At 40.8% G+C, this 72,089-nt stretch overlaps 1 protein-coding gene across 4 annotated transcripts; it reads left to right on the forward strand.

Annotated features, from left to right (window-relative positions):
• The first annotated feature begins 22,783 nt into the window (after positions 1-22,783).
• LOC148016466 (glutamate--tRNA ligase, cytoplasmic-like) lies at positions 22,784-57,848 on the forward strand. 4 transcript variants are annotated; one of them, XM_087664372.1, is made up of 8 exons: positions 22,784-22,881; positions 22,960-23,142; positions 23,192-23,408; positions 23,540-23,636; positions 54,348-54,492; positions 55,001-56,091; positions 56,178-56,645; positions 57,117-57,848. In XM_087664372.1, the coding sequence occupies exons 3-8, from the start codon at positions 23,260-23,262 to the stop codon at positions 57,348-57,350; spliced, it is 2,184 nt and encodes a 727-aa protein (XP_087520498.1). In that variant the 5' UTR covers positions 22,784-22,881; positions 22,960-23,142; positions 23,192-23,259; the 3' UTR covers positions 57,351-57,848. The 4 variants fall into 4 exon arrangements, with proteins under 4 accessions (XP_087520498.1, XP_087520496.1, XP_087520497.1 ...); XM_087664370.1 differs by having other exon boundaries at positions 23,225-23,408; positions 57,117-57,847; XM_087664371.1 differs by lacking the exon at positions 22,784-22,881 and having other exon boundaries at positions 22,913-23,142; positions 23,225-23,408; positions 57,117-57,847.
• The last annotated feature ends 14,241 nt before the right edge of the window (positions 57,849-72,089 follow it).

The following is a 72,089-nucleotide window of genomic DNA, read 5'->3' on the forward strand; positions in this document are numbered from 1 at the left end:
TGATCAGAATGTCAAGCTAGATATTAGCACTGGAGCTGAAATTCAGGATGTGACTATGTACAGGCAAATGGTTGGAAGTCTGATCTACTTGACCATCACTAGGCCAGATTTGAGTTATGCAGTTGGGCTCATAAGTCTGTTTATACAGAAGCCCAGGAAGCCACATTTGGATGCTGTTAGGCAGATTGTGAGATATGTTAAGTCCACTATAGATTATGGGTTGTTCTATATGAGAGATAAGTCCTTGAAACTGGTTGGATACACAGATGCAGATTGGGCAGGATGCTCATATGATCACAGATCTAAGAGTGGTTATGCTTTTGGCTTTGGAAGTGGCGTTGTTAACCCCAACACGAAGAAAGCAAAAGGAAATAAAAAAGATGCAGGGCAAAGGCAAAAAAAAGGTAGCTTGGCTGAAGAAGGAAGAGGAGAAAAGACCAAAAGCGCAAGGGCAACCTTAAAAATCCAAGGCAACTGCAAAAGGAAAAATGTGCATTTTAAAATACAAAGGTGCACCCTGAAACGTTGTAAAAGAGTACCAGGCTGTGGAAAATCCGGAAAGCTAAAATAAAAGACAAAGACAAAGGCTAAGGCAAGAGAAAGGGAGGGCAAAGGCACACCAGGAAAAGCGCAAGACAAAACTTGTGTAAAAGAGTGCAAGCGCCCCACAGTTTAACTTAAGGAGCGCCAAGCTCTCACTCACATGCTCTCACCCGTGCAATTTGTAAATATAGATGGGCGGTGGAAAGGAAGCTAGGAAGATAGAAGGACAATGGGAAAAAGGGCCTAGGCTACGACCGGCTATGTAAAAAAGGGAAAAGGGGATGACCGCCCAAAAGGGATTTAGGGTTTTGTATATAAAGTTGAAAAGTGAATGAGAAGCTCATTCTTGTGTGTAGCAAAAAGTGGCTCTCCTCCTCTTCTTCTTCTTCTTGTTTGCTTGAGCTTGTGCTTGAGAGAGGGAGTGTCAGAGTGTGAGGGAGTGAGTGTATGAGGGTGAGGGACCCTGGGGTGGAGAAGCTCTACATCTTCTCCTCTCTTCTTCTCTTCTCTTCTCTTCTCTTATCTTCTCTTGCTCGCAGTGATGGAGCTGGGAGCATGGAGCTTGCACTTGGATCGTGGAGCTACCGGAGTGCGCGGGAGAGGAGGTAACTCGAACGGCATGGAGGTAAGCTCACTACACCCGTAGATATGGATGGCACATCGGCTATGTGAGAGGTAGCCATTAGTGCTCGGCTTGGAACGCTTGAAACAATAAGCAATCAGTGGGTCTTGGCGGTTGAGCGAAAGCTCCCACATTTTGGTTCCATTGCCGAGACCGACGGATTCAAGCCTTGAGCGCTTGTGCGCTCCAAATTGAGCATCAAAGTAAGGGTTTTCCCTCAAACCGGTGCTTGAGATAGGTAGGAAGTGAGGGGGTTGAAGATGGCATTCGATCTCCTTAGGAAGTAGGTTTTTTTCTTTTTGAGATTTATGTTGTGAGATGGAGTAGTGCAGGTATTTACTTTGTGGTTTGGATGCATTAGAGTAGGAGAAAACAAATAAAAACAAAGAAAATAAGCATTAGGGTTACTGTTGCAAAACAGGGCAAGAATCGTGCAAAAGTGGTAAAAAACTCGCTTGTGATGCCTAAGGTCGGCAAGTGAGTTATTAGGGGTGTCAATACCATACCCGGAAAGGGGTATAAGGGCCAAAAGTGGCAAGAAAGGCCACATTGTGCATTGCAAGGTTTCAGGAGAGCAAGAGAGAAGAGGAAAGCTTGGTGAGGGAATCCGCTTCAATCTTGGCATCAGAGAGATATTTGGCTAGCCCAGGTAATTCTACACCTTCCCCTACAGTAGTAGGACCAATCTGGAGCTGCTCGACAAGGGGGAAGGCCTCCAGCACCTGGCACGACGAATTTCGTGAGAGTCGGCGAAAAGACGCGCGGCACTCTACGCGTCTGAGTAACGACGACTCTGGTCCGAGGCCCAGACTCGGCCCTCGGACCGCTCGGCTCGACCCACTCAACCACTACCACTCGGACGCCCACACTCGGGCCGTCTAAATCGAGCACTCAGACTACCTTAGAGTTCAGCCTCAACCCACTCGGCCACCTAACCCTACCTCGGCCCACTCGACCACCTGACCTAGCCTCAGCCTACTCGGCCACCTGACCTAGCCTCGGTCTACTCGGCCCTCAGACACCCGGATTCGGATCGGCCGAAGTTTTCATTCGGGTAGTCACACATGACCCTTACCACTCGGCCCTCGGACATGTCGAATCGGGCACTCGGACCCTGCAACTCGGACTAGTTGGGCCAAGTATGCAGTTTGACCAAATTTTCAGAAAACTTTACCTGACCCAGCCAACACTCAGCAGGCGAACTGTTGGAAGCCCTTAGGACACTAAGAACTTGATTCTGGCACATGGAATAGGCAAAATTGTAGGGTGCAGACACTTAGTAGCTAGAGGTAGGCAGTTGCAAGACCAGGGACTTAGATGCAAACTGCTGAGTGGAAAAGCCTGATTAGACCCAAAAATGAACGAGGAAATGAATTAGAAAAACTGCGAACCCCGAAATTGACCCCACAGGCTACATAGAGCGAAAGGCGCATCGTAGATCCACCACTAGGCCAAAACTTCGAGCAAGTGGTTCAAGATTTGGCGGAACGATCCTTCAAGGTGTGCATAGTGCTTACCGTAATGACCCTACAGGACCGCCTCTTGAACCCTCGCAAAGGGGGCTTTGCCCCCTCTGCATCCTCCCTAAGTAGGTTGGAGAGAAAACGCGTGCCGTGACAGGCCCTCCAACTTAGACCCTCGGGCAATAATGGCCCTATGCAAGCATGGAGTCTCACTTGAAAAGGAGCAACCAGAAGCCCGCACCCGAATAGAGGCAAACAGAGACCCTAGAACCTTAACAGGCCAATCTCGCCATCAAGGGCAAAAAGGCCACACTACAAGGACACATGTGCATTGTGTTCAAACTACGTCTAGTCAAAGCAGAATGCAACATCATCAAGCTACCAATGCGGAGATGATTAGACATGACAGTCCTGACGATAGATGTACCCTGAGCAGCGCTGCACAGACAACCCAAGATCTTCATGGAGAATCCACGTCTGACTGTGCAGCTAGGGACTCAAGGGCATGTATCAGAAGGCTTGAAGCTGTAAACCAAGACCCGGACAATGAAGACATAGTACCACCTGCTTATCTTAGGGTCAAACTCACCGCAAAAAGAGAGTATAGTGTTGATGCTCTCATTGATGAAGGAGGAGATTTCAATATCTTGACTTACGAAGCATGGACCCTACTAGGTCAACCAGAACTCAAACCGACTGATGCAACTCTTAAGCCTCACGGGAAAAATCCACAAGCACTTCTAGGGAAGTGCAGAATCCTTGTAACTATTGAAACAGAAAGCTTGCCAGTCTTGTTCTATGTTCCTCCAAATAGCAAGAATTATGGAAAGGAAATCCTCCTGGAAAGGCCCTTCAAAAAGACAACGAAGTGTGAAGCCGACTATATAGCACAGAGGATACACCTAGTACTACCAGGTGTGAGGATAATCACGACTTTTAGCAAGGGTGACCTCAGCAAACCTCAAGAGAAGGGCAAGGAGCATTCTGACATACCAAGCAAGCCTAGTAATGAGAGCACGGAGTTGTTGAAAGAGTTGATACAAGCGCAAGTTGAACAGAGAGAACCAGTTAGTGAGGCCATACTTGAAACAAAGAGGGTAGGTGATAAGCCCAAGGATAGGGCTTGGACTCACAAATATCGTAGAAGATCACGAAAGAAGCCCAAGCCTTATAGACGAAGGCATCCATGGAGAGCACACACGACACCATGATGGATATCCAAGGCGTTGCTTCATGCTCAAGAGTACTATGCAGGCACCCGATGGATTTGGGTACCGAAACCTCCTGCTAAACCATCTCGGTCAAGAGCCCAAACTAGGTCAAAAAAACGAGACATGGGAGGATCCCTAAACGAGAATCCGAGTCTCAGACCAAAAATATTGGAGTGATTGCACCCCTCATGATTGAGATCAAGAAATCGAACATGACCCATCAAATACTAGATCCTCAGCCTAGCGTGCCTAGCAAGCAGATATCAGAGGGATCCGTCCAGTGTGTGTGAGGTCCACTTGTTGGGGGTAAAGGCACCTCCGCCGTGCCGCCCCGTGTATTACTACACTGACAGTACCTGCCACTACACACTGCAGGTGGCGGGTGCCCGTCACGTCACTTTATTCTTTATTCTTTTAGTGATAGTTTGAATAAAGGAAGGCCTGGTCACAGATTGTGACTGTTGGAGTTCCCATTTCTTGTCTCTCTCTTTTCTTGCTCTTGCTCTCCCGCCATAGCTTGCGTGCAAGCTTCGATCCTTCTCACCTTTCAACTGGTATCAGAGCTTGGCATTCTCTTGCTCGAGCTCGACTCGATGCTTCCCGACCTTCGCATCGACTCGCTTCACGCATTGGGTCTCCATCCCGGCAGCCATATCCGATCTCCCCAAGCTCCCGTCACTCCCCGGCTTCCCGAGCACCTTCCCAGCCTATTGAGGCACCTTCAAGGCATTGATACTGAGGTATTTGATCATTCTTTCAGGGTTTTATTTCAGTCTACAGGTTGCAAACAGCAAGGGCAGCCATGGCTTCAAACCCTTGAAGCTTATTCCCCTCATATTGTGCCTTACACCTATCAAGGCTCAAAGAGGCTTGTCATAGGCCTTTGATAGGCCCTTCTTGAGCCCCCCATTACCCCCTTTTCAGCCCATGTGGAGCAGCAGCAAGTTCAGCACCAACAGGGCAGATTGCATCATTTTTTTCTAGGCTGTGAGCACTCATCTACTTCAGCTCCACACTTGGCCATTGCTTATTGCTCTCTACCTTGATCAAGAGGGCTATAGACTTCATGTTTGATGTCATTCAAGCTTTGGGCATTGGTCTTGATCATTCAGGGCTGATTTCTTCAGATTTGGGACTGTCATAAACTGTCATAACAGGCTGAAAATAGGGCAACACCATTGGCATTAGCATTTGTTGCTTATACTCCATTCCGGTTGTGCTATTTGATGCCCATATGCGGTCTACATGATGCCTAGTGCCTTGGGAATGTATGCACATGATTATGCCATGATTTTGGCTTGAAAAATTGGCTGATTTGGGACTGTTATTTATTGTTATACAGTGTTGAAACAGGCCAGCCACACTTGGCATTGGCATTTGATGCTTATACTCTACTCCAGTTACCTTATTTGATGCCCGTATGCGATCTACTACCTACCCGGATGTATTGGGGATGTATGCATTTGGTTTGACCATGATTTTGGCTTGAATTCGGGGCTAAAATCTACTGTTTAGAACATTAAATACATGCTGAAATAACAGTGGGCTGAAGGTACTTTACATGCTTTGGCACTTACCTACCGATACCGGATGTATGCTTTGAGCTTTGGCATGATGTCTCTAACATTTGGGGACGACTTGGAGCATATGTATGAGATTATGGGATGCTTTTGAGCTTCACATTAGCTCCGTCTTCACTGGCATTTGGACCGACTTGGCATGCTCGTGGACCGCCTATGCCTCATGTCTCTGCTTGACAGTTAGGCTTTTGCATTACATGCTTTGGTTCGTGACATATGCTATTTGGTTCGTGTATGCCATACCGACATTTGGAGCTTGGATTTGGATGTATTTGAGCATTCCGGGCTTACTTGATCACTGATCTTTGTTGCTATTTGGATGTCATTGAGTTGACCGAGAGCTTATTTGGGCTTATGTATTGCTTCATGGTTAATACGACCGGTGCTTCATGTATGTCATGCTCTCTTGGATGCGCTTGATGCATTGACAGGGTCACTTCTTGGGTTGTTTGGGCTTCTGAGCTCGCTTTGTATGCCTTTTGTGCCAATGGGAGCATTTTACATGCTTGCTTGACCTTTGACAGTTGCATGCTATTGGAGCACTTACATGTATTTGGAGTAGTTTATGTCTTGAGCAGCTACATACGCATAGAGACTTTGGGATCATACTCTGATCTTTATGGATATGCATTGATGTACTCTTGGTTCACAGGATGCTTATGAGCTGAGTCTCATATTTGGATCTTTCTCTTTGAGCAGACACCTATTTGTGCCAGGTTTTGGCAGTTACAGAAACACTTTGCCTAGAGTGTCTGGGGGTGTGCCTTTCACTGGCAGATGTTATTTTGACATGCTTCGGTGTTGAGCTCATGTTCTTTTCATTGTCATTGGCCTTGCTTATGTCCGTTTCATGTCGGCTTTGGACCTAGCATTGTTTGCTTGACATTGGATCCTATTTTGGGACAGTTTGCTCTCTAGACTGCATACCTGCAATTTATTACAGCAAGCAGTTATTGGTGGACTGAGGTGTACTTTTCATGCTGAAATATCCTGATTTGGTGTAACGCACCTAGTACTAAGTGGGCAGCAACTTTTGGCACACTTTGCTTGCCCTTTGGATCCCGTTTTGGTCAATTTTTGGGCAGTTTCTGCAGTAAAACAGCAAGCAGTTTTGGACTGTTTGGGCATTTCTAGCCTGCATAATGGCGTCATCTTCGCATGATAGTGCCATCTTTAACATTATAAAGTTGGATGGTACCAACTACTCTTATTGGAAGAGTCAAATTTGGTAGGTCTTGGTGCAGAAATCTCAGATTAAACCACTTCGGTTGAGTGGGGAGCAACCTGAAACTATGGACAATGACGATTGGCTTGAACTTGATGAGCTATGCAAGTCCACAATTGTATTGTCTCTCACTGAACAGGTACATTATAATGTATTTGAGGAAGCACAGAGTGTATGGGATCTATGGAATAAGATCAAGAATCTTTATGATAAGAAAAGTCCGGCGAGTCAGATGTACTGGTTGAAGCAGCTTATGGATCTGCGCATGAAGGATAATGCGAGTATGTCTGCTCACTTGAGCCAGTTCCATGCTATACTGAAGAACCTGACTTCGCAGGATATCACCTTTGGAGAGGAAGTAACTTCTCTTTTCTTGCTTGTGACTCTGAATGAGTCATGGGATGTTTTTCGTACTGCTCTTTGTGCCTCTAGTGCTACTCTAAAATTGGCAGATGTTGAGAGTGCTCTTCTTCAGGAAGAGGTGAATCGCAAAAACTTGAATGCCTCTCGTGGTAGTCATGCTTTGACAGTTAGAGGTAGGAATTACAGGAATGATCGTGGTAATAACCGTGGTCGTGACTCGCAGAAGGGTCGGTCTAAATCTCGTGGCAAGTCGCGTAGTAAGTCGCATGGGCGCAATGCAAATGTCACTTGTCATCATTGTGGGAAAAAGGGCCATATTAGACCACAATGTCATGAGTTGTGCAATGAGAAGCACAAGGATAAGGGGAAAGATAAAGTGCAGGAGAAGTCCTCTGATCGCAGCATAGTACCTGCGAAGTCCAGCGTCAAGATTGAGGAAATTAATGTCACGCGGACTGAGGAGTCCGATGGTAGTGATGAGTTTATACTTTCAGCTAGTTCTTCTGATGCTTCACACTTGACTGAGACATCTAGTATGTATGCACAGTGCTGGTTATTGGATTCCGGAGCATCCTTCCATGTGACGCCTTACCGTGAGTGGTTCCACTCTTACCGCACTATATCTGGTTCAGTCAGACTTGGAGATGACAGGTCTCTTGACATTGTGGGCATGGGTGATATTCAGTTGCAGTTTTCCACTGGCAGTTCATTTTTGCTTAGGGATGCACGTCATGTACCTGCGCTTACGCGCAATCTTATGTCTGCAAGACAGCTGGATGATGCAGGATTTCATGTATGTTTTGGGGATTCTGCCTGGAAGATTACTCGTGGCAGACTTGTGCTTGCTAGAGGCGCCAAGTCTGGCAGCCTCTATCCTCTTGTTGTATCTGGGTCCTTAGTTGACCATGTTTTAGCAGTGGGTTCTATCCCACATGTATCACTTTGGCATGCTCATTTAGGGCACATGTCTTTGAAGGGAATGAAAATGTTATCTAGTTTGTAGTATCTTCCACCTTTGGATTATGCATGTTTTGACTCGTGTGATCATTGTCTTTATGGTAAGCAGAATAGGTCTACGCATAAGAAATCGGGTAGGCCACGCATGAGTGAGCCCTTGGCATTGGTGCATTCCGATGTTTGTGGGCCTATGCCTTGCATGTCTATGGGTGGCGCGAAGTACTTCATTACCTTCATTGATGATTTTTCTAGGAAAGTGTGGGCTTATCCCATAAAGCAGAAGTCCGATGTCTTGGCAGTTTTTCAGAGATGGCTTGCTCTTGTTGAGAACCAGACTGGGTATAGGCTGAAATGCCTTAGGACAGATAATGGGGGAGAATATGTCTTGCATGCTTTTGAGCAGTTTTGTGATGACAGGGGTATTAAGCGTCAGTTGACCGCCCCTTACACCCCACCCCATAATGGTTTGGCTGAGCGCATGAACAGGACTATTCAGGAGCGTGTGCGCTCTATGCTTAGCCATGCAGGTCTACCCTAGAGTTTTTGGGCTGAGGCAGTTAGTACGGCAGTGCATGTCATAAACTGATCGCCTTCCAGTGGATTGGATTTCCAGGTTGCAGAGGAAATTTGGGCTGGTAAGCCACTCTCTTATGCGCATCTCCATGTCTTTGGATGTGAGGCATTCTGCCATGTGCCCAAGGACAAGAGGAGTAAATTGGATCCAAAGAGCATTAAATGCATATTCCTTGGCTATGGTGAGTCAGGAGAGATGGGCTATCGCCTATGGGATCCGCAGGCGCGGAAAATAGTACGCAGCCATGATGTCGTCTTCCATGAAGACAAGATGCACAGGCAGCCTGAGAAGGTGGTTGAGATCCACAGAGTGATCTTTTAGGAGGAGCCTAGAGCTCCAGCACAGCCAGTAGTACAGCCTGTAGCAGTTCCTCCACAGGGCCAGGGTGTTGGACAAGCAGTTAGACAGGCAGCAGAGCCTGTGGTGAGACGGTCTGCTAGAGACAGACGTCCACCTGACAGATTTCAACCCTCTATGCATTATGTTTTGGTTACAGATACAGGAGAGCCTTTCACTTATGATGAGGCTATGCGCAGGGGTGACAGTCACTCCTGGGAGAGGGCTATGCAGTCTAAGATAGACTCCCTGCATAAGAATGAGACTTGGGATTTGGTTGCCTTGCCTAAGGGCAAGAAGGCTTTGCCATGCAAGTGGGTATACAAGCTAAAAAGTACCCCTGGACACCCCAAGCCGGCATACAAGGCTAGATTGGTAGCAAAGGGTTTTAAGCAGGAACATGGTGTGGACTTTGATGAGGTCTTCTCTCCTGTGGTTAAGATGACCACCCTGCGCTTAGTCTTGGCTTTGGTTGCACAGCTTGACTTAGATCTATATCAGATAGATGTCAAGACGGCTTTTCTACATGGGGACTTGCATGATGAGATCTATATGGATCAGCCTAAGGGCTTTGCAGAACCTGGCAAGGAGCACCTAGTGTGCAAGTTGAAGAAGAGCTTGTATGACTTGAAGCAGGCACCTAGGGAATGGTATCATAAGTTTGATGCCTTTATGCAGTCACAGGGCTACAGCAAGAGTGCCATGGATCTGTGTCTTTACAAGAAGAAAGCCCGTGATGGCAGTTTGCTTATCTTGGTACTCTATGTTGATGATATGCTGATAGCAAGGAAAGCTCATGATGAGCTAGATGCTCTTAAATCTCAGCTGAAGAAGAGCTTTGAGATGAAGGATTTGGGACAGGCCTCACATATACTTGGGATGCGCATTAAGCGTGTTTGGCATCAGGGGCTTTTGTATCTCTCATAGCGAGAGTACATTCATAAAGTCCTTGAGCACTTCCGCATGCAGGACGTAAAGCCTATTGGCTGTCCATAACCTTCTTATGTGAAGGTATCACAGGCCGATTGTCCGCAGACAGATGAGCAGAGGGCCGAGATGGCCGAGATCCCTTATGCTTCAGCCGTGGGCAGTTTGATGTATGCCATGATAGCCACTCATCCAGATATTGCGCATGCAGTTGGTGTTGTGGCACGCTATATGGCTACACCTGGCAGCAGACATTGGGATGCCGTGAAGGATATCATGAGGTACCTGAAGGGCACAGCAGATATGTGTATTTGCTATGGCAGCCAGGATACAGGGGTCGTGGGGTACACTGACTCCGATTATGCAGGACATGCAGATAGTAGGAAGTCCACTTCCGGCTATGTATTCACCTATGCTGGAGGGGCTGTCTCTTGGATGTCCAGGGTTTAGAAGTGTACGGCTTTGTCTACCACTGAGGCCGAGTATGTTGTAGCCACTGAGGCTTGCAAGGAGGCCATATGGTTAGGCCGTCTAGTTGCTGACCTTGGGATTGATGCTACACCTACATTGCATTCGGATTCTATGAGTGCCATTCAGTTGGCTAAGAATTCGGTCTTCCATGCGAAGACAAAACACATTGAGGTGAGGTATCACTTCATACGTGGTGTCGTGGAGGACAGGTCTGTTGACCTTGTCAAAATCTCCACTAACGAGAATCCTGCTGATCTGCTCACAAAGAGCCTCACTACTGAGCGCTTTGCCTTCCTCAGGAGGTTGATGGGCGTTGGATGAGATGTCACCTTTCCTCATCCCTTGTACCTATGTACATTTGTACTGTCTTTTCTTTTTCTTTTCTCTCTCACTAGGGCAGATTCGCCTTTAACTGGGAGGTTGTTGGGGGTAAAGGCGCCTCCGCCGTGCCGCCCCGTGTATTACTACACTGACAGTACCCGCCACTGCACACTGCAAGTGGTGGGCGCCCGTCACGTCACTTTATTCTTTATTCTTTTAGTGACAGTTTGAATAAAGGAAGGTCCGGTCACACATTGTGACTGTTGGAGTTCCCATTTCTTGTCTCTCTCTTTTCTTGCTCTTGCTCTCCCGCCATAGCTCGCGTGCAAGCTTCGATCCTTCTCACCTTTCACCACTAGTGGCCAAGGAGCCTTTGACTTCCCAAGGGGACAAGGAGCACCACAGGCACAACGTCACTCATGATAGGGCTGATTGCTCAACAAAGCTAACGACAGAATCCTCCAACAATCTCAAGCAAATCATTCAGCCGGTGCTAGGTCTGCCAAGTGTCCTAGGTCCCCTACGTCCTTTCTTTCCAAACGGGCCCAGGAGGCACAATGACAGCTGTCAATGGCAGGGGCTCACTCCCAATCTCTGTCTCCAATCAAGCTTCCAACCACCCTAGAGGGGAAACATGACTCTGGCCGTAGCTCTCGGCCCAAGGATACTACCGTGCGACCCAATGTGACTGGATCAACTCAAGATCGATCTACACAGGTGAGTGTTCAGAGGACAACAAAAGACACGACCTTGTCCGATCGCCCCAGGGACTCCACACTGCGATCCACCAAGAGTGACCAACCCATTGGACTAAACACCGTTGCTCCCAACCAGGGATCGCAACAATCACAGCCCTCGGCTGTGACCACACCCATTGCAGAACGTGTCCCTAACACTTCACCTGAGGAGGAGGTGCCGCAACTAGTAGCCTTGACAGCTCCAATCCATCCCAAGCACCTGAAGCCTAGGCTCGAGGAGAAACCCCTCAAAGGTGTGGCTAAGGAGATGACGCACCAAACCACTCAACCTAGCAAGGCTATTCAACAGGCCGCGGCTATGTTCCATGAGGACACACTAGAGAAAGGAAATGCTAAGGCCCAACCAGGCACAACAATGGTTGACCTAGTCTAAGGTCCTGAACCATTGAGAGATATGCTTTCACTGACCAAGAGAAAGAGGAGAAAACAGTGCAAACAACCGCAACTACAGGTGGTCGTGGAACCCAAAAGCGTTAAAACCAAGAGCGCTAGAGAGTTGGAAAATAAAGAATCATGTCCATCCACCAATGAATCCATCGATGTCTCTCCTAACAGCGATGAAACCTCAGACACATCCATGTGCTCTGAAAAGTTAAAGCAGCCGTTGCCATCAACAATTGCTTCCAACACTCAATCCACCGACAATAGAACTCTCATTGACCAATCAAGAGTGGAGATAGCGTTGCCACAACAGGGCGACAAATTCACACTAGTCATGTCCAAAGAGAACCATGACACAATGACAAAGCCTCAAGAGAAACATGGAAACCCCAAGCACATGAGCACTCTTAGCATTGATCAATCTTGCTCTTCTAGGCCTGAGCCCCCAGCTACGCTAAAGCCCAAGCAAACTCCTAGAGCCTTGCGTGAGATGGCAACCGAGCAAGCCCTCATCGAACATAGAGGTGTCGCAGAATGCCTAGCTGAGTTGGATGCCAAGCTCAAGGTGTTCGCACGTGTCTACGTCCTGACAAACATGCCGCATTCCCTAAGGAGCAGCTTGGAGACTACTTGCCCTTTCCTTTATCTTGGGAAGTTATGCACACTAGATATATGGAGAGGATACAAAGTATTGCTCTTTGAGCCTTTGGCAATAACCCTAGATCCTCTACAAATCTTCAATTTCCCATCGCCAAATGTGGTATGAAAACCATTGTCATCTAGCTTTCTAGTACTAATCAAGCTCTTCTTGAGATACAGTACATGCCTTACATTATTCTGAAGAGTGAAGACATATCCATGCTGAAACTGTAGTTGCACACTGCCAATGCCTGCAATGTCACATGCATAATTGTCCCCAAGATGAACAACAGCATGTTGACCTCATGTATAGTCTATAAACCACTCATAGTGAGGGGTGACATGAAAAGAGGCACCTAAATCCAAAATCCAAGTGTACATGTCATCATCCGTATTTCACCTCTTCAATCTTTACACTATTCTTAACAAGCTAGCTCTCTTTCTTGCTGTCATTCGTCTTCTTGCCCTTCCCTTTCTCTTTCTTCCATTTATAGTAGTCACAATTGAAGTGACCCTTCTTGCCATAGTGATGGCATTCAACATCCTTATTACATGATTTATTGTGTCCCTTGCTATCAAATTTGCCTTTTTGCTATGATCTGCCTCTAGTATGCAAAGCATTGGAAGACTTATTGGATGCATTGTTTTGTCGATTCATTTCTTCTATGAGTAAGCACTGTCTACATTAGCATGCAAAAGCATAGCATTAGAATTGCTCATAGTAGTCCTGAAGGTATCCCAGCTCTCTGGCAAATTGCAAAGTAAGAATGTAGCTTTGAACTCATCATCAATATTGAACTTCAAAGCAACAAGCTGGTTGAAAATGGAGTTAAACTCACTAAGGTGAGTGGACATTGCAATACCCTATTTCATACACAAATCCATGAGTTTCTTGAGCCAATAGAGTTTGCTTATATCATTCTTGAGCCAATAGAGTTTGCTTATATCACTCTTTTGGGCATACAATTCTTCCAGTTGCTTCCAAATGTCATAAGCAGAATCCAACCCTTCAATATTAAATAACAATGCATCAGAAATTGATAGTTCAATGGTCGAGCATGCAAACTCATTTAGCTCATCCCGGTCATCCTGCTCTACATCATCTAGTTTTCTTCCCTTTAATAGGCTTTGCTTGCTTCTTCTGCATCAAGATATTATAGCATTGCTTTTTCCAAACTACAAAGTTGTGTGCTCCTTCAAGCTTCTTGATATGCATAAGATGATTGCCACTACTGCTAGCCATGATTCACAATCAAATAACTGTATGACAGTAAATGACAGCTAATGCCAAGCAATGGAAGCTCCAAAATCCACTCAGTAGTATGTCGTATGTAGTAGCAAGAACATATATAAGCTCATTGCTTAAAATGCCTCAAAAGCATTCAATGACAGTAAGCATACCAATTTCTTGACAAAAACAGAATGCAGTCCTGAAATTCTTGACAATACAGTTGTCTATCCTGCAATTCAAGAGCATGGTTTTGTGGTACAAAAATTCTATCCATTTTTACTTTTCCCTTTGATTCTTTTTGGAAAGCTTTAAGGGATCTTGGAATTTCTTTTTATACCATTGAAGTAACATTTAAAATCTATAATGCAAAGTTAAAATACAAATAGTTCTATGAAGGCCTATCATGGCTTGGACATCCCAACAATCAAACATGTAGTGTGGTGGCATGCGTGCAAGCTTCTTTTTTTTTTAACTTTTTAAATGCAATATGGGGGGTCTTTCATGTGAGGTTTTTAGTTGACATTGCTTCGCATGATTCTCTCCCTGCTTCCTCTTCTTCTTGCTCAAGATTCTATAATGTTTGGCATTCATGATGTTATGACATAGCATGTCCATTGAGTGAAACCTTATAGGTTACATACAAAGACTAGATTTCATTTGTGTGTCATGACCAATGTTTGGTAGGAAAAAAAAAGAGTTGATTATGATTTGAAGAATGTACAATAGAAAGTTTGTGATGTATAAAAGACTTGCCAAGGAGTTTTCATAGAAAGTAATACAGGATTTGCTATACCCTATCAAGTCAATGGCCATGTACTTTGTAAGGGTTGTGAATGGCTATGACTGAGGGAGCAAGAATAAGTGAGTGCAAAGACAAGTGTTGTACGTAATTGGGAGAGGAAGATATCACACATCAAGTGGTAACTTAAGTTTGTGGGAAGATATGCATGGGACCTTGTGTAAGGGACTAAAGTGGACTTTAAACAAGAGCTTTGGGGCTATTTTGAGGAGGGAAAGTAACATGCTACCTTGGAGAAAAGAAGAGGTACCAAACATGCATAGTATTTAGTGCCATCAATGTGTATAGACATGGGATGAAGGAAGGAAGAGAGAAGCATCAAGCTACCTTTTTGGAAGCTCTCAAGTCAAGGAATAAGGAGAAGCCATTGAAGCTTGTGGAAGGGTCTTTCGGGATTGATATGGTAGAGACTTTGGCATCCAAAATAGGGCACTACAGCAATAATGACCTTTCTTCATCTATCTTGTTAGAGATCATGAAATTTTGGGCTTAAAGGCACTCTCTAATACACCCCTAATCATAGCCTAGGACTTGAGATATCAAGTGAAGGTGTTTTTTGGTTATTTTAGGGTTGGAAAGAATAGCGAAAATAGGTATACAATAGCTTGTGGAAGGATCTTTTGGGATTGATATGGTAGAGCCTTTGGCATCCAGAATAGGGCACTACAAGAATAATGACCTTTCTTCATCTATCTTGTTAGAGATCATGAAGCTTTGGGCTTAAAGGCACTCTATAATACACCCCTAATCATAGCCTAGGACTTGAGATATCAAGTGAAGGTCTTTGTGGCTCTTTTAGGGTTGGAAAGAATAGTGAAAATAGGTATACAATAGCTTAAGTATTGTTGTAACAAAAAATTCAACGTACAACTTGCATGTGGTTACAATAGGTGAAGACTATTGCTTGTATACATGAGCCAAAGGCATGATGCACATGAAGAGCTTTCTTTAAATGTAGTTGGACAGCAAGAGATGAGTTTCTTTTGATGCTTATGGGCTAAAATTGATAAAGTACAATATGCTAAAATAGGGAAGCATGGTGTCCATGATATTAGAGAGCTTCAAACTTGCTTCTGAAGTTGGTGGAATTCTTCTCTCTATCACTAGAGTAGGCTTGTATACCATCAAAAGTATAGAGTAGAATGGAATTGTAGCAAAGAGGACTTTTTATGCTATTGTAATAAACTATCATTAGGATGACTGGAGTGGTAGTTAGTGGCCCATACAAGGTTTTTGTTAAGGTCTTATGCTTTCTATCATGATGTTTGGATGATAGATGCTACTTTTTGCCATATAGTTGCATGATCTATGTCAACATATCAACTAAGCTATTGACTGAGAGTATTTGGGCAATCGTCCCATCAAGGGTTTACGTTGTTACTTGCAATGCATGCATCAACCTTGAAGTGTTGTACATGTCATTAATCAAAGAGCTTTGATTTGGCTTCATGTAGTGTGTTCAGATTTTGGAATTCCATAATCATCTATTCTTCTTAATATTGTCTATCTTTACTCTTTGTAACCTTCTTACTTAAACCTTGTGGTTAAGGCCTTCAACCTTATATGCCTCAAGAATGCATATAGAACCTCTTCTGCACTCTACCCTACCTAGTCTTTTGTGAGCGAATTTCTTAAAGGCATGAAGCTTCCATGGTTCCACTCACTTAGGAATCTAGCAAGCCCTTACCTTACCCACTTGAGGTGAGTACATAATTATATAAATGTACGCCTAAGGCAACCCCCCAAAGCTACTACAAAGAAATAATCCAAGTTAAAGGAGAGTAAAACACCTAGCAACAGCCATAAGGAGCCTCACAGCAATAAGAAGAAGTGTCACAACAACACAAGTTCTAGAGCACCCAAAGAGGGGCAAGACATGGGTCAATCCTTGGAGAGGACAAAATACGTTTATGGTGAGACAACAAGAAATACTTCTTTTGTATAAGCAAATAGAATAACGATAACAAAAATGGGTAAGCATTATCATTGCATTTTCTATTTTTTGCATTGGGGCTTTTATTATCTATGATATTTGTTGTATTTTGTAAGTGCTATGCATGTTTGATACATTATGTGCAATGGATTTCGTTTGGTGTGATATTTGCTATGGAGACATTATGTGCATGCTACTTCCATCATTAATTGCATGATCAAATGTAGTTAGAGCATGATATTTGGTACTATACAAAACCTAATTGGATACTTTGTAAGCATGTTTGATAAGCAAGTGTTTCAACTTGATGTATTTCAAATAAAAATAGAATGGATGAGTACCCAAACTCAACAAATTTAGCTTTATAGTAGAAGAATTGCATGAGGAGTATGGTTTGAGCCTAGAAGGGAAAGTTGCTAGGGAATTATCCAATTTTCATATTCAGGATGATCAATGGCTTATAGTTTTTAAATATTGGTATAAGATGAATGCAAATATCTATCTTATCCACTTGCAACCTAGTTTTTTTAACAATCGCAAACTCCTTTTTGATAAGGTGTATCAAGATCCCACTTCATGTGGGGATATCATAGCCAAGTTTGCTATGTGTTATGCTTTTAAGATAATAGCCAAGTTTGCTATGCTTTTGAGAGGGGTAATGTTGCTAAAGATAGATCTAACATGACATAAATTTGCATGGGAAAAGTTTGGGGAGAGTATGTTGACTATGTGCAAAAGCAAGCCCAAAGGGATAAAGAGGAAGTTGGAGAATCAAAGGAGGGCCGACAATGCACTTTAGGGTGGGCTACCTAGGCCCAATAAGAAGACAAACTACACGTAGGTTGTCAACAACATATGTATTGAAGAGGAAAATGTATTATACTGTGGAACTTTTGCATACAATAGATTACATTTCCAAGTTGGAGACCATTGTTTGCAAGGTTCCAACAAAGTGTATGCAAAAGTTGAGTAGGTTACCGAAGTTGAAGACTGCACTCCAACAAAAGAATCATACTCTATAAAGGGCTAAGGGTTCAAATGTTCTTGCAAATGGAATTAAGGAGGATATTATTATGTTTGAGTGATTCCTTAATGAAGTGTGCGAGCAAGGTCATTGTGATGCTAGAGGTAAAAGAAGTGGAGGTTAATCTAAAAGCGTCAAAATGCATATTACGTTGAGTTGGAATCTCTAAGGATATGCAAATTCTTGCCCAAAAAGTGAAAGTTGATCAGGTACTTCCTTTTAGCATCTTGTTTTCTTTTGGTTCATATTGTAAATAATATGACACGTACATATTCGTGTGCCAACTAAATGGTTCTTTAAGTCTCGATTTTAACCTAAGGTAGTTTTGTTTTGGTGTATTTTGGTACAATTTTGTACATTTTGGTAGGAACCTCATCCTTATAACAACTATTTGTACTTTTGATGGATTTTGGCAGGAACATCATGTGTATATTTGTGTGCTTTGTGTACCAAAGTGGGATCTTTGAAAACCCTTTTTGGTACTTACTAAGAAGTTCAATAATCTTTGGTGCTCTAGAGATGACACTTGGTACTTTTTGGTAATAAAATCTCTAGGAATTAATAACCTTAAAAATATATTTTTAGTACTTTGGTACTTTCACTATATCTAAGTTAATACTTAGAACCTTTTGTTAATTTTGGGTACCAAGTTGGATTTTTTGTATACAAGGTTTTGAAGTTTGGTACTTGTATCTTGGTACTTGAAGATTTGGAGTGTTGTTTTGATAGGGAACTGTATCCTTAGGAGATACCTCTTAAAATATATTGGTACTTTTGGTAGCAAGTTGGATTCTTTATGTACTAATTCTTGAATATTGGTACTTGTATTTTTAAAGTTGAAAACTAGGAGTGTTGTCCTTTCGTAGGGAATTAGTATCCTTGAGAATTATAATTTGATACTATTTGGTACTTTTATGGTATTTCAAAGATCTCTTGTAACATTTTGGAATTTTTTGTTACCAAGTTGGGTTCTTTGTATGCCAAGTTTTGAAATTTGGTACTTGGAAATTTGGAGTGATGCTGAGTTTTGATAGGGAGTTAGTAAATCTTGAGAGATATTTTTGGACTATTTGGTACTTTTTTGTATCTCAAACACTTCTAAAAACCCTTCGACAGTATTTTGGTACTTAATTGGGTTCTCTATATACTAAGTTTTAAAAACTCATGCTTGAAAATTTGGAGTATTGTGTTTTGATAAAAACCTAATATACTTAATACGTGTTTACGATAATTCTTGGTAGTTTTATTACAACTAAAATACTTATTATATGATAACCTTTTTGGTACTTTTTGTTAGGATCATCACATGCATATATATTGGGTACAAAGTGTGAGTTCTTTGAGTACCAACACTTTGAGTATCAGTTTTGATACTTTTTTGTTAGTATTCCTTGATTGCTTCAGTGTCAATTGCTACTACTTATTGTTTATTTCATGTAGGATATTACCTATGTAGTGCATTGACGTGACATTTTGGGGTCTTAAGTATGCAAATCTATCAAGTGGGTTCAACAAAAGGGATTTTAAAATTACATTTTTAAACCCTTTTTACATACAGAAGGATATCATTTAATGGGGATATTTAGAGATAGAATAGAAAAAGGGTGTGTTTTATTCATGCTAAACTTACAAAGAAGGGGGCTTAAAATTATGCCTTGAATGCATGTAATAGTAAGGGTTTACATATATGAACCCCTTGAGAGGCAAATAGAGAGTATGTGGACAACCATGCTATAGATGGGGACCTAAAGGGTAGACGTGACTTTGATGAGGACATGGAAGAGATGCTAGGCATCAACAATCCCAACAAAAACTTGGACGACTAAGACATAGCTAAAGAACAAATTTAGGATGTACTAGATGATTTGCAAAAGAACATTTCATAGGGAGATAAGGGCCCCATTGTGGGACTTGATGAAAATGCATAGTGACCCCTAGGTGGTTTTTGACATGCATGAGGAGACGTTGGGTGTCGATGACCCCATGGTTTCTAAGCAATTGCAACAACAAGGAAAGAGTATATGCATGATGTAGAGTCAAAGTCCAGGGTGGAGGGAGTCAAGGACCACAAGGAAGAACCTACTAATTGTGAAGTGGTCATGGGGGAGCTAGCATGAAAGAAGGAGTTGATTGAGCCTACTGATTGTGAAGTACTAAAGGGGGAGTTGAAGGGAGAGCAGGAACCCACTAAACTTGTTGTTTAAGTTGAAGGGGGGCTAGAGGGAGAGGAGCACACTATAAGACTTGCAAAAAATGAGCAGCAATTAAGTGAAGATGATGCACCTCTAGCAAAGCTTTTTTGCATAAAAAGGACAAAGCACTCTCATGTGCATATGCTAAAGATGCATGCATACAAGATATAGTGCATTTGCAAGCATTGTATGGCTACTCACTATTCACTCCTATCTCCCACATTATGCACTATTTTTTTGTATCAAATTGTCAAAGTGGAAGCATTTTTTTGTGCTTTTTGGTACTTAAAACCATTTCAAATTTGTAGATTTGCACTTTTTTTTTATTTTTTGTTTGCTTTGGTGCTTTTTGGCACTATTGGAGTCACTAGGGGCTGGCTAATTATAATGATCTAGATGGTACTATGTGGTACTCTTAGGGATTTTAAAAATATCAGTGGTAATTATGGTACTTTTAGTGTTGATACTAGTTGTATAGATACCAAGCTTGATACTCTAAAGTATCAAATTTTGGTACTATAGAGTTCCAAATCTGATATTATGGATAATACAAATATGGATACTATGTAGTACCAAATTTGATAATATGAGATAATAGGCATGTGTTTAATTGCAAATTTGGTATTCTAAGGCATTAGGTAGCTATTTGAATGAAAGGAACTCAAGAGAAGGACAAAAACAATCCTCTTTAATTGAAATAACTAAATGGTTAGATCTTTGGTGGAAGGCTAGTGGGTTAATCCTCAAATTGATTGGTTTGCTTCCAAAAGTGTCCCTACTGGATCGTTTCTCTTTTCAAGTATGCTCTTTTTGACAAATTGTTGCTATTTTTAACAATGATCCTCGATCCTTTATATTAAATGTTTCCTCTCTTAAATACAAGAAGTGAGCTAGGAATCTTTGATGTCTAGTGAAACTTAGTATATTTGGACATGGAAAAGGATGAAATGGGGGGGGGGGGTAGTCTCATGGATGGAACAATTGCTACTCACTTAGACATTATGTTTGTAATGGGAGTTGTGAGTAGATACAACATAACATGTATCAAGTTGGGCCACACACCATGAACAATGCTCATTCATTTGTTTGAAATTAGCAAAGTTGGGTTGCACACCATGAGCAATGCTTATTCACCCTTATGAATTTAGCTAAAGAATCAGTTACATCCAACACAACCATGTCAACTAAATCATGTGAAATAACACATTATTCCATACTAAAGATTCTTTATACAAAAGACCCTATGAAGGGGACCAAATCCAAAATAATCTTAGTTGAGCTATTACGAGCTAACCATAGGTAAGCTAATAGCTGGGTTGTATAATGCCTACATGTAGAAAAGCTATTGTTTGCATGTGTACTACTTGGGTATTATAATCTATAGTGCTTAGTACTGGTATAGGAATAATTGAAATTGTTATAATCAAAAGGATGGACAAATCATGAATACTAAGTATTGGTATAGTAATAATTGTAATTGCCATAATCGAAAGGATGGACAAATCATGAATTGACATATTGCATAGGTGTGTTGACATGGGTGTAGGCACCACCATAATTGTCAATGTGAAGTTGATAATGAAAGCAACTAAAATCACGATATGTGATCAACTAACTTGATTAATGATTAGTGCTTTATTACATAATGCAGTAGGTGGATTAAGAGCTGCCAATGAAGAAGAGAAGGAATATGTGGAACATCTCTTGGCCTAAAAAGAACCACTCTTGATTTTTCGATTGCTACATTTTTATCACATCCCCCTTGTCACACACACACACACACACACACACACACGCACGCACGCACGCACGCACGCACACGCACACGCACACGCACACACACGGATATGTATATCCTCTACTTCATCTTCTTGTATCCTTCCTCATGTTTTAGCTTCACATTCATTATATTGTCTTTGTTGCGCCTTGAATTCATTAATAATCTTTTTAATCATAGTCAATGTTTATGATGTGGGGTGCATAGTTCACTTAATTGTTTGTGAGAAAATTTAGCACTCGTAAGTTTGACGAATGAGGCAAGTATCCTACTAGAATAGTTCATATGTATTCTACCCATCTTGGTTTGCCACATGAACTTATTGATGAGATATCGAAGAGGCTACCCCATGTTAGTAGCTTGCTGAGGCTACATTGTGACTCCCAACAATGTTCTATTTAATTCTGTAGGCCATGTGAAATCTACATTGATATGCAACCTCAATGATATGCCTTAGTTGCATGGAGAAGGAAATATTCCATGGGAGTTGTGGTTCTCTATGAGGCAAGTTGGAATTCTTGGCTATGTTCAACTTCTAGTTGAGGGGTTGGGAAAAGGTAGCTCTCAACATTTTTTATATGCATAGTTCAAGCTATTCACTACATGCGTCACAACCACAAAAGAAGGAGCTGACTAGATGGAAACTAGATAAAAAGTATCACACAACATGTAAACTCATTGTGTAGCACCTAGTAGACAAAACAAAATTACCAAACAATACTTTCTAGTATGATGGCCATACAAGTGCATTTGCAACAATATTTGACATTTTGATTTATAAGTTAGTTGAGTGAGCGGGTTAAATATTAATACATTAGTTTAACATGATGTAATCGTTATAATTAGTTTAGATTAATATTACTGTAGTCCGTAAGATGAGTTTAGATATTGGTAGTTAGTTTAGTTTAGTTAGTTGGTTATGATTAGTTTAGGTAACTATTAGTTCAATTAGTAATATGAGTTTTAGTTAGTTACAATTAGTGCTTAAGATTAGTTTAGTTATTAGTACAATTAAGTTAGTAGCAATGGTTTATCTTAGCATGATGAGTTGTTTTGTTACCATGATTGCAAGCTCGCATCCAGCAAACACAAGCATTTTCAAAATTTCAATCAACACCTATTTGTTGTTGTCTTTTCCTAATTTTAGGCATAAATGATGTGCAGGATCAATATGATTTTGGTGAGCTAGGTATTAGCTTCGGTACATTCCTTTTAAAAGAAAAGTTACAACAAGAGAGGATCCAATCCCTTCAAGTGGAGATGCCAATAAGACTTTAAAAAAACCCTTATTGATGAATCTAAAATGCTCCACAGACACAACTTAAAATGTTGACTAAAATTAGTTAGGAAATTCTTCCTCAGAAGGAACCTAACCCAAGAATTATATAGAAGTAGGCAAAATCAAAGCACCTCTAAGTACAAAGATGCTAGAGGGAGATTACTAGCAAATTTGTGTATATTGGAAGCATCCATGGATTGAGACTTGTTGCTATTGATGCGATGCATGTCACTAGCCAAAGCTTCAACGAGTGCAAGAGTTCATATCCATTCCAGGCTTTGTTTCAAATCGTCAATGAATTGCCTAGATAGTCTCTTAGCTTCAACGAGTGCAAGAGTTCATATCCATTCCAGGCTTTGTTTCAAATCGTCAATGAATTGCCTAGATAGTCTCTTATCATGCATGGAAGAGGCCCGAAGCGGGAGGTCAAAATCAAAATACACATGCTCTCTGATCTTCGAGGGACATCACACTCCTTGTATTGTTCACTCGTGCAGTTTGGACTCCATCGTCCGCCTGCTTTCTCCATTTCTGAGGTAAAATCTGCCATTGCTCGTCTTGCGACATGGTCGTGCTTGCTAACAGGTCTTCATGTCTGCATTTGTGTGATCTTTGCAGCGTTACTTATAACGGACGCCTCTTTTGCACTAGCAATGGGAAAGGCAAAGCGCTTGACTTTGTATCATGCCACGGACACCGTTCCCGTTGCAGTGATTGCAGCTGCCGCAGTAGGAAGAATCTCACTTGAAGTGAATGCCACGCTCCCGAGCGGCCATGCTCCATACATCCTGTTTCCGTCAGGGTAATCAGAAGCACCTTGAGTCTTTTTCAAAGAAATTTCAGCGGAATGACAAGTGAGCACACAATGATACAGAGGATTCAAGAGAGCTACAAATCACTTAACGACTTTGCGGCTATATTTTTATTTTGCAGAGAGAAACTCCATGGTGCAAGCACTCTAGTCAGATATTTCGGTCGAGCTAGCAATCATACAGGATATTATGGCAAAGATCCATTCACTGCTTCACAGGTTTGTTTTGTTTCAGCGCGTAGATAATCAATAAGCTATTATTTCATAATTGCAGCATGCAGAGCTTTAATATTTTCTCTTAGTATAATTAATTTGATGAACCTATCATGATTTGATTTTAGTATAGCATCATTGCCGTTCTCTTATTTTGGCAATTTCATAATGGAATCTAAGCATACTCATATTAAACTGTTCATCCATCAGCCAAGACCAGGGTCGGCCTATGACATGGGGAACTGGTGCGATGGCAGTTGGGCATGCAAGCAACCATTTGCCACGTGGCACTTGTGCATGCAAGCTATGGTCTGCTGTATGGCAAGCAAGTAGTGGCATTGGTTGGACTGTTTTGGGCATATTTAAGGCAACCTCCTTGCAATGTTTAGGATCATTGGTTTGCATCGGCTTCCTTGACATCCTTTGGATGGGTCATCTTCCCAAAGTGCAAACACTTTGAATAACCCTTGGACTTATTGTCCTTCTCCTTTTCCTGCTCTTTCTTGTGCATGCAAGCTCTTGTCTGCTGTATGGCAAGCAGGTAGCGGCATTGGTTGGACTGTTTTGGGCATATTTAAGGCAACCTCCTTGCAATGTTTAGGATCATTAGTTTGCATCAGCTTCCTTGACACCCTTTGGACGGGTCATCTTCCCACAGTGCAGACACTTAGGATAACCTCGGGACTTATTGTCCTTCTCCTTTTCTTGCTCTTTCTTCGGTTTCTTGCCTTCCTCCTGCTTTTGGTTGCCACTACCTGACGATGTACTAGTTGCAGGCTGTCCTTGTGTTGGCTGAACTAGTCTCCTTATGCTTCCCATCCTCCTCCAAGATCACAGGTGTGAGCTCTTTCCATGTGATGGTGTCTTGGACTCTAGAGGTGAGGAGACTAGTGTAAAAGACATTTTATTTGGGGGACAGAAGATGCAACACGAAGGTCACTGCCATGTCCTCCAAAGAGACCTTCTTGAGGGATTGCTAGCTCATCACATATCTTCTCCATCTTGTTGATGTGATCCTTTATAGTCGAGGAGCTAGCAATAGACAACTATGCATTCCAACAATTGGTCGATGAGTGAAGGTATGAACTTGTTTGAAGGAAGCAAGTTGGGTCTGCACATCCGTTGTAGAGGGGATTCTCTGTACATGCACAATGACAAAATTGCGAGTGCTCAGAAGATGAAAGACCAAGCTGGAGAGTCATGTTAGCAGATTAGTTAGTTCATGTGAGAGTTTGAGCTTGAGTAGGAGGCTGGGCACATTTTCTTTAGTCATGTTTTTGGGCTGCTTTATTTTTGCTAGTTTTATTGGCATTTTTTAATGCTGGCCGACTATTATCATTATTATATTATTATTTAGGATGGCTGACTTTTTCATGATTATTGGCTATTTATAGCTTGGGCTTCCTCCGAGACATGTGATCATTGTTTGCATACTCTAACATCTTCAGGTTCTATTGAAGAGAGGGAGCTAGTGCCAGTGCCCACTCAACAAGTGATTGATTGTTCTATTTGACCATCTCGGGACTTGGTACATGGATTCCATTTCCCTAGCATTCTTCTAAGTTCTCTTTGCAGTGTTCTTCTTTTCTTTGTAGTCTCTTTTCTCTCTTTTGCATTGTGTAGTCTATTACAACAAACTGTAATGTCTCCTCCCTCGTGAACCCCGTGCCTCCCCCCCATAGGAACTTCCCCCCCCTTCTAGATTTTTCAAAATTTTTTTGAATAAAAAAAAACTCTCCCTCTCTCTCCCCCTGCCATGTGCATGGAGAGAGAGAGAGAGAGAGAGAGAGAGAGAGAGAGAGAGAGAGAGAGAGAGAGAGAGAGAGAGAGAGAGAGAGAGAGAGAGAGAGAGAGAGAGTAGGAGTGATGAAGGAAGGCGGGGCATGCAGCCCCCCAGGTGGCGGGAGGTGCCGTCCTCCCCCCCACCTTATAAAGACCACCCCCCTCTCTGGACTTCACATCGTCCCCCTCCTCTCTTGGGCCATAGGGTAGCGGCCCCCCCCTCCAGCGTCCACAGGTTGAGTATCCCCCCCCGGTGAACAGTGAGAAGGAGAGGAAGAAGAGGAGAGGAGAGAAGAAGTGAGAGAAAAAGAGGGAGAGAAGAAGAAGAGGAGGAAGAAGAAGTAGAGGAAGAGAGAGGAGAAGAAGAAGGAGAAAAGAAGAAGAGGAAGGGAGAGAAAGGAGGAGGAGAAGAGAAGAAGAAGAGGAAGAGAGAGAGGGAGAAGCAGCAGTTATCACCTCAATCAACAAGGTATGAATATTCAAGTTACATTGCATACATTGGGAATGGAAAGATAAGGGTGCACTAGGGGTTGCAATGACAGAAAAGGAAGGTATCACAATTGCATAAGGAAGATATAAGGCAATCATAATTTGTATTTCATTGAGAGTTAAATGAATCATAGGCCTTGGATTAACATACATTGCGTACGAATGTTTATTGCATTCATGGCTTAGACGGAAGGAAAGAAAAAGATAAAGAGTAAAAATCCTGCAAAGTATCACACTCAAAGATAGAAGGTTAGAAGATGTTGCATTTACTTAAAGTTGATGTCCAACTGATGATCAACAAGGAGGGTTTATTGTCATACCTTGAAAACCTAAGAACCCAACTCCAAGGACTTAGTCGTTTCTTTTCCAACAAAGGGTTGTCCATCAAAGGCTCTATGGTTGTGAAACTCAATAAACTAGACAGATTGTCAAGTAAGTCACTACCGTCGAGGGCCGCGGGACCTTAGGTTGAGTTCAAGATACAGTCCATTAGACCTATGTATTTAGGGCGGTTGTGATTTGGCAAGGAAGTAAATTGACCTACCAAGTTTAGGACGACGGGATTGTCCAGGAACTATTTGACTATAGTATAGGGAAACCTAAGGTAGTGATAATTTGGGGTCAACGGGGTATAAGCCCTAACCCAAGGGGGAGAGCGAACTTTAGGGTAGTTGATTCATGCTAAGCATGTTGCTTGGAACTGTTGAAATGGTTTTAACGAAGGTTGATCTTGTTAAAGATGGATTGTTGACCCAAGTAATGCTTGGTTGTTTGAAAAGGTTGTAAAAGTGTTTTGATATATCCAAGTTAAATTCTGGTTGTGCATGCAATGGGATTGCGATGCCTTGAAGCAAGTGGTTGTGCGTTCCACTGTTTGTTAATGTGGTTTTGGATATTAACCCAAGTGGGGTGTGCTTGATGATTGCATGGCCGGGTCTGAGATGACTGATTGCTATGGAAACCAAAGGGATGTTTTCCCTAGTAATTGTTTTTAAGTTGGTTGCTTCAGCTGTGGTTGATTTCCTAAAGGGATAATTAAGGAAGGATGGCGCTAGCTACCCCTCGGGAACCGCCAAACCCTAATCAAGGGGGTTGTGAATCCGCGCTGGGAATGTGGACCGAATCCGCCGCGAGAGGTCTCTCCGTGGAAATTACTTGGCGTAGGAGGACGCTTGGATACCAGTGGGGGCTCTGGCTGTAAATCCCAATGCCTTCGGGCCCTACACAAGCGTTCTACGTGACTTGAGATGGGATCTCGAGGCCTTGATACTAGTTACAAGGCGGAATCTTGGGAGGATAAACCTTCGGGTTTTTATTGTCGGAAGACGGAAGGATTTTTTTGCGGAGGTAGAAAGGAACACTTAATTCTCTTGTATGGGCGGGAGACAAACATTAATTTGAAGATAAGGAAGTGTTTGATCTTATTTTATCTTGTCTTCGTGTCTGTGTCCTAAATTATATAAAGGAATCTGTGACTAACGGGTTAATTAAGGAAGCTGCTTTTATGTGTCAAACATAATGTGGTAGGTAATTAGATAACTAAAACAACCTCCGAGGGAAGCGTGGTGGATGTGACCAATGGGTCTATCCTACGGAAGGGTGGTCTCGGTTAGCCGAGAGCTTTCCTTAAAGGAAATGTTAACGAGAAATGTTAGGAAAAAGTTGGTCTATGATCTTAGACAATGTTGGTTAGGAACCCGGACTTCAGGTCGATCCTAGTGGGAACGGGCGGATAAGTTCTGTTGTTGGGCAAACTCGAGAGACCCTAGTTGGTAAACCCCGTGTCATTCCTGGAGAGTGCCGGACGGCGTCTTCTAGATATATCTCTCGATGGACTGCTTAGACGTGTCCCGCGATTTGAGGAGCGGGCAGTTACACAAACTCACATGCTTCCATCATTACATCCACTTTTGACTTCCGCACCGGGGTTCAATAGAGCAACCCTGGCTGCTTACCTATTTAAAGTTTGAGAATAGGTCGAGGGTGTTGTGTGGTGTTGTTTTCCATTGTCGCAGGTCTACCATCACCTTCAACTGTTTTTGCTGATCATCCGTGACTGTTGCCCTCTGAATTGAGTGACAATTTTACAAGAAAGATGTGGCTTTTTTAGCCACTTAACAATATAATATGATTTTAAAATTACAAATGAGCTTAACTTAAGTTAAACAATTGAGCCATGTAAAATTTTTTATATTTTAAATTTTGTAAAACCCTAAAGCAATGCATCCTTGAGTGTCACTCTATTGGTCCCTCATTGTCCCTCTTTTATGAACCTTTCATTTGTAACTAAGGCTACTTGATAAAAATATCAAAATATCCTAATATTTTTTCTTTGAGCTCCATATAATATAAATAGTTTGACCATTAAAAAACATTTATGCAACTCACTTGGAAAAAAAATTCACAATGGAGGATTGTTAGATGACAATCTATTGGCCCCTTTACCCTAGCTTCTGTATGGCTTGTTTTTTGCCTCAAAAACTTGCAATATGGTGAGGGTGTGGAGGAAATTGCTAGGGTTTGCACTGAGGACACATAGAGTGTACGACAATGACAGAAACATAGAGAGACACAGACATAGAGGGCAAAACTCAAAACTCAAACACAAACAGAAGAAGGGAGAGAGATAACACAACTTTGAAGTGAATGAATGCTATAAATGAATGTAAGAGTGTATAGTGTGCTCAAGGGCAGAGCAATGTCAGAGTGTGACGTCCATCGAAGACAGATCCCAAGTTTGTGACCACCAGTCGGAGTGTAGGAGTACTGAATAGTGAATGGCAGTAGGCTGGTCACCAAAACACAGCAGTTTGGAGGCTGGAAACTGGTAAATGCAACAGTGTACCACCGATCGAAGGTTGGAAACTGTGCACAGTCTCTTGTAAACAGCAGGCTGAAACAGTCTCTGAGAGTGTTAGGGCCTACAATGCTGAAAACGCAGGCTGGCTGACCCTGGAGATGATGGATAGCAGGTTGAACAACAATCTGGAGTAGTTCGCCAGTAGCTGAGAGCTGTTGCCTATAGCAATGGATAGGCTGAAGATAATGTGGCTGCAGTCGATGATGGCTAGACATCAGATGGAGGTAGGTTGCAGGCTGGAAACTGGGCGCCAACAACAACAGAGGGTGTGTGGGCTGGTGTAACTTGCAAACAAGGATGATTGCTGAAGGGGGGCAGCCTGTCTATTTATAGATGTGGAAGGGTGTCCCAAAAAGTAGGGTTTCCACTAAACTCTCTCGAACTGCTCCCCGTTTTACGGTTTCCACTGAACTCTCTCGAACCGCTCCCCGTTTTAGGGTTTTACTCTAAAAGAGCATTTTTAGTGTGTTTTGGGGTTGTTTAAGGGGCTAATCAGCAAGTAATGCATATTTTAGCTCAAGAGAGGGGACCATCTTTCAGGCTGATTCATTGCATTTAATGCTGCTCTTGCTTGCATTTCCAACATCGCTTGTGTTTGCACATTCTCGATCCTTAGAAGGTTGGATGACAATGTTTTTAGGTTGACATTGTTGCGTTTAATCTTTATCTAGTTGTGTTTGTGGCATGTCTTCATCTTTCTGATTTATTTTGTGTAGTTGTTTTGTGATCAGCTTTCTTTCAACTTGTGTATGAACACTTGACAAGTATGGTTTGTGCTATATCTATACTTTCTCTTTTGTCTCTTTTCTTTGCTTTATCTTCTCATCCTTTCCTCTCTAATCGGCATCTCCTTGTTGCTCAACTGATGATAAACTTCATCGTCTTGATTACCTCACTTGGGAGTGTTGTTATGAAAGCATGGTTTGTGTAGAAGCACTTGTTGTACGTGGTTCTAGGAGTTATGGTGCATCCTAGCATTTTTGATTCTATTCTAGATGATTGGGACTGTGACAACTACAATGGAGTTGTGCTTCCATGGGATATAGGTGATGCATGTGCATATTTTGCGCTTCTTCGATGCATTTCTAAAGAGGTCATTCGGACAGTTACTTCTTGTAGGATAGCTTCAAGCATGTGGGAGAATTTACAGATGCTATTGACCATGTGAGCTCTGACTCTCTATGGTCAGCTCCAACAAATGAAGTTCGAGCCAAAAGATACTATTAAGTCATTTCTACTTCGTGCTACATAGGTGTAGGATTAGCTTCGGCATATGTAGTCGGCCCTTCCAAAGGTGCATCTTGTGGGGGTTGTACTCTAAAGCACTCTTTGGATTTTGATGGAGTAGCCAATGCTGTACGGGCCCAAACATTATTGACACCTTTGAGCTTTACACATGTCTTTTATGCTGCTTGAGCATAAGGCATCCTTGAGATTGTAGGAGAGGCTTTTATCTCGGTATGGTGGCCATGATGAGGCATTTGTAGGTTCAGAGAGGGTGACAAGAAGACGACGACGAAGGCCCTGTGGTATCATTGTGGGAATAAGGGATACGTATACAAGGATTGCAAGGAGATAGTGGCCCTTGTAGAAGAAGGAGAAGAAGAATAAGCAAGATATGGGCTTGTTCGGTGAGTCGTCTTCCTCCTTAGACTTGGACTCTGACTTTGATTTTGATCCTTTGTCCAAGGCGAAGGCTAAGGCATAGAAGGGTTCATCTTCTGCTGAGAAGGGGAAGGGTATGGCTACCCTTTCTTTTGTTTTCTAGTGATGGTGATGTAGTCATCCCTCATGACTTTCATGCCAAAGATGGAGTGTGAGGGTGGTGAGGTGGGGTAGGTGAGTCTCATCGATATAGGTATATAGATGCACAAGATCTGAAGAGGGATATTTTCTGACGCATTGATTGAAGTTTGCCAGATAGAAATCTTGGAGCTTGGATTGACATCTAGGTTCGTGATGAGTTGTTTGATAGAGAGTGGGATTGGTTCCTAGTTTGAGCTCACATGAGGGGACACTTTGGCAGTTTGGCGGAAGGCAAGGGATTCATGGTTATCTACGTCGATAGGCTTTGTTGATAGAATGGTTGAGTATGTCCAAAGGCATTGTTGAAAGGCATAGAGAGCTGCTATGAATACTTTTTGTTTTCAAGAGCTGGTAGATTCCTTTGATGAAGGACCACATCAACAAGATGGAGGAGATTTGGGATTAGCTTGCATCCCTTGGTAAGGTCATGGTTTTGAAAGACCTTGCTATGATGCATTTGTTACACCTTCCACCACCGAAGTATGACATATTCTACACTAGTCTTCTCACCTCTTGTATGAGGGATACTATTACTTGGGAGGAGCTAGTCTTGATGGTGGTAGAGTAGTATGTGTATCACAAGGAGAGAGACTCTTGTGGAGTTGGAGCTCAAAGCTGTGGGCGTTAGTCTTTATTTTCATGTTTGTGTGCATTTCATTTTCATGACTGGTCATTTTTTGGTTGGCCGATCAATCATTTATGATGTATTATTTTAGCCTTTTCATAGGCTGCTCCTCCTTCACTATTAGTCAATCATTAGATACTCATCCTATAGCATGCCTACTCCCTAGTGGAGAGAGGGAGTCTACTCCACTTTGTTGGCTGCACACTTAGCCTGCGCCATTGTACTACTTTTGAGCCTTGGTATGTGGATTCCATTTCTTGAATCTATTCTCTTTGAGTTCTTGTGTCCTTGTTGTTCATTTCTATTCTTTGTGCTCATTGGAGTTTTTAATGCTAGTGTCTCTTTGGTTCCATTGCTCCACACTTTTCTGACATGTTATTAGAGCCTGTGTCTCTTGGTTTTGGTGTTGCTTGCTATTGCTCTAGAAACTTACATTTGCTGCTGATTTGATTTGAGCAAGCCTAGGTGATAGCTTCGATTGCTGGGCAACAATTTCTCAGCCCTAGGTGGCATGGTACAGTGTTGGCTTTATATTTTGCCGTCTAGCTTGCATTTTTATCAGATTTTCTGCTTTTTTTGTTCAGATAGCTTACATTTTGTCTTCTATAGCTGATGTTTTGCTGTTGTAATCATTTTCAACTTTTTTCTACAAGTGTAATCTTCCACTATCATCTTCAGCTTGTGTTTAGCAAGTTTGCATTTTCAGCCTGATCTGGACATACTTAGAGGATCACACGTGTTGGTTGTCATGCTTCTGCGGTTGTACTCTTCACATCTGTTTCTCTCTGTGTTTTGAACAATTTTCCTATATCTCACTTAAATGGCTCCTCCATCCTACAACACTGATAAGCTTAAGGGACTTGACTATCTCACCTAGAATGTTGTTATGAAAGCTTGGTTTGTGCAAAAGGACCTTTTGCACATTGTTTTAGGCATCATTTTGTGTCCCTGAAAACCCTCTTCTATTCCAAATGATTGGGACAAAGACGAGGAGTAAATAGTTGTTAGTTGAGATAGTAACGATGCCTGAGCATACTCAGCTTTTCTTTGATGTATCTCCAAAGAGGTCCTTCCAATGGTTATCTCTTGCAGGATATCTTTTGACGCGTAGGAGAAGTTACAACTTATGTATGAGGCTCTATTGACCATGCAAGCTGTGACCCTCTATGGCCTACGGTGTTTTTAGATCTGTCATCTTACTTGTTGGTTGTAATCATTTTCAAGTTGTCTGATTTGATTTTATCCTTTTGGAGCAGTGGTCTTCTCTCTTGATCAGCTTTTGTCATTAACTGCTCAACTTTAGGGAGGGGTTTTGCGTATTCAATTGTTGTGCTTTCAAACACCACTCTCTGTGTAGTGTTGATCCATTCTCTACGTGCTTTCTTTATTGCTTGAACTCTTGAAACTCTTGTGAATCTGTATTCTTGGCGTACATCTATCCCTCACGATCCCTTACTTCCATTCATCTTCTTTGCATCACCCTCATCATGACTATTGTGGTTTCTACTATTGATAACCAGCTTGTTGACATTGTTTACTCATCTATGAGTGTTCTATTGGAGACTTGTTGGTGTTTAGATTGAGGTTTTTATGAGGATGTTGTCTCTAGGTACTTCAGACGTTTGACCCATCCAGTGCTCCCCATGTTATCTCATTTGGTGGATATAGGATAGTTGACTAGTCGCTCTCTTTCTTTTGGTTAACATTTTGTTGGTCAATCTTTAGTTGATGACACTTGCCATGATTCTTAAAGCAAAATGAGATAACTTCCACAAGGCATTTGACGTTTGGAATCTTTTCTGACATGCTTACGGTCTTCATATTAATGCTACCAAATCCTCCCTCATTAGCTGTACTAAATCGTACTTGCAGTCTATGTAATGGCAAGGCATGGTGATTTTCTTGTGGTAATGTTGTAAGGCATCTAGGTTATCCCTTGGGTGTTGATGTTCAGCCAAAGCAATTGTTGCAATGGATGATTGGAAGCCAAGTTTATTTACTGGAAATTGTAGGCTTAGCCTTTCCATGTGCACCCTAAAGTGGCACGATCCATCATGCTATCCACACTCACTTATTTTTTGCCACTTTTGCCTTGGATTGCTTCTACCTTGAAGGATCTTACTAGACACATTTGTTTCATGCTACGGAATAAGGACTTTTTGCACGTTGTTATCTCTTGGAGGCATGCTTGCACTCCTAAAAGTATGGGTGGTGGGGCTTAACTGAATGCGCAGATTCACATAGTTGCTCTTCATTGGTCTCTCTTTTATGCTATGTGTACTAATTGGCACCCTTGGGTCTTTATTGTTTGGTTCTTTTAGGAAGACCGGAGTGTGGTACATGGTAATACAAGCATTTGGGCCTCTTGGTGGCATGTTCTTAATGTTGGTGCCCCTTTCTTATCATCTTCCTCTTTCTTGGTGACTTAGTTGGTATGCTCATGGAAGTGGGTTTTTCAAAAGATGCAGTGGCATCTTGCAAAGGATTGCTTGGTTACTAATTCTTTTTAGATGGAATTGTTGGTTGTGTCAAAGTTACTCATGTGGGATGGGAAACAAGAAGACGTCCTAAATTTAATCATATGGCACGTCTAAGCTTGTCTTCTATTTTTGATGTCACTTTGTTTAGTCATAGGGGGTTGGTGTCTTTCAGATTTCCGCATTGCCAAGTGGCTTTTTCGGATCCCTCTAGGATATCGAGATTTGTGGGACCAATTTTTGATGGCATTGCAACCTAGGGAGTCCTTCCCTACCCTTGATTTTGATTGTCCATGGTAGGATCGGGATCTTGTGGGACAACTCCATCTTGAAAAGCCTTAGTCTAATCGAGTATATCACCTTATGATCAAGGACCACCACTGGTTGGCTACTAAGGTCAATATTGTTTGGGGCTTGCATAAATCTCATGTTTGGTGAAAAACGACTATCATGGAGGGTTGGATCAACATGATTTCCTATAAATATTAAGTCTTTCTTTAGCGTGTGATGGTTGGTGGGCTTTCCCTACTTGACTTTCAAAATGCTAAATCTCCAATGGCAATTACTTTTTCTATCTCAGTAGCATGGAATCCTTAGGCCCATCGATTTCTTTCATGCCTTTTACTCGGAAAATTTGGATCCTGTTGTTTGATATTTGGAGGGCTATGGTTGGCACATCATTGCACCCTTTTGATTGGGTCTTTGCTAAGCCCAAACACCCCACTTTGGCACAACTATGCATGAAGATTTTACTTCCCTTTCTTCGGGATTGTTGGCACAATTGAGTTAGTTGAAATGCTTTTGTTTTTTATGCCACTTCTTGTGTTTAGAGACATCTTGTTAGGCTAAAGAGTCTCGCACATTGGCAAATGGATCTTATTTAGCACACTTACCTTCTTTCTAGGGAGGACTTGCTTCCTTTGCATATGGCCATTTTTCGTACTTCTTTGCCGTGACTTTTGTACTCTTTTAGTCATCTGGTTTATTATAATTACTCTTTCCACAGAGAGAGAGAGAGAGAGAGAGAGAGAGAGAGAGAGAGAGAGAGAGAGAGAGAGAGAGAGAGAGAGAGAGAGAGAGGGAGATGCTAAAAAGCTCCAATATCATGGAATTGGAAATATTAGGCTACCAATACTCTTGGAAGGCTACTTCATTATAATCTTTGCGTTCGCCATAAATGCTTGTGGAAGTGAAAATACCATCTCGTGCTCTCCCATATTGGTCAATTTACCAATAATCTATTATCACTAGTCTCTAGTAATGAAAATTGTTCCTTGTCCTATTGTCTTGGAGAGCATTTAGTCAAAATCTAGGCTTTGAGAAGATGATAGGTTGCCACTTTTGTGGATTGTGGAAGCTCTTGAGAATATCCAAGGCCTAGTGTAAGGAGGAAAGGAATGGAAATATCCAAGCAAGGCGTGATGAATGCCACCTAAGAGAAGAACCTTTCGGAATATGTAGCTATAACAACATTGACCACTCCAATTGCATGATGAATGGCACCTAAGAGAAGAACCTTGAGTTCGGAACATGCAACTATAACGACATTGACCACTTCAATTGCTATGTGAGTCGTGGTGCCTTTGTGTAGATTTGAAGATGTTTACTTTGTAAATAAGCATATAATACAAATTCCACTGATTAGGATAACAATAAGAATGAAGATAGTTGCTAAATGCTCATACATTGTGGATAATAAGTGTTGGCCCATGCGTGGAGTAATTGTGCGATTAATTTAATGGAAAATGAACGAGAATGAAAGATTTAATCGATGCACAATGATACTCCATCACGAATGAGAAGTAATGAATTAATGTGAGAGAGAGAGAGAGAGAGAGAGAGAGAGAGAGAGAAGGACATCACATTGAATAATGCTAGACTTTTGCAAAATGAGGCACGAAGTATCTTTAAATAATAAAATATGAAACCCTAATGGCTTAACCGTCATAGGAAACCCTAAAATAGACCCTAACCCTAGTGTCACCTAGTGTTACTTAGTGCTAGGACACTAGGGGCAACAACTTCATTTAATGACAATTTAAATGCCAAGGGAGACCGGTTCATGGATCAAAGGGCATTAACACATAGCCCACGAGATGGCCTACAAAACCCCCTCCATGAAATTGGCAGACTGATCTAGGAAAAATGATAAAATCCTAGAAAATAAAAAGAAACATAAGGTCATGGTTGCACAAGTTCATCCAAGTGGATATAGCAACCTATGACAATACAGAGTATGAGAGATCATGGAACAAATGGAATCAAGTTCAAGGCTTGTCAAAAAGCCTTCAACTTTGGTCGAGGAAGAGCCTTCGTGAAAAGATTTGCCAATTTGTCTTCACTAGGTATGTAAGACAACTCTATTTCTCCAACTGACATCCATTCACAAACATAATGATAATGAACTTCTATATGCTTTGTGCGGGCATGGAACTTTGGGTTCCACACAATGGCCAAAGTACTTTGGTTGTTAGTGTAGATAATTGTTGGAGCTGTCTGGTGCACATGAAGATCTGCAAGTAACTTGCGGAGGCAAACACACTCCATTGTGGCTATAAATGTTGCCTTGTACTCAACTTCACAATTGGAAGTAGCAACCATAGTTCTTGCTGAACCACGAAACAAGAGATGTACCCAAGAAGAAGCGGTTGCCACTATGAGAGATACGAGAATTCGAACATCCAACCCAATCACTATCGGAATATCCATGTAAATAGAGTGAAGAATCAGCCTTGTAGAAAAGGCCAAGATCTCGGGTGCCTTTAAGATACCGAAAGACAGGCTTCACTGCCTGCCAATGAAGTATTGAAGGGCTGTGCATATATTTGTGTTCAACTATGGGAGGCAACAAATTGAAGATCAGGCGTTGTGTGACATAGATAAATGAAGCATTCAATAGCCTGTTGATGTAAGGTGGCATCAAAAGATCTCCTACCATCATTAGAAGTGAATCTAAAACTAGGCTCCAAGGGAGTAGACACAGGCTTACAATCCTCAAACTGAAAATGTTGAAGAAGCTGTCCAATATACTTGGATTGTGTCATAATGATGCCCCCCTCAATGATGGATACCCAAATAATAATGAAGTAGACCCAGATCTGTCATGGCAAATGTTGGCTATAAATCAGACTTGAATGTTGCAATTTGACTAGTATTGGTCCCAGTGACAAGCATGTCATCAACGTAAAGCACAAGAATAATAAAATCAAATCCCTGATGTCAAATGTAAAGAGTAGCCTCGGTAGGCTATTCTGAAATCCATGATGCAATAGATGAGAATGTATGCGGGCGTACCAAGCTCGTAGAGCTTGCTTTAAACCATACAAAGCCTTCTTGAGACGACAGACTTTGTGCTCAGAGTCTTTAACTGCAAATCTAGGATGTTGAGAAACATGTACCTCTTCAATGAGATATCCATGGAGAAATGCTGTCTTGATGTCCAATTGATGCACCTCCCAATGAAAGTGTCCAGCAAGGGCAATAATACTCCTGATAGTAGTAATGCGAGAGGTAAGGGGCAAAGGTCTCCTCAAGGTTGATTCCTTGTTGTTGGGCATAACCCTTGGCAATAAGGCGGGCTTTGTACTTGTCATTAGAACCATCTGACTTTCTTTTAATTTTATAAACACATTTGGTACCTATGGCATGCTTGCCGTGAGGCAAGTCACATAGCTCCCAAGTGTCATTATGATGGAATCAATCTCTGCCTTCATTGCTTCCACCCAATGATCATCTTAAAAAGCATCTTTATAACATAGAGGTTCTTCATTGCATGTTGTAGCCACCAATGCACATGTAAGAAGATTACCTCGATCCTTGCGAGTAGAGGGTTGTGTGCGGACAGCCAAAGGAAGAGGTTGTTTGTTGTCTCGAAGAATGTCTAACAGCCAGCAAGGGACTCTTTTAGGCTGCCGAATTTCAGCCCTTGTATGCTTCAATTGATCCAAAATAGGGTGCTGCTCTTTAGACAAGGTATCATGATGCTATTGTGGCTGTAAGTCAGGCTGAATAGACTACTGTGATGTATTTGTAGATGGTGGAAATGAAAGCTGAGATGAAGGATCAGCCATGGAATCCTTATGGAAAAGCGGTAGTAGGCTATCAAAGATGTCTAAAGCATCAATAGTAGGCTGTTTTTGATAGTCCAACAAGGGTTGAAGCATTTTCAGCAAAGAGAACATCTTTGTTGACAATAACCTTGCTTGTAGAGGGTTGATAAAGATGGTACCCTTTACTTTCAGGACTATATCCAATAAATATGCCGCAAACAGCCTTATCATCTAGCTTATGCCTTTTCTGAGAAGACACATGAGCATATACCAATGATCCGAAAATCCTCATATGAGAGAGAGAAGGCTTGGAGCCAGTCCATGTCTCATAAGGAGTGATGGTGCGTAAAACTCTTGTGGGACACCTAATCAAAACATAAGTGGTACATAGAATAGCATCAAACCAAAAGGAATTAGGTAAATCTTACTCTTCAACATGCATCTTGCCATCTCCATGAGTGACCTATTCTTCCGCTTTGCTACTCCATTTTGTTGTGGGGAATAAGGAACGGTGCATTGATGATGAATTCGTCGAGATGTAAGATACTTTGAAAATTGTTTGGAAAGATATTCACCCCCCTTGTTAGTGCGAAGGGTCCGAATGCGAAAGCCGCTTTGGTTTTCTACCATAGCAATAAAAGTCTTGAATCAAGAGAATACTTCAGACTTAGATTTCAGCCCATATACCCAAGTAAATTGGGATTTGTCATCTATGAATGTGACAAAATATAAAAATTCACCAACGGATTTGGTCCGCATAGGACCACAAATATCACTGTGAAGGAGATGCAAAATAGATGACGAATGAACGCGAGAATCCTTAGGAAAGGAGAATCAATGCATCTTACCAAGTAAACAACCTTCACAAATGTGATTTGATGGCAAGTAAATTTTTGGAAGATCTTTTGCCATATCCTCTGACTGGAGCTTCATCAATGCTTGATAGTTTATTTGACCAAGCCTCTAATGCCATAAATGTGTATCATGAAAAGATCCCTTTGTTAATAAGGCAGTGTCAATAGTATTTTCAGCAAGTTGTTGATCATAAGTATCGAGATGATAGAGACCTTTAGCGAGGGTGCTTGTCAAGACAATGGAAGAAGAAATCTGATCATAATATACCGCACATCGAGGTATGCTTACCATCATTATCAAAAACAGTTTGAACTTGATCCTTGTTGTAATTGTAAAGGTATTAGCAAAATTAGCTTCAGACATGTATACAAAGTGTTGACAAACTTGACATGTAGATTATCTCATTATCTATATGAAAATGCATGTATAGGTATTTCTAGAGTGAGCTATATACCTATGTGCAAGAGTCAAATTAGATAAAAATGACAAATATTTTCAATAAGGTATACTACGCATATGGGTAGAGCTTTTGAAAAAACGCATAAAGCAACCTTAAAATGTAATTATGTATTTGGAGTGTGTGAAAAGTCTCTAATATACATAGAGTTCGATTATTCTAATGCTCCTATGATTCTGTTATGAAGTGAGAGACAACTTTAAATATATCGTTGAACGATGTGATGCGTCCATGATAGAATAGGAAGATGGTCAATCGCTACTTGGCTCATAACCCATACTAACCATTAGCGGCCGAAATAGGACATGTCAGCAAAAGCAATCCCCACAGTAGCCCAGACTAACATCAGGAGGCAATTTTAAAAGCCCCTCAAGACCACAGTTGAAAAAAACATCTTTAACAAAGGCATAATTAGCTAGGGAATTTGCAAAGCGATTCCACTATCGGGGAATCAATTGGCAAGTCACTAGCTAAAATAGAGTTAAGATTCTTCTTGATACTGGGCGGCGGGCACATAGAGAATATCATGCAATGTGAAAGGAGTGTCCAAGACGAAGCCAACCTGCATATGTCCAATGCCTTTAACTGCATAAGAGGCATTGTTAACACACATAACTATACCCCCCTTAGATACATCACAGAGAAATGAAAATAATGTTCGGTAAGAGGTGATGTGCTTAGATGCACCAGTGTCGAAGTACCAAGTAGAAGCTGCATTAGTAATAGAAAAACAAGTATCATGAATAGAAGGATTATATTGACACTGAATAAAAAAGGTATAATCCTTAAATTGAGAATAGTTCTTAATCTTGTGTGTAAGAGCAAGATCGGCGGACTCCTTCTTCTCTTATGCAATGCACTTACAACATTTAGTGATGTTGTGCCTTGTCTCCGGCAATAATTACACCTCTTAGCTTTGTTGATTGGACCCTTGGAAGGATTTTAAGAGGATGGACCTGCATGGAAGAGTCTCTTCGATGTAGGGACGGAGGAAGAAGGATGACCAGTATGAAAATTTACTGTTTTTGGACCAGCGACCTTGTTTTTTAGCTTGGGTTTGGTTTTTTCACGATGATGGGTGGAAAAGACGCATTCGGTTGCCATGATAGCATTGCCGTTGAGACGGCTTTGCTCCTCGTGTAACAAAAGAGACACAAGCTGGTCGAAGTTGTAGGTAACTTGGTTACCCATAGTTACCAATTGCAAGGTGGTAGCAAAACCTTGATATGACTCCGATAGACCATTAAGAGTGATGGAAATAAGCTGGTTATCAAGAACTTCTTCATCAATATTTAATAATTGCTCAATAAGATCTTTGATACTGGTGAGATAGGCATCCATATTATCTCCTTCCATGCGAATGTCTTTCAGTTGCTTAAGTAGGTAAGCAACGCGTGCTTCATTGCACACTTGATATAATGATGCAAGCTTATCCCATGCTTCCTTGGATGTCTTGCATGATCGTATATGTGGAATGACATCTCTCTTCACAAATAAAGCAATTAGGGCATGCGCTTGGGCATCACAGCCATCCCATTGAATCTGGTCTTTGAGTGGGAGGCATTGTCAAAGAAGAAGATGATTTAGCATCATGAGAGCTACCTCGCGATGTGGAAGTAGGAGGTGGTGCAAGTGTTGGAGAAGCCGGCCTTTGCTCGGTATTGTTGGCTATATGCCATAGATTCTTCGCGACAAGAATATGTTGCATTATGTAAGCCCACATTGGGTAATTGGTGCTGTCGAGCTTGTTGTTGGTGCCCAACATGCCCAACAAATCATTATTATTGCTGGCCATGAGTGATGATCAGCAATGAAATAATATTTTCTAAGTGGAGAGAAAATAGATGCTCGAATAATAATAAGTCAGTGATAGAAGAATTACTGCTTGCCTCAATGAAGTCAAATAATATGGAGAATAATAAATTCTCTTGCTGTTTTTTTGTTGAGGAGAGAGAAAAAATGCAAAAAATAATGATTTTCAGAAATAAATATTACACAGTTAAGGTGGTAATCAGCAATATGCTGAAATCAGAGATTAATGGCTGAAAATGCTCCAGTAATGCGGTCAGCAATGGAATATACTAAAAATTCACCCAATAATACGTCAAATTAATCAAATGTCTTCAATGTTGGGAGAGAACAGTGCCGGCAGCCAAATAATATAATTTTGGAGTAGATCGAGGGCCAAGAAGATGAATTGAGGGAAAAGTCCCAAATTTTGGGTGCCTCGGTGGTGGAATTGGGCAAAAGTCCCAAAATTTAGCTGAAAAATGAAGAGAAATTGGATAAATTTTTACCCAATTAATTTTGAATGCCACGCCTCAAGGTGAATTGGGCCCCAATATTGATGAGTTTTGATGATTGCAGAAAAGCCCTTTGAAGAAATTGGGATGAAATTGGGCTTGAATGAGGCAAAGCCCCAAATTTTGTTGGGAAATTGAAGAAAGATTTGATAAAATTTCTAAATTTTTTACTCAAATGATGTCGAAAGTCGCTCCTAGAGATGATTTTTGCGTCAATGTGGATGAAGAATGCTGAATTCTTGAGAAACCCCAAAATTTTCAATAAAATTTGAGCGAAATTTGACGATTTTGGTGACAAGCCCCAAGTTTGTTGATGACCTTGTCAAATTTCTTCGATTCGATGAAGAATTTGATGAAAATGATGGAGAATCCTTGAATTTTGTTGAATTTAGGTGAGTTTGGCAAAACCCCCCAATTTTGGCACAATTTGTGCTTGAGCCGAGTAGTTGGTGTGAACAGTAGCTTGTGGGTTGAAAAATGAGGGAGAGAAATGATTGTTTTTATTCAAAACGATTTTTGAGATGTTGAGGTTGTGAGGGATCAGGATTCTAGAGTCTTGATGATGTGGCATTTTAAAAAAAGATTTGTTGGTGTAAAGGTGGTAGGTTGCTATGTTGGTGTGACCAATGGCCTGTCGGTTGAAAAATGAGGGAGAGAAATGATTTTGGCACAATTTGTGTTTGAGAGGGGTAGTTTTTGTGAATAGTGACTTCTCGATTGAAAAATGAGGGAGAGAAATGATTGTTTTTATTCAAAACGTTTTTTGAAATGTTGAGGTTGTTGGGGACCAAGATGTTAGACTCTTGATGATGTGGCATTTTTAAAAAAGATCTGTTAGCGTAAAGGCAGCAGGTTGCTATGTTGATGTGGCGTAGAATGAGTGTTGACGTGGTAGCGGGCAGGTGGGACAAGACAGGCGGTGTCGTGTTGTTGTGATCGTTAGCTGGTCGACGGAAAGGATAGGTGGTGATGCAATGTGGACTGTTGGCGACCAGCAGGTAGTGACGAGGAGCTACAGCAGTTCATGAGCATGACAGTCTAGCGACCAGCATGGGGAGGTCGTAGCAAGGTAGTGTGGCAAGTCAAATGCTATGTGGTGCTTGGACCAGTGAGGATGTTCGTGATTGGTTTGGAGCAACACCATTGTTGACAACATGCGATTATTCAAAAGATGGAGGCAGGTTTGTATTGGTTAAGTGCAGATGTGGTGATGCTCTAGGTTGTACGTCGGCTAGAAAAGACACGGCAACTTTGAGCTACTTTTGTGGGTGAGTGATAAGGGGCCAATGGTGTCGACAATGGCCTAAATAGTGATGTACGACCATCAATCACCATTGGTCGATGTTGATAGAAGCCGACGTGATAGCAATGGCTTCGAGCGGTAGTTGGTCGAGGTGTGGTGCTCAATGGCAATGGATATGAGCAAATGATTGCAAGCGATGGCGGGGATGCTTTGATACCACTATTGGCCTAGGCGTGAGTGATTGTGTGATTAATTTGCAAGGGATCGGTTAGGCACAGAGACCGAGGTAGACAGTCGTTACGCGCAGTGAGAGACAAAGAGAGTGCAAGAGAGCAGAGTAGAGAGTGAACACGTTTTTAGGTACAATGACGAGTGTACCACTTTAGGTTTTTAGATATATATATATGAAAGTACAATGTGCTAAAGGTGTGTTCACACCCGTGCACATATAAAAGGCACAATGGCCCTTTATTCCCAACAACCTCCCACCCAAAAGCAATGTGTCTTAAGAGGAGAAAAGAATCAGCTCAGTCTAAGTACGTACAAAGCTGAAATAGATATATCTATCCAACTCCCATCATCTGTCAACAATGAGCGAACCGCTCTGTTGGAAGACCTTTCGTGAGGTCTGCAGGGGTATTATCTGTATGCACTTTGATAAGCTCAATGCTCTTGCTGTCAAGTACATCTCTAATGAAGTGGTACTTCACCTGTATGTGCTTTATCTTTGTATGAAAGACAGGATTCCATGCTAGGACTATCACAATGGAGAACAGGTAACTTTGAGATACCAAGTTCTCCCACGAGATGTGAAAGCCATAAAGCCTCCTTGCATGCCTCAGTGGCAGCCACATACTCTGCCTCTGTAGTAGACAATGCAACACACTTTTGTAGCCTGGAGATCCAAGAGATTGCTCCTCCTGTGAAAGTAAACACATACCTGGAAGTGGACTTCCTGCAGTCTGCATGACCAACATAGTTTGCATCCGTAAAGCCAACAATAGATGCCTTTTGCTTTCCAAAGCAGATGCACAACTCCTTTGTGCCTTTGAGGTATCTCATAATACCTTTCACTGCATCCCAATGCTTCTTGCCAGGGGTTGCCATGTATCTGTTAACCACTCCCACTGCAAAGGCAATGTCAGGATGTGTAGCAACCATAGCATACATCAAACTGCCAACAGCTGAAGCATATGGTATCTTGGCCATTTTAGCCTTCTCATCATCAGATGTAGGGCTGTCCTCTGCACTGAGTTTCACGTATGGAGGCAATGGAACCCCAATTGTTTTCCCCCCCTCCATATTGAAACACTGCAAAACTTTGGAGATATACTCTTGCTGAGATAGATAGAGTAAGCCTTTCGATCTATCTTTAAGTATTCGCATGTCAAGAATGTGATTTGCATCACCTAGATCCTTCATGCCAAAGTTGCCATGAAGACTGTGCCGATCACCATGTAAAAACGCAGTCTTTACATCCATTTGTATGAGTTCCATATCTTCAACCGCAACCAAGCCCAAAATGGTTCTCAATGTAGTCATCTTAACTACAGGAGAGAAAATCTCATCAAAGTCAATTCCATACTTCTGCTTGTACCCTTTTGCAACCAATCTTGCTTTGTACTTTGGTGAGGAACCAGAAGTGACCTTCATCTTGTAAACCCATTTGTATGGAAGGGTTTTCTGTCCTTTAGGCAACTGTATCAAGTCCCAAGTGCCATTTTTTTCAAGAGATTCCATCTCTGACAGCATGGCTTTATACCATTTCTTGCTGTCTTGTGTGTCCATTGCTTCCTTGAAGCAAGACAGTTCACCACAGTTTGTCAACATGACATACTCAGCAACATTAATTGCACTTGCTGCTGTACAGCAGACACATTTTGCTGTCCAAAAGGTATTTCTTTCTGGAATACAACCCTATGAACCTCCTCAGTCTTTTTGGGCTGTTTGTGCATACGATCTTTCCGGAAGATAACGTCATTGTTGCGTACTACTTTCCTTTTCTCGGGATTCCAGAATTTATACTCCATTTCACCCTCGTCCATATCCTAGGAAAATGCATTTACAGGACTTTGGCTCAAGTTTGCTGCGTTTTTCTTTACGAATGTACACAAAAGCCTTGCAGCCAAACACTTTCAAATGAGCATATGAAGGTGGCTTGCTCGACCACGCTTCTTGGGGAACTCCCCTCTCCAAAGATCTATTTGGTGACCGATTAATCAAGTGAACGGCTGTCATAACAGCCTCTGCCCAGAAACCATGGGGTAATGCAGCATGAGACAACATCGTACGGACCTTATCCTGTATGGTTCGATTCATACACTCTGCAACTCCATTTTGGGGTGGATTATGAGGGGCAATGAGCTCCCTCTTTATCCCTTTGTTGTCACAAAATGCGTGAAAGGCCTTGGACACATATTCCCCACCATTGTCAGAGCGAAGACACTTAAGTGTCTTATCTGTGTGATTTTCAGCCAGTGCCAAGAATTTTTTAAACTTGTTAAGCATTTCATCCTTGCTACGAATAGGGTAAACCCATACTTTCCGTGTACCATCATCGACAAAGGTGACAAAATATTTCTTTCCCCCTAAAGATAATCCTAGCATTTGACATACATCCGAATGTACTAACTCTAGAGGAGAAGATTTCAAAGAAAGAGACTTTTTGTGAGACGTTTGTGCATGGTTGCCATAAATGTAATGATCACAATGCTCAAAATCAGCATAATGAAGACAAGGCAAGTAACCCAAATGAGAAAGCACTTTCATTCCTGTTTGACTCATGTGTCCCAACCGGTCATGCCACAAAGAAACGCTTGGCTGCTTGGTCATTGCAACAACATGGTCACGCACACTAGATACATGAAGTGGATACAAAGTATCACTCTTGCAACCTCTGGCAATAACCCTAGATCCCTTACAGATCTTTCATTTCCATCACCAAAGGTGGTATGAAAACCATCATCATCTAGCTGCCTTGTGCTAATCAAGCTCTTAAATCTTCATTGATCATAAAGTTGCTCTTGTCTAGCTCTCTAAGAACTCATCTCCAACTTTTGAAATGTACGAGGTGTATGCAACATTTCTCCTCCGGATGTGTCCCCTTCCCACAATATGGGCATTTAGGCTTCTGCAAGTCGGAGTTAGAACCTGAAGAACTCTCCTGTCTTTTTAGCCTTTGACTTTCCTTTCTTCTGTGTCTCCTCTCCCAAACCTGCAACAAAAGATTTGGTGGAGGTGGATCCACTAGCTACCTCTTTGGTTCGCTTGTCATACTCCAAAACAAGCGGGGCAAGCTTTTCCCATAGAAGCTTCTCACGGGTCCTTGATGTAAGAAGGTTGGTGTAGAAGACATTAAATTGGGGAGATGGCAGCTAAGTCAAAAGAATCATGGCCATATCCTCTAAAGAGATCATCCTGCCAAGGGATGCAAGCTCATTCCTCATGTCCCCCAATTTGTTAATATGATTCTTCATGGAAGAAAAATCATCAACGAGCATCCGTAATTTCTTCTCAAGAGTAATCCGATGGGCAAATGTCTTTTGATGGTTCAAAGAAGCAAGCTTTGTCCACACTTCCGCTGCTTTCCGCAACCTGCGCACATGCACTAGGACAAAATCTTGTAAGCTCATAAAGAGGAAAGATCGAGCTTTTGAGTTGAGCTGATCCCATAAGGTTGCACGATCCATCGAAGATCCAACGGTGGGATCCTCCACTGGACGAGGAATAGGATGGGAAAAAAACTCCCAAAGATCAAAGGTATCAAGGATACACTCCATCTTACACGGGAATAGGGTGGAAAAAAAACTCCCAAAGATCAAAGGTATCAAGGATACACTCCATCTTACACGACCAAAGCGAGTAGTTGGAACCATCAAGCAAGTCTTCTTTTGGCAAAGAAGGGAGTATGGGCACATGTATGGAAGGTGCCATGGAAGGCATATGAAGGCTAGTAGAACGAGCCTTCTATGAAACATGGAGAGAACGAGGAGGAGAGGGATCTTGTATAAGCAGGCGAGGTTACCTCCAATCATGACGTGAACTAGCACGAAAATCTCTCCATCTCTCAGAGGAAGGAACACAGACCTCATCCTTTGAGTCATCAAAGAACTAGTGGTAAGACAACTTTGTATATATCTGCAAAACATCTACAAAAAGTCGCATTTGGCTATGGACAGCCCCAAGACAAGAGGAATCGGCTACAGGATATAGAGATCTCAATGTAGAAGGTCCACTTGAGGGAGAAAATACAGTCGATTGCTCACAAAGGATGCAGAAGCACCAAAACACTGATGTGAATGCTGTCGCTTGCTCTTGAAAGGTTGTGTTTGACTGCAGAAGGTAGTTGCCTAGCCAACAGATAGTTGTCTCCACCCAATAGGCTCCCAATGATGATGCTTGAGCACTAGATGCAGTTGCCAACTACTAGGAGCTTACATTTTCAGCAAATGCAGATGTGGATGGCCTCATGAACTTTGTGTCACTCTCAGATACCACTCTTAGATACCATGCTCGATACCATGTGAGAGTGCGCAACAAACGAAGGAACTCGAACATAGAGGATGAGAGAAACAATCTGCAAGAGAAGAAAAGAAACCTGCACTAAACAAGGAACAAATGCTGAATATAGAAGGAGGACTGATTAGTCCTTGCACATAGCCCACAACGTTAGTGAGGGCACCAGATCAGGTTGATGATGATGGGAGCATTGAAGATGAAGGAAGATGACGGAGTCGGAGTGTGCACCTGCCAAGGAAGGAGGGAAGATGATAATCTAATTGATTGCCAAGTGGGAAATGGCTACACATAGCCAAAAGGCCCAAAAACTGGCCGACCTGAAATTTGCGGTCAAAAATATGTCCAACCAGCATTTAGTGCTGTAAAGGGTAGACAATGTCTAGTAGGTGAGGCAGGCTGAAGAATGCAGAAATTGCCCTGGGAAAAGCACATAAAATCTTGACTGGAGGAGAAAATGCATTGAAATGCAATACATTGAGTGCTCTAGAATGAGCTACCTCCTCTGTCAAAATAAGTGATAGACAAGACAAAGCTCCTAAAGTCCTCGTCTGACTCAAATTGAGGCTCACAGGCAGGAGATGACAAGGCATGACAAACATGACTGCTAACAGAAACTTGTTAGGAGACCTTAGACTCTAGAGTCAATTAAGAATCTTTGTAGCAAGTCGATCCTTGTGGGAATGGGTTTGAGCTTCCCCTATGAGGGTAGACTCAAGTGACCCTAGGTCACATAGATTGGATAATCCATGGGAGTTCCGGATGGATTTGGCTAGGTATATCTCATGAAGGACTATTGAAATTGTGCTGTCAAGGATTCATTAGATATGCATGTCATAGGGTCAAATGGATAATTAATTAAAATTTTCAATGACTGTTAGCATAAATAGGAGTGCGCGATTGCTGTCCCACACTAAGATTGAGCAAAAGGCGTCTGAGCCATACACACTCCAATGTAGCTGTAAATGTTGCCCTAAATTCAGCTTCATAGCTAGGCGAGGAAATAAGAATAGACATGGATTTGAAAATGAAAATGAAAACGGAAGTTTTAGGAATGAAGAAATGGAGACACCACACCATTAAGGGGGGGGGGGGGGGACTGTGGTGTGAGAGAGAGAGCTATTAGTGATGAGTCTATATTAAATTTTTTTGGTTTTAGGCTTGTTGGTTGGCATGTTTGTGTAAGATGTGTGTGTGTGTGTGGAGAGAGAGAGAGAGAGAGGATCTGTTTCAACTTTTGGTACATGGAATCGAAAGGTCCCACAGAGAGAGATGATCCATTTAAAACTTAAAAGCTACATCAATCTACTCATGAAACCAGGTCCATTCTGGATATGATGGCCCATCCTCTTGAAACGCAGACAAATTTGGTAGTGTAATCATATGCTTTACTTGAAGTGCGGACAATTTCCATCCAGTCATCACGATAATATTAGTTTAAATGAGACGTTCTAAGCTTAAAATCATTAAATATAACATTTTTCTTTAAAAAGCATAACTAATGTAACATATTTAAAAACGTTTTAATGATGTTGGGAAATAGTAGAAAGGGTTTTCCTAAGGCAAAATGCCACATTTCCCCAAAAGAAAAACGTTTTGGTTGGGAAAGCGTGTTTTGGGTCAGTCTTCCCAAGCTTTGACATTTCAGGTTGTGTGAGGAGGCACTTCGAGGTGTTTTTTGCTTCTAATGCAAGAGATACATGAATCACCAAGCATGAAACAATTGGACGCCCACATGTCAAAACATCCAGCCTAGTGAATGTCTATGAATGCATGCAAGCAAAGAGAAGTGCCCTTAGAATAGAAAAGGTCCAATGTCTAAGTGCCTTTAAGATAGTGGAAGACTTGTTTGATTGTGTGGCAATGCATAGTATGAAGGTTGTGCATGAAGCATACCAACTGAGAGACCCCAAACTGTATATTCGACTACGTATTAGACAAATACAGTAGACATCCAACAGCTTGCTGATTGAGAGAAGCTTCAAATGGATCTCTTGCATCCTCAAGTGTAAACTTGGGGTATGTCTCAATTGGAGTAGAGATATCCTTGCAGCTTTACATATGAAGCCCATCCTAGCTAGCTCTCATGCTCTCTTATAGCTGTGTTACAACTTTGACACAAAGTGAGGATCCATAGGCTCTTTTATAGGCTATTATAAGTTGCAAGGCAAGTTGCATAGCGATATCATTGATGATTCCATACATTATTCTACCCTAGCTAAGAGCTGGTTTTTTAAGCTTGTTGGAAGAGCCAGTTTCCAATATCCCCCTTGCCCAAATAATACGCAAAGGATAAGATAGATAGGATAAGTAAGATAAACATTATAGATACTTCAGATAGGATAGATAGCATAAATGGGCTAGGTGGTACTCACTTGAAATGACAAAATATAAAACATCTAGAACTTACATAACAACAAGTCCAAGATTACAAGATTTCAAGACATCTCGTACTTATGAAATTCCTAGTGAGACGTTTCATATAATGTATCGAACAACCATCTACGGATTGAATAGCAACCCTCTCATTGGCCACTTTAACATTACCAGTGCCATGAATTAATGGGCTGAAAATTAGGCTACTTTACAACATGTGTTTGTTGCTGTAAATTCTCAATAAGTTGCTGAAATTGACCAAAGTCGGGTGCATTTTGCTGAAACAATAGTAGTATACTTTGAATATATCCATGGGCCTCACATTGGTTTGAAGCCGTTTGATTTTTGCAGTTATGAAGGGTTGACCAGCATGTTTAGCAAGTACCACATCTCTACTCGTGAGAATCTTGTTTGTAAAGGGTTGGTACAAGTGGTACCCTTTACTTTTTGCATTGTAACCAATGAAAATGCATTTGATTGCCTTGTCTTGGAATTTCGGGGCTGTTCCACCAAAGTGTATGCCAAACAACCAGAGACACGAATGTGTGACACCATTGGTTTCCAACCATTCCAAGCCTCATAAGTTGTACATTTAACCAATGCTTTAGTGGGGCTGTGATTCAGCACATATACTACACACATAAGAGCATCAATCCAAAACTTTGGGGCCAACTTTTTGTGTGAAAGCATACAACGTGCCATCTCCATCAGGGTTTGATTTTTTCTTTTAGTCACGTCATTTTGTTGGGGTGCGTAAGGTGTAGTTCATTGATGTTCAATGCCCCTTTTAGCCAAAAAAGAGTTAAACTCATGTGACATGTATTCCCTCCCTTGATTTGTAATTAACTTGTATCCATTGCCATTTTTCGCCAAGGCCAAGAAGGTTTTAAAGCATGCAGACACTTTTGATGGTTCTTGTCATCAAGGTAGCAAAATACAAATATCCTTCGATGGATTTGACATGCATGGTGTTAGAGATTTAGTCATCGCTTGGATTGGCATAGGTAGAGTGCAGTCACTATAGGGCAGATTTATGCATTTCTAGATTAGGTTGGACAGATTCATGCAGTTGCCAGCTGTTTGTAGTAGTTTTGGGGCAGTTTGGGCAGTCCAGCAGGTGCCATGTGACATGCAGGTAGCAGCGGTAGTTTATTATTATTATTTTATTATTTATTTATTGCAGGCTCATTGTTTTTCTGCAGTTGGTCAGTTTTTTCTGGTTGACCTGCATTATTTTATTGTTTTTCTTTGGCCTATTTATAGGCTGGTTGCCTAGTGTCACATATCAGTTCATACTTGGTGTGTGTAGGTGAGAGCTCTCTGGTGGATACATTCGACAACTATGTTTTACAGGGCTGGATGGATTCAAATTGGGCTGGAGATGTCGACCACAGGAGGTCAATGATTGGGTGTTGCTTTACCTTGGGACTAGGTGCTATCTCTTGGAGTAGTAAGAAGCAGTCCACAGTTGCCCTATCATCTATGGAGGCGGAGTATAGAGCGGCATATTCTACCACATGTGAGACAGTGTGGCTTCGGAGGTTTTTAGGTGAGCTTGGTTGTCTTTAGATAGGTCCCCCTACACTTCATTGCGACAATGAGAGTTGCATTGTTTTGGTGTAGAATCTTGTATTCCATGCTAGGTTGAAGCACATCGAGATACAGTACCATTTCATTCGGGAGAAGATCTGGGATGAGACTATTGATGTGGTGTATTGAAAGATGGAGGATAACTTGGTAGACTTGTTTACCAAGGCTCTTTCTTAATTCATTCTTCAACGGCACTCTAGATCCTTGAGCCTTATGCCGCATCTAGGATTTTAGAGGGGGTGTTAGAGATTTAGTCATCCCTTGGACATGCACAGGCACAATATAGTCACTCTAGGGCAGATTTACACATCTTTGGATCAGGTCAGAGGTTCATGTAGTCACCAGCTTTTCGCAGCAGTTTTGGGGCAGTCAGGCAGGTGTCACATGGCATGCAAGCAGTAGTCACAGTTTTTTGATATTACTTTATTATTTATTTATTGCAAGCGGACTGTTTTGCTGCAGTCAGCCAGTAAAAACTGGTTGACATGCATTATTTTATTGTTTTTCTTTGGCCTATTTATGGGCTGGTTGCTTGGGGTCACACATTGGTTTTTTATACTTGGTGTGTGCAAGTGAGAGAGCTTTGATGGATACATTTGACAACGTGTTGTACAAATCTGCTCCCTTTATTCAATGTTCATTCAATGTAGATTTCTGCGATCTACTGTTTCTTTCTCTCTCCCTCTTCTCTTTGCGTTCATTTTCTTTCAATTCGGTCATATGCTTCCGCATTTGTTGCACTTGACACATGGCTCCACACATCACTATGCATAAGCTATAATTTTGATCAGCACGTATGGATTTCCTTTTTCGAAAACAAAGCATGATGCATTTTGCCAAGAATGCAATTCTCACATATAATTTTTAGTATTGCATATGAAGCATTATTAGCACATATAGCTGATCCCCCCTTTTGTACATTTTCATATGATACAAACAAGTCACAAAAGGATATCATTTGCTTGGAGGCATTGATGTCAAAATACCATGTATTGCTGTTTTCAGCCACGGATAAGCCATGTTCATGAGAAGAAGGATCATAGGATCAATGCATGACAAAAGCATAAAAATCTTGCTAATTTTACTACCAATCCTTCACACTTGTTGAATCCTCAGTAACAATCATACTCAATTGTTTCTTTTTTTAACTAACAATCATTTTTTGCATTCCTCAATGAATGCCCCTTTTTCTTTCAATAATTACATCTCTTTTTCTTGGTACCCTCATCCTTGGTGCTTGAAGAGTTCATAGAAGAGGTTGATTTGCCTTTACCCTTTGAGTTTGATGCATTAGTATCTCCCTTTGCAAGCACATGAAGTATAGTGATAAAACTTTGACATGACTTAGGTAGGCTAGCGAAGAGTGTAAAAATAAGAGAAGCATCTCCCTTTGCAAGCAAGTGAAGTATAGTGATAAAACTTTGATATGACTTAGGTAGGCTAGCGAAAAGTGTAAAAATAAGAGAAGCATCAGGAATACTCTCATCGATGTTTGCAAGCTGCTCCATTATATCCTTTACATGTGTAATTTAGGCATCCATTGAGTCAGCCTTTGTCGTGTGCTCCATCTCAAGCTGTTTACACAAGTAGGTTGCACGAGCCTCATTGCATACCTGGTACAAAGAAGTAAGTTTATTCCAAGCATCCTTGGTTGTTGTGCACAATTAAAAATTGGTTAGTGTAGCAAGAGCTAGAGCGGAAGATCCACTTATAATGTGGATGGATTGGATGAGCTTGCAACATTTTGTGGAACCGGGCTTGCAAGCCTAACCTGAAAACTAGATACATAACCCCAAAGTTGTTTAGGTTTAGCAACCAAAACATGCTTCATCATGTATACCCACATGAGATAATTTGTGCCATCCAATTTCTCGTAGTCTCCATACATATTTAGCAAGTCATTTTGGCCTTCCATTGCTTGTTGTGTACAATTGAATTGTTACAACAATGGTTGCCAAATGTGTACTCCAAGGTACAATAGTATGAAAAAGCAAGAAAAATCTCAGAAAGCTTACAATTTTGCATACAATTGACAATGTCGAATAAAAATTTGTAGTTGGAAAGACTCGAATGTCTTGGAATATTGATAAAGATGATGAAATTCCCCTTGATTTTGATGAATCGAGAAAAATTTCACAAAAGACCCAAAACTTCAGTTCCGAATACAGAATCCCCAAAATTTCGGTGAAATTCGATGGTTTCTTGAGACAGGCCCAAAATTTGGGTCAATTGTTAGAGAAATTGGAGATTTTTGAGCAAATTTTGAATCTATGTGTATGCCATGTGTGAAAAGGGGCCGATGTGACTCAAAGTCTGATTAATGTTAGTGCAACATTAATTTTATATGTTGATTTTTGTAACTGTCGGCGGGCTGTGTCCAGTCTGACGTGAGGTTGTGAGGCTGAACGTCCTGGCTGGTGTCAAGGAAATGACATGTGGGAGCAGCGTGAGGTGGACTGCATGTGCTGGGACAATGACACCTTTGCTGTGAACAGGGTGCTGGTGATGTAGTGTAAGCTGCAGGCTGATTTTGCTGGCAGGACAGTTGTAGGTGATTGGGCTGTGACTGGGCTGAAAGAGGCACAAAGCCAGCTGTCGTTTGGGCTGAAAGTGGCTAGAAGGTGTTGAGACAACTGAAGGAGTGAATTGCTGAATGGGCAGTAAGCAGGCTGCTTAGGGTGGGAAGCTTCATGGGCAGACTGTGTAGGCAGATTTCCAATGCAGATAGATCACAAACAGCAGTGGCCAAGTTCAAGACTTGATGGCAGCTGAGGTGATGGTGGCTCACAAGCAAAGTGGCAGCTGGAAAGAGGTATGGCTCTGATACCACTGTTAGGTTATATTCAGCAGCGCGCGCGCGCGCGCACACACACACACACACACACACACACACACACACATACTCACAGTGAACAGCAAGAGAGAGGAGAGTTGTCACATCGACTATGTGAGAATGATCATGAAAGTACAATCCCTAAGGTATTCAAGTACCACATGACAGGTGTTCACATGGGGAACCCTTCTCCAGCTAGAAGGTAAAGAGTACCTGTGGATAAGGGAGTGTTCACACCAGAGCTATGGAGCAACATGATAGGTGTGATACAACATGCCTCACAATGTTACTCCACAGAATGTTGTCTATCTTCATATGCATAGCACCCACCCATCAAGTAGATTATTGTAATTTATAAGACATTCGTCCAAGACAATTTTGTTATTCTTGAATGTTTTTTGTAGCTATATCATTCTAGTGAGGACTTTACTTAGAAAACCTTTCCTGGCTGTTGTAGGTGGATGAATGGATAGAGTTTTTACTAACAACTGCAAACTTTGAGACGGCTTGTGCATATATTGACACACATTTGACATTGCACGCATTTCTTGTCGGCAACAATCTTAGCATTGCAGACATTACTGTTTTGACAGGTTTAGCAGGTACAGTATGAATATCTTTTTCTCACATTTCAGTGATGACCTTTTCTATTCAGGCTGTTAGACAATTGATAGTTTTGTTAATAGGAGAATCTGGACAGATGTCTTCACAGCGAATCTGTAGAAACTGGCTTACTATGTCTGATGAAGCTGTAAAAAGAAGTTAGTTTGGATGAAGATGGAAGAGCCAATTAAATAATCTTAGAAATTAGTTGGATACCATTTTACTCAGCAAGATGTACCTTGTTCATTTAAGTGAACCCTGCATCATTCATGCATGGTTGGAAGTGCATAGCTTAGCGTTTTTTCTATGCATGGTGCAGTTGATGGCTTGAAGCTGGCATGGTTGGAAGTGCACGGCTTAGTATTTTTTCTGTGCATGGTGCAATGGATGGCTTGAAGCTTTGTGATTAGGGTTATGCTTTAAATTAAACTGCTTTGTTGTGACCAAGTAATAGCATGAACTTCATGAAAACGATTAAAATGATGAATATGACTGCTGATCTTACAGCATATGGACCAAGATGGGATAGCCTTAGAAAGTCTTCTAAGTTCCCACATCTTACCCGATGGTATAACTCAATCATAAGTGAACATCAAGCACAGCTAGGGACGCTTGCTGCACCTACAGGGAAAAGAGGTTCTAACAAGATTGAAGGCTCTGGAAACAAAGATGTGGAGAAAGGTTCGACAAAGAATAACAAGGAGAAAGTTGAAGGCTCATTTGAGATTGATCTGCCAGATGCTGAGGTCGGGAAAGTATGCACAAGATTTCCACCAGAGCCAAGTGGCTATTTACACATTGGTCATGCAAAGGCAGCCCTATTGAATCAATATTTTGCACAAAAATACAGGGGGCGTCTTATTGTTCGCTTTGACGACACTAACCCTGCAAAAGAAAACAATGAGTTTGTTGAAAGCATCCTTACAGATCTGGAGACTCTAGGTGTGAAAGGTGATGTGGTAACATACACCTCCGACTATTTTTCAGACTTGATGCAAATGGCAGAGAATCTAATAAAACAAGGCAAAGCTTATGTAGATGATACATCACGAGAGCAGATGCAGAAAGAAAGGATGGAGGGTATTGAATCGAAGCGCAGGAATCAGACGGTAGAACAAAACTTGGCTCTGTGGAAGGAAATGGTCAGTGGCAGTGAAAAAGGGCTGCAGTGCTGTTTGCGTGGCAAGTTGGACATGCAAGCTTTGAATAAAGCTTTGCGTGATCCTGTCTATTATAGGTGCAATCCTGTTCCACATCACAGGGTGGGTGGTAAGTATAAGGTCTACCCAACCTATGATTTTGCATGTCCATATGTGGACAGTGTCGAGGGAGTTACACATGCCCTCCGTACTAGCGAGTATCGTGATCGCCAGGAGCAATACTACAGGATCCTAGAAGACATGGGTTTGCGCAAGGTGCATGTATGGGATTTTAGCAGGTTGAATATGACGTATACTTTGCTGAGCAAAAGGAAGTTGCAATGGTTTGTAGACAATGGAAAAGTGGATGGTTGGGATGATCCCAGATTCCCAACTGTGAGGGGAATTACGAGGAGAGGCTTGACAGTGGAAGCATTGAGGCAGTTCATTTTATCACAGGTAATGGCTGTTTGGGTGAAACTTTGAAGGTATTTTGGACTGACTTTTTTAGTCAATGCCCTTGATGTTTCTTTTGTGATCTACAGGGAGCATCAAGAAATATTAACCTTATGGAGTGGGACAAGCTCTGGACCATAAATAAGAAGATTGTTGATCCTATTTGTCCTCGGCATACAGCTGTTATAGCAGAGGGACGTGTACTTTTCACACTGGAAAATGGTCCTGAGAAACCTTTTGTTCGTATAGTTCCAAGGAACAAAAAGTTTGAGGGTGCAGGGAAAAAAGCTACAACCTACACCAATCAGATATGGCTGGATGCAGCTGATGCCGGAGCAGTTTTGGAAGGTGAAGAAGTCACTCTAATGGATTGGGGGAATGCGATAGTAGAATCGGTACAAAAGGATGCAAGTGGGACTCTAGTTGGTCTAGTGGGAGTTCTCCATCTGGAAGGATCTGTAAAAACTACAAAGTTAAAGCTCACATGGTTGCCTGACTTCTCAGAGCTGGTGAACCTTTCCCTTGTTGAGCTCGATTATTTGATAACCAAGAAGAAGGTAGGCTGCCCTTTACTGGGGGGTTATGTCCTGTTTCTGCATTCTGCAAATTCAATGCTCTTACATTTCATGCGTACACATTGTTGTTTAATTGTATGTTGTAGCTCTGAGAATAGGTGCATGCAGATGCATTTCACACTTCTATATTAACCTTCCACAAGGCTGGAATCTTTTTCCTGTAGGGCAACATCTTAATCTGCACTATTAGTGTAATTGTCATCGGTATTTCGATGCTGTGGTTAAAGAAAGATGACTTTATCTGTCTTAACGGCTTGAATCCAGATGCCTATTTCTCTGTGCACACACGCAAATTTCAAATAGTACTTTTATTCATTGTATGTAGTGACTCCTGTGAGGATGTATGCATGCGTGAACATGAGTATCAAGTTTCTATAGTTACATGAGAAGACAAACCTTTTCTAAGGAATGTGGTAATCTGGATTAATTGTTTGGTGCTTTGGGACAATGCAGTTAGAGGAAGAAGACGACTTTATTTCAGTCTTGAACTCCACCACCAAGTGGGAGACAAAAGCATTAGGTGATGCAAATATGAGAAATCTGAAACGAGGAGAAATTATTCAACTGGAGAGAAAAGGCTACTACATCTGTGACACACCCTACATTCGCTCATCAAAACCTATATCTCTTCTGTCCATTCCTGATGGAAGGCAGCGACCACCTCCTGGGGACTTTGGTCCAAAATAGTACCACCTTGCAGTTGGGGACAAATCACATTTGTTTAATGATTGCATGTTGCATGCATGGATTTTTTGGGAAACAGAAACCACAGCTAACACATACGTTTAAGAAGGTGGTTGAAGTTAAGTTTCTGTGATTCATTAACTCCTTTTTAGCTGAGGAGTTGCTCCACTTTGGCATATTTACTAGTCTGATCAAGAGACAGGGCAAATGACAAATACTTGTTATTGCAGAGTACTAAACACTGTTGTTAGCTTCTCTTGCCACTAAACATCACTTATTGATGAATTGTTCTTCCTCTCTGGCCATTTTGCAGCTATGGCCTCCCTGGGCCTCCACTCTCCCTCTCCTTGAGAATGCAACGTTTCATCAGTTATACATGTATTTTTGCAAAGGAACAAAAGCGAACCACCCCTCTCTATAGGGGGAAAGATGTTGTTTGTTCCTATCTCAGCTTCTCCAATGAAAGAATTTCTCCAAGGTCTATATCTGCCTCCTGATCTTTAGTCTTTTCATAAGTATGGTTTGCTGCTTAGCTTGTGCTGTTAGGTCTATTGACTCCTTTTGGAAAAAGGAAACATGGAAGTGCACAGGATAGATCCAAAATCTTGCAATCCTTGCCCCCATGAATGGGTCCTGGGATAATAAATGCCTGGCTTGGCACGGGCATTGAGCTTGTAGAAATTCATACCTTCGTGCCAAAGATTTTCTTTTGGCAAGGCTAAACCATCCACTCAGGTATTCAATGTAGACCTGTGTCAACATTAGCAGAGAACTGCTTTTGTTGTGCTTTTCATTGGTTTTCTCAGTGGGGTTTACTGATTACTAGTATGTATATAGGCCATCCAATGTGCATTCGATTGTAGTATGATTGCTTGATTATGCCCAACCATAGGTTGCTTCTTGCCCAACCAAGATATGCACAATAAGTGATTGAAGAAGAAACTGTTGCCACTAATTAGCCGTCTCATGCCAAAATCACCAGCCAAATTACTGTATGCATAATATCATTCCTTTCTGTCGTATAGACAGATAAGGCACCAACAGTTTGGCTCTGTGAATAGAGGTTTGAAGACTCCATTGCCATTATGCATAGGGAATTTAATCCCTTGCTTTGTAGGAGTCATGAAACGTCTGCAAACTTGCAATTTGCACAGCTCTAACAGTTTTTTGTACATACTTAGATTGTTGTATAAAAATTCCCTTAGCACTTTGCACATTTGATATTTCAAATGTGGATCTTAGATCAACCTTGCATTTTGCAATCTTTTCTTTATTGGTGTTGTGAGGTAGAAATTTCTTTAAATAAAGGATGACTCACTTCAAATTCCCTCTACGTAAAGGATGTCTCACTTCAAATCCCCCCCAACGAGTTTTGATGTAGAGGGTGCTTTCAATTGGTCTTTGTCAATGCCTTGCTCTTGTGTATAACCCTTTGCAAATGAATTGAGCATTGTACCTTTGAATAGTACCATTACTCACTTAGTACTAGTGACATTTTAACTTTGGGACATCTCCACCACATCCTTGGATTTATTCTTTTGAATGGAGTCTAATTCCTCTTGTATGGCACCACATGAAGGGCACATTATCTCATTCTTCCTCAAAATAGTTAGGGTCTTCCTTGTCCACGAGGGTACCTCACAAGCCGGCAAGTTAACTTCAGATAGTGTGATCCCTCTGCAAATCAATGGGATAGAAAGCTTACTCTCCTAGAGAGTTGTAACTAGCCAATGAGGCACTATACATGCTGTTCAAAGATCTAAAGCTTCTCAATTGATTGCATGGTCCTTGTCTTGTGAATCAACAAGCTTAGCCATAGGTTGAACTTATGCCTATGGTATGTGTTTATTTGTTGCTTTGAATTTTGATTTTGAATAGGTATATCATTGGTAATATGTAACAAGTCAGCCAGATTAAATATTTTCCATTGTTGCATTTTGAATTCAAATGGTCTCGTTATACAATGCTTGAAATTTTGATTACTTTCAAAGTTTTAAGGACCCATTTGTTCAAAATAATGGTTGTACACATGGTAGCCTTTGCATAGAATGTATGAGGCACCCATTTTACTATGTGCAATAGTGAAATTTCCTTATCCAATGGCAACAAATGCATTTGACACAGGTTCCCCACTTTGGTCTAGTATGAGACTAAAGAATTTGCAATCGATTTATTTTAGTATATGGAAACGAAATGTGAAAATTGGGGAAGACATCAAACTTTGCCTTCATAGGAACACCCTAGCACACATTAGAGAATTATTGAAAAATTGATGGTCTCCCAATTCTTGTGTCCACATAGACCTTGAGATAGTGTTTGCATGATCTAGTCGTGCATACTTGACTCCAAAACAAAGAAAAATTCTTGTGTCCACATAAATCCATGAACAAGTGTATGAAGAACCCTCACAACCCCATTTTTCTTGAATCAATACTCGTGTAACTTCCAATGTACATCTTGTGCGTTTTGGGGAGTCTAAATCTTGTGTTGTGTGCACTATTTTGCTACCATTTTAGTGCTAAGGGATGCCATAGTTTAGATGCTCAAATAGGACACATCATAACATCATGCATAGTGAAGTTAGAAGTAAGCCTCTCATACACATCAAGATGATACAATCCACAAGACATGACTTGTAACCATGGCATATTCACTTTGCATCAAGTACTATGCATATAGAACCTTCAATAGTAAATCCTTCATGAGCAATAAAATATAGTGAAAGAAGGATCTTTACACTAGGCACAAAAAGGGACAACTTGGAGGAATATATCTTCCTAAGCATCTCCCTCTTAGAGAAGATTATGAGGATGCACAAAAGAATGGATGCATGGAAAGAACAAAGCATAAATATTGATGGAGAGATAAACACATGAACTCAAAATGAACATAGTCATGATGATGACCAATAGTACCTTGAGTCTCCCTCTGTCTCAGGATGTGTGATGATGCAATATATAATAGAGTGAACACAACACATTTATAGGCCACTCAAATGAGACATTAGACAATAGGTTTGTTAGAAATATGTCACCCAATTCACTCAAACACCCATCTAAAGAATCTAACATGTCCAAAACCCATCAGATATACATTGCTAACTCACCATGTCTTGTATCATAGCAAAAGGGCTACTAGACACGTGTAATATCATAATACAAACAACAATGAAAATTAGATAATACCATGGATACCAAAGCAATGGGTGATGAAGCTCCTACCCACGTGCCTTGGAAAGACCTGACAATAGAAAATGGTAATAGGCAAACTTGGTTGTATGTCATGAATAGCTCCACAGAAAGCACATTGTTAGTGTGGATTCTTTGACTTCAACCAATCCACTAAAGAGGTCTCCCATGTGAGAAATAAGTAGGAGCAATTGCCAGATCACTTTTAAGCCATCCCATCAAGGACTTGAAGGTAGACCAACTTCATGATTTGGACTATAGAATAGAGTTCAAATTAATGGTAATAATCTTAGTATTAAGGTTGATTTCAACTTATTCAAAACTTGTTTCTTTCTCGAAAAATACATAATGTAATCTTATATTGCAATCATAATATTTTTCAATCCTTAATCTCCATAGGGAGTAGTTTGTACAATCCTCCTTGCCCTCTTCTGTTAGGTAATGTCACTTTTGCAAATGTCTATCCAAAATCAAGTCGACAAACTAGTCATTTCTTGAATAAACAAAGCACAAGTATCCATTGAGTTTTTATTGTAACTAAAAAGAAAATTCTCTAAGGCATGAGGGCTATAGATTCATTAGAGGATATAAAACAAGACTCCAAATACAAGCACATATTTGAACCTCAAATCACCTTGAAAACAATTTGAACACATGTGAAAATTGTTGCACACATAGCCAAATGTTTCCTTCAAAATCTTATCATGGTAAGAATAGATGAATGCATTTTACTTAAATCAAATCTCATAGTTGTACATGTTCTATGTGATTTTCTTAAACTTCAAGTTAGATATTTGGGCTCTCCAAGAAAAATACTTCCAAAACAATGAAGAGACAACAAAGGGTTGCAAAGTCTTCAAATGAATGAGACAAGTAAAAAAGAAAACTTTTTGTCTATCTAAGAGACAATTGAGCAATGTTTTGTTATCACCCTTTTATGTGATGTTGCAACCCCTAATCTATGTGGAATGCATAATGGGGTTGCTATGCCTAATATGGAAAATATATCTCATTGTTGTAAGTAGTGCATAGAACACAATCTTGTATCAAGCAATTCATAGTAGGAAACCCAAATATAATGACATAGGAACTTGAAAATACATACTAACAGATCTCATATATCATTATGGAAATCCATCATAAAACAGGTAATGAACATAAAAAATGATTCAAAAAATGGGAATGACACCATATTTGCCTCTTCAAGCCATGTTGAAAACTGTCTACATAATTATAACTTCATTAGGCATCTAAGGACTGCCCCACACATAGAACTGCTATGACTAAGGTGTTAACCATGCCAAGGGCAAACATAATTCATCTTGTCGCTATATTATTTTGGCACCTCATCTCCAATATAACCTCATCTTTAAAACATCTATATTGTTCTTCAACCTAATATCTTTTCAATATCTTAGACTTCTTCCACAGCTTCTTTTTCGTGACCATCTAACTTTAGAGAGGTAATAACATGATGAATGGAGCTCATCATATTATCGTGCAACATTCCGGAAAAACAATACATTTGAGTTTTTGGTATAGACAATGGGAGAAGACTAAGAGTGCATGGGCACCTTTAGACTTTGAGACAAATAGCAATCACATTACTCTAAATAACCATTTCGATGACAAGGATCCAAAATTTTGTTAGTAAACAAGAAATGGGCATTGGTAGATCTAAGAGAAGCTCTATAGACTTTGTCTACAAGATATGGGATCTTGATTTTTTGTTAAATGGCGAAATATCTTTTTATTGCTTCATTTCGATTTTATAGATTGGGGGTTGAGAGAGAGAGAGAGAGAGAGAGAGAGAGAGAGAGAGAGAGAGAGAGAGAGAGAGAGAGAGAGAGAGAGAGAGAGAGAGAGAGAGAGAGAGAGAGAGAGAGAGAGAGAGAGAGAGAGAGAGAGAGAGAGAGAGAGAGAGAGAGAGAGAGAGAGAGAGAGAGAGAGAGAGTATCGCCTCTTAGGTTCCTTCTAGGGGATATCCCATGCTTTGCCTCCTTGCTTGGTGTTGTATTGGGGGTCCTTCTTGGGGATTCTTGGTCTTGTTTCTCCTTTTAAGTGTTCTTCCTTGGGTCCTTCCTTGGACTCTTTCTATAGCTTCCCTTTCTGGGTTTCTTTTATCTTCTGCTTTTTTTTCCCCTCTCGAATATTTTGTTCTATAGTTGCATCACACTTAGATGTCTTGTCTTCATTCTCCTTTTGTTTTTTCTTGTTTAGATTAGCCTTTACACTCTCCTCTCAACCTCTTCCCATTGGTATGCTTGGGGACTTTTCCTATCTTTGAAGTTTCCTTCTACTTTTTAGGTGGTGGAGTATTTGGATTTTCAACAATATCCAAATGCCTACTGATAAGAATTTAGATTGCTTTGGCTCTTACAACCTAGATATTTTCTTCTTTGTAGCAATTTGATGTGAAATGCAAAGATGAGATCATGAATATTGTTAGAAATTATATTAAACTTTTTCTTATGTATAAATAAAAAGTTTTTTCTATGAATGTTGTTAGAAATTATCATTAAACTTTTTCCTATGTATAAGGAACAACAAAATGGATTACTTACAGTCATCCTCTTCTTTATAAGCATAAATTGTGCTTCTAAAAACCCACATTGATTTGTTATTACTCTCTATCCTTAGGAGGACCTATTTGCCTGGTGAGGAACTTCAAAAGTGTAGTAGAAAATTCCTTTTATTCCTTTTGAGTGGGGGATAGTCTACTCCAATTTAGCATCCACTCTTCTTGTAAACGTATTTTGGTAATGTACTAGTATGTAGGCAATAATGCATGTAACTTTTTGTACCAAAATCAAATTTGCACTTGCAACTTCACACTCCCATGAAAACCATTGAGTGAGTGCATCATGCACATCTTTCTAAATTTGAGATCTATTATCATAGTGCTCTCAAGTGAATTGCATTGGCAAAGAAACAAGATTAAGCTACCATATAAGAATTCTAATTATTTACCAACTAACATCTCCTAGCATGTTCTAATTGAAAACTTGAATTTACTCAAGATTATAGGGAATTATCATAAAATAAAAATCCTTCATGTTCATCTCTCATAGGACAAATTCAATGTCGTCTGAATTAAATTTTATTGAGATAAGGAATTCACAATGAAAACCTTGGTCTATTTTTGAATTGGGAGGAGTGGGAGTATCCAAAAACACCTGCAAAAGAAAAAAAAAAACAGCTCACAAATGACTCAACACTAGGAAAAACTAATTAAGAATGCATCATATGCATTCAAAGAGGACTCAACACTTGTGGAAAAATATTAAGAACCCTTCATATACATAATCCTTTTAGGGTTGTACCCTTTAGCATGCTAAGAGGCAAACTACGATTGTCAAATTGCCTCATAGTGTGCAATAGGGTTGTACCTAAATATGATGAAAATGAATGGACTATGAGAAAGACATGCCTTAGGAGGACCAGTATTGTTGTGTCATTAACCTCCTTGTCCTTTCTATATAGGAACATGGTGTCTTTCAATGATATGTTGAGGCATTATGGTTGCTCCTCCAACCTCAACCTCGACCACGCTTTTTGTCCTAGAATTTGAGTGATCTTGTGTGTGTTTTTCTTCCCATGGTCCATTGACTAATTGAACATTTCTTGCTTCGATCTTATTTTCCATCTTTCACCCTCTTTGTCTCTTTCTCTTCCTAGTTCTCTCTCTCTCTCTCTCTCTCCCCTTTTCCTTCTATTCCTCTGTTTGATTCTCCCCTCTATCTACATCGCTATCTTTCTTAGTGACATCTTCGATTGGACAATGCTCTCTTTTGGCTTTCTTGTAGTAGGAATATTCAATATGGAAGATGCATTTTTATTTCCTATGTGTGTTGGCACAAGAAGCTTATTAAATCTATACTTGCGAAGCTTCATTGTGTGCATATCCTCATCCATCAAGGTTAACTTATGAGCATGGGTATGGTACACATAACTGTCCTGTTGCAAATATATTTGACTAACTCAACAAAGGAACTTTTAGTATTAGCATATGAATGGCCTTTTGTGCCCTTCTATTCTGTGAGGGCATTGATTTGTTGATTTTTCCTCATTTCAACAAATTTCTATTTTTCATAAGTCTTCATGGATGGATTTTTGGATTTACCTCTTGCATGGACAAACGTACCTTATTTTTATTTACCAAAATTGCTAGCTCTGGGCTTCATGGGATTTTGTACCTCAAGGGAAGTGACATTAGTTGTACTTTGGTGTTAATTCTCCTATTTTTTGAGAGGGTCTTCTTTGGGCATTTGCAAAAGAACCTTTTTAACTTCTCCAAAGTTTCATGATGCTATTTGTTTTCTTTGGATCTAATTATTTCTTGAGGATTTAAATCCACAATTTAAAGAATCTTTCTTACAATTTGTCTAACTCTAGCCATTGCAAGCACATGAGAAAGATAGTTGCATAGCTAGAAAAGCACTCAAATAATATTAAAAGATTTTCAAGATACTCAATCTCTAAAGACAACAAGATAAATGATGGAAAGAGAAAAATAACCTAAGAAGATAGACCAAAACACTAAGCATATTGGTTGAACATTGTGGCATGATGGGAGGAAACAACTATCTTAGGAATCTTCCTTACAATTTGTCTAACTCTAGGCATTGCAAGTACATGAAATATAGTTGCATGGCTAGAAAGCACTCAAATAATAAAAAAATATTTTCAAGAAATGAGTATACAATAGAGCAAGTACATTCAATCTCTAAAGAGAGCAAGAGAAATGATGGAAAGAGAAAAATAACCTAAGAAGATGGAACAAAACACCAAAAAAATTGATTGGACCTTATGGCATGATGGGAGGAAATCTTACCCATCTATTGCTTATAGGTAGATATGAAAGTATAATAGAGATCATGATACATGGGGGGCAACTGTAAAGCTTTGAAGTTACACATATCGACACATTAGATGCAATCAATATCCAATAAGAGGCAATAAGAAATAATAATAGATAGAGAAACATGTTGAACCACTAGCTTGATTGCCATTTAGACCAAACTAGACACAACCACACACACAAACACCAAGAAAACAAGGGATCTTGCAAAAAGCAAAACATTTGAGATTGATAAGTATTATAGAGAGGAAAAAAATTTATAAAGACTCTATTGAGATGTCAAGGTCTATGTGAGCTGGCATCCACTACTACCTTAGTGATGTGGTAGCATATTCCTCATTGGCATTGACAAACATGAGGATACACTAGTGATTCTACATCTAGATTACACCCACATATTCCATCCTTGGTTATAACACGTTCATTGTGCCACCTTTTCTTTTCTAAGCGTGTTCACACTCAGTACCGCATGTACATATATTTTGGTACTTTCATATTGGTTTTTTATCATTTGATAGACTTAGTTCTTTTGAGTGGAAGAAGAAGAAAGAAGAAGAAGAAGAAGATTTTAGCCCTATCTCTTTGTGTGCTCAAGTCTTCATTGCTTTTGTATGTGTACTCTTGGTTTCTTTATCTCTCTCCCCTCTTATTTATTTTCATGGTATTAGAGCCATCCCATGGCTGTGTGAAGCTCAATTGAAGGTTGAGGTGAAGGCATTGGAGCAAAAAGCAAGCAATCAAGCAATGTGCAAGAAGCTCTTTTACATTGCTCGATTTGCCATGAGTTATAACCACAAGAGGCTCCTGAGGCTCATAGTGCTACAGCCTCCAATTACAGTGAAACTTAATGAGTACAAAGAACAATGTTTATACTATAGATAAGCTCTTTAAGGCTTGCCCATTGTCATTTTTGACATTTGAGATCATTTCGGCCTCCATTTTGGACATACAAGTGGTCCCAATATAGTAGTTTTTGGATATACTACAATTTTGGCTATTCGACTGTTTACAGTGCACAAGCTATGGATTTCAAATTTGCAAGGTTTCAAGTGTTTTTTGGGTTGCAAAAATAGAAGGTATTTGCATACAGATTGCAGATTGTGGTTATTGTTATGCAATTAATGAAATGTTGGAAGACACTTGAATTGATACATTTTGATATGTGGGGTCCTACAAAAATTACAACTTTGAGTGGTTGCAAGTATTATGTTTTTTTCATTGATGATCATATTTGCAAAGTATGGGTTTAATTTATGTATGAAAAAAGTGAGGTGTTCACTTTAAAAGCTTTAAGGCTTGCTTGAGAAGGAGACATGGTTACATATTAAATGCCTAAGGTAGAATGGAGAGGGAAAATATCTCTCCAATGATTTTTTTTTATTTTTAATAGAAAAATGGCATATAAAGGCAATATACATGTAAATATACTCCACAACAAAATGGAGTTATTGAGTAAAAAAACAAGCATATTGCAAAGGTGGCTCGTGCATTGATGTAAGAAAGAAACTTGCTTCATTACTATTGAAAACAGATAAGAGGGGAGAGAGATGAAGCACCCCAAAGTGTGCGCGCGCGCACGCGCGCACACACACACACACACACACACACACACACACACACACACACACACACACACACACACACACACACACACACACACACACACACACACAAAGCAATGGAGACTTGAGAACATAGAGAGATAGGATTGAAATATTATTATTATTCTTTCTCCCTTTTCCTCCAAAAGTACTAAGTCTACAACATGATAAAAGACTATTATGAAAGTACCAAAACATATGTACATGTGGTTACTAAGTGTGAACCTACTAGGAGAGAAGAGGTAGTACAATAAACGTGCCATAACCAAGGAGGGACTACATGGTTGTAGTCCAGTTGTAGAATCATTAGCATATCCTCATGTCTGTCACCTAACAAGAAGCTCTTTCACATTGCTTGACTTGCCTTAAGTTATAGTCGTAAGAGGCTGGTAGGGCTACAATCTTCAATTAGAGTGAAACTTGGTGAGTAGGAAGAATGGTGTATATACTACAAATAGGTCATTTAGGGGTTCTCGATGTGATTTTTGGCATTTGAGGTCATTTTCGTCTTTGTTTTGGACCTACAACAATTGGTCCCAATAGTAGTTTTTGGGTATACTATAGTTTTGGCTGTGTCCATTGTTTACAGGTGGGTTAGAACTTTTAAATTTGTAAGGTTTTAGGTATTTTCTAGATTGCAAACACAACATGCATTTGCATATAGATTGAGATTGTAGTTATTATTGTGCAATTAGTGAAAAAGATTGCATATTTAGTTTGTTGCACCTAGTATCAACTTGCTTGCAGATTGCAAGTTTTTGCAAGGTTTTCTATTTTGTCAAAATGTTTGACAAGTTCAATCACATTGCCAGCAAGAAGCTTGATAAGAATAATTATCCTACATGAAAGTTCAGGATGATAAATTTCTTGAAGGAAAAATTAGATCATTGCTATACCAACTACTCATTTCATAAAAAATAACATCCGCTCACATATAATGGGCTATAGCATCTATATCCCTTCTGCTCAAGAGAATATCCAACAAATATACACTTTTTCTTTGGGATCCAATTTACTACTCAACTCATCAGAAATATGCACATAAGCAATACATCTAAATACTTTTAGATGGGATAGATTTGGCTTTCTACTCGTAAACTTCTCTTTAGTTATCATACCCTATATAACAATAGTAGGTGTCGTGTTCATAATATCTACAGCAATAGTAATTGCTTCAGCCTAGTAGTAATGAGGTAAGTTTTTTTCCGAAATCAATGCACGAGCCATCTCTGCAATATGCTTGTTTTTCCACTTAGCAACTCCATTTTGCTGCAGAGTATATCTACATGTATGATACCTATGCATACCATTTTTTTTGTAAAAAATCAGAAAACTCATTGGAGAGGTATTCTTCCCCTCCATTCAAGCTTAGGCATTTAATATGTAATCCTATCTCCTTCTCAACCAAAGCCTTAAAGCTTTTAAAGTGAGTGAAAATCTCACTTTTCTTACACATTCATATTTTCCAAGCATGATCATTAATGAAGGAAATATAATACTTGCAAACACTCAATGTTGCAAGTCTATAAAATTAGGAATATCATCCATTACATTCATAGATAACTTGAAGCTCTTGTATTCATGTCCAAGTCATCTAAACATGCATGCACATCATCATCATCATCAACTACCACACTAATAGATCTAAGAGCTTCCACAATACTCTTGATCTTCAAGGCATAAGCATTAATGGAAAGGCTCCCTCTTTTCACTTGGTTTACTTTTGACTTGAGTTGTAGCTTTTTAGCCTTTGTATTTACTTTGAATAGCCTTGCCAAATTCTTCCATGCAATAGCCGGGATTTCACATTCTTGCAAACAACTCATCATGCTATATGTGACACTAACATGTAGCCAACTAGCAAAGTCTTCATCTCTCAAAAGAAGTATGCATGGGAGATCTTAAAAGTATTTGACATGACCAAGTGTAAGGAGATAGCTATGCCTATGGAGGTCAATGCAAAGTTATCCATTGAGGATACATCATCACGACTAGACATTGGGAGGTACAAGAGGTTAGTTGGTAGCCCCATCTACTTGTGTAACACTAGGATAGATATTAGTTTTTTTGTTGGTATTTTGAATACCTTCTCAAACAAACCACGAGAAAGTCATTGGAAAGCTGGGATGTGGGTACTCATATACTTGAATGAAACTCTTGACTATGATATCACATACAGTTCTAGAACTATTCTTATGGGGAATTGTGACTTAGATTAGACATGGTGACATATTAGATATGCTCAATGCCCCACCCTCATAAGGTGCCACCAATGATCTATGGTTCTCAAAGTTGTAAGGCCATATGTGAGCCCATATATTGGTTGAGTCTTGACTTGTATGTCAGATGAGGTCTATGTGACCGGATGGCAAAAAGGTGACCATTGTGGGTCTAATCTTTGGGTTAGACAAAGTAGTTAAGCTAGTAGCAACTCGAGGCACATTGCATCGAGTTGTGGTGTAAGGGAGTTATTAGGGGTCCTAGCCAACAATAAAGAGAATATTCCCTAGCCAACTAGTGGAGGTGCACATGGAAGGTCAACAGACACATGTGCATATGGAATGTCAACATACACATGTGCATATGGAAGGTCGACATACACATGGGGACATGGAAGATCAATAGACACATGTGCATATGGAAGGTCAATAGACACATGTGCATATGGAAGGTCAACAGACACATGTACACATGGAAGGTCAATAGACACAAGTGCATATGGAAGATCATCCATCATGACCCCCTTCACATGCCATAAAAGCTAAACCCCTTCATAGCCATCAATCATCTACTATCTTTCACCCAATCAGAGTTGTTCTAGCTAGCCTTAAGCTCTTCACCTATCTTCTATCTAGATCGCTATCTAAGCTTCACAGTGGAAGCGCATGGGTGGACAAAGCCATCTTTGTATCAGTTGTTTGGAGCTAAAGAATTTTATTTTATTCTCTTCTTATATGTTGTGTACTCTCTATATCTTTCTTAGATTCTGTTTGCTACACCGTGTAATTTTTACATGGTATCAGAGCCTAGGGGGCTCTAGGGATTGAAGAGTGTGCAAGAGACAAAGGCCTCAATAGCAAAGAGGAACTATGTCAACTTCTAGAAGCAGTTCTGGCACATCAAGACGTGGTGCAAGAGAGGTGGTGCTATTGTACTGGCTGTTCAAATATTGAGGATTCATCCACCAACCTTCAGTGTGAAGGCAAGTCAGATGGTACAAACTACACCTTGTGGAAGTTCAAAATTACAACTATCCTTGATTCTTATGAGCTTTTGGAGACTCTGTTGGGGATTGACGTAGAATCATAGCCTACCCTGGACCTACCTTGGACCCATCAAATTCTAGTGTGATGATTCCTCCGAATGCAGATCTTCTACGAGCTTGGAAACGAAGGAATGCAGATGCATTGTGTGCCTTAGTTACAAGCTGTTGTGACAGTGTTTTGACTTTGATTCAGCATAGAACCAAAGCATTAGAGGCTTGGAATGTACTGAGGAGTTAGCATGAAATGCGAAACCAAACAAGGATTCAAAACTTGGAGAATCAACTAGTAGCGGAGAAGTTGATTGAAGGAGAGATGGTTGAAGCATTCATCACTCGGATAAAGAATCTGTGCGACCAAATGGTTGGCGCTGGGATACAAAAGACTAGCTTGGAGCGGAGCTGCATTCAGATTTTTCCACAAAATTTTGGTGGACTAGTAATTTCCCTTAATACTCAAGTGAGACCTCAAGCTTTGACTTTTTAGGAGTTTTATGCATTATTGATGGAGGAAGAGTTGAGGTTGAAAGCTTGAGAAGGAAGTAAGAATGGAGATGTTGCATTCTCTGCCAATGCAAAAGGCAAAGGTAGTTCCTCCACCAAAAATGATGGTGACAAAAAGAAGAAGGGCGGTAAAAAGAAGTTTCAAGGAGAGTGCTTCTATTGCAAGAAGAAAGGACATGCAATCCCAGATTGTCATGTCAAGAAGGTAGATGAAAAGAATGGCACCCTTAAAAGTAAAAGGAAAGAAACAACCAATACGGTTGAAGCAGAGTTGGAGTTATTCATGGCAACAATTGAGGAAGTGTGCTCCTTGGTGCAAGAAAAATCTACCACTGACTCATGGGTGTTGGATAGTGGGACCTCCCATCACATGACCAACAAGAAAGGTCTATACAGTTCTATGCAACCTCTACAAGAATCCATCACTGTGACGGAAATGATGCAAAATGCCCTCCTATGGGCATATATACTATTTCTTTTGTTGCTACAAATGGTGAAGTCAAAAAGCTTTCAAATGTGTTGTATGTTCCCAAAATTAGGAGAAATTTGTTATCAATTTTTATTGCCATAACTAATCTTGGTCATGAAGTGAGGTTCAAGAAGATAGGTGCAGAAATTCTCAATAATGCTGGGAAAGTTGTTGGCAAAGAAGAAAGAAGGAATAACTTGTATGAGCTAAGTGCTCTTGTAGACACGCTAGAGTGGGCACGAGTAAGCTTTGGGATGAAAGGTTTGGACACATCGGATTTGCAGTGTTGAAGGAGATGCACAAGCAAGGTATGGTTGCTCACCTTCAACACTGTGATTGAATTGAAGGAACCATGTGAAGCTTGTATGATGGGCAAGCAATAGAGAAAGGCATTTCCAAAGGAAAGCAAGAATAGAGCATAGGCTCCTCTAGAGTTGGTGCATGCTGACTTGTGCGGTAAGATGCCTACATAGGCCTTGGGGGGATCTTATTTTACGTTGATTGTCGACAACTATAGTAGGAAGATGTGGGTGTACTTCCTTCGTGATAAGGGAAAAGTGTGAAGAAATTTAGAACAGTTAGTGGTGGTGAGTTCAACTCAAAGGACTTTGAAGACTTTTGCAATAGCAAAGGGAGTAAGTGCCAATTAACGACGCCTCACACGCCTTAGCAAAACAGTGTTGTGTAACGCAAGAATCACACCATTGTGGAGATGGCAAGATGCATGCTAAAGGGTAAAGGATTGCCTAACCATTTTTGGGCTGAAGCTATTAATACTGTAGTCTACATTCTAAATCAGAGCTACACAAAGGCTCTCAAGGGGAAAAACACCTCATGAGGCTTATATTGGTAAGAAA

This window comes from Lygodium microphyllum, chromosome 23, assembly GCF_053477565.2.
Source record: "Lygodium microphyllum isolate KBCC chromosome 23, Lygodium_microphyllum_v1.1.10, whole genome shotgun sequence".
Taxonomy (NCBI): domain Eukaryota; kingdom Viridiplantae; phylum Streptophyta; class Polypodiopsida; order Schizaeales; family Lygodiaceae; genus Lygodium; species Lygodium microphyllum.

Bases quoted from the DNA above. Each gene is read 5' to 3' on its own strand.
- LOC148016466 (XM_087664372.1), top strand. From the start codon at position 23,260: ATGGGAAAGGCAAAGCGCTTGACTTTGTATCATGCCACGGACACCGTT. The intron at 23,409-23,539 runs GTAATCAGAAGC...TTTATTTTGCAG, and splicing joins TACATCCTGTTTCCGTCAGG to AGAGAAACTCCATGGTGCAA. The intron at 23,637-54,347 runs GTTTGTTTTGTT...TGGCTGTTGTAG, and splicing joins ATCCATTCACTGCTTCACAG to GTGGATGAATGGATAGAGTT.